Source organism: Hordeum vulgare, chromosome 7H (genome assembly GCF_904849725.1).
Source record: "Hordeum vulgare subsp. vulgare chromosome 7H, MorexV3_pseudomolecules_assembly, whole genome shotgun sequence".
In the NCBI taxonomy this organism is placed as follows: Eukaryota; Viridiplantae; Streptophyta; class Magnoliopsida; order Poales; family Poaceae; genus Hordeum; species Hordeum vulgare.
In genome coordinates this window covers 598,578,524-598,649,602 of record NC_058524.1, presented here as the reverse complement: position 1 = coordinate 598,649,602, position 71,079 = coordinate 598,578,524, and the positions used below count along the sequence as shown (strand labels likewise).

At 45.5% G+C, this 71,079-nt stretch overlaps 5 protein-coding genes and 1 pseudogene across 6 annotated transcripts; 5 read left to right on the top strand and 1 right to left on the bottom strand.

Annotated features, from left to right (window-relative positions):
- Window positions 1-15,425: 15,425 nt before the first annotated feature.
- LOC123413080 (WAT1-related protein At1g09380-like) lies at window positions 15,426-18,737 on the top strand. Of its 2 annotated transcripts, XM_045106025.1 has the most exons (6): window positions 15,429-15,761; window positions 16,528-16,590; window positions 17,386-17,755; window positions 17,843-18,001; window positions 18,111-18,262; window positions 18,383-18,737. In XM_045106025.1, the coding sequence occupies exons 1-6, from the start codon at window positions 15,580-15,582 to the stop codon at window positions 18,600-18,602; spliced, it is 1,146 nt and encodes a 381-aa protein (XP_044961960.1). In that variant the 5' UTR covers window positions 15,429-15,579; the 3' UTR covers window positions 18,603-18,737. The 2 variants fall into 2 exon arrangements, with proteins under 2 accessions (XP_044961961.1, XP_044961960.1); XM_045106026.1 differs by lacking the exon at window positions 16,528-16,590 and having other exon boundaries at window positions 15,426-15,761.
- A 6,716-nt stretch (window positions 18,738-25,453) lies between these two features.
- Window positions 25,454-28,630, top strand: LOC123413079 (probable ubiquitin conjugation factor E4). Its single transcript, XM_045106024.1, has one exon. The coding sequence runs from the start codon at window positions 25,559-25,561 to the stop codon at window positions 28,574-28,576; it is 3,018 nt and encodes a 1,005-aa protein (XP_044961959.1). The 5' UTR covers window positions 25,454-25,558; the 3' UTR covers window positions 28,577-28,630.
- A 3,897-nt stretch (window positions 28,631-32,527) lies between these two features.
- LOC123413364 lies at window positions 32,528-33,094 on the bottom strand (annotated as a pseudogene).
- Window positions 33,095-44,735: 11,641 nt separating this feature from the next.
- LOC123410042 (peroxidase 70-like) lies at window positions 44,736-46,498 on the top strand. The gene is made up of 3 exons (XM_045102923.1): window positions 44,736-45,034; window positions 45,280-45,474; window positions 45,554-46,498. The coding sequence occupies exons 1-3, from the start codon at window positions 44,822-44,824 to the stop codon at window positions 46,112-46,114; spliced, it is 969 nt and encodes a 322-aa protein (XP_044958858.1). The 5' UTR covers window positions 44,736-44,821; the 3' UTR covers window positions 46,115-46,498.
- Window positions 46,499-48,650: 2,152 nt separating this feature from the next.
- LOC123409449 lies at window positions 48,651-57,197 on the top strand. The gene is made up of 6 exons (XM_045102347.1): window positions 48,651-48,858; window positions 48,947-49,241; window positions 54,479-55,460; window positions 55,558-55,767; window positions 55,843-56,122; window positions 56,896-57,197. Exons 1-6 carry the CDS (start codon window positions 48,651-48,653, stop codon window positions 56,901-56,903), a joined length of 1,983 nt encoding a protein of 660 aa, XP_044958282.1. The 3' UTR covers window positions 56,904-57,197.
- A 10,175-nt stretch (window positions 57,198-67,372) lies between these two features.
- LOC123411578 lies at window positions 67,373-68,113 on the top strand. The gene has a single exon (XM_045104545.1). The coding sequence runs from the start codon at window positions 67,513-67,515 to the stop codon at window positions 67,831-67,833; it is 321 nt and encodes a 106-aa protein (XP_044960480.1). The 5' UTR covers window positions 67,373-67,512; the 3' UTR covers window positions 67,834-68,113.
- Window positions 68,114-71,079: the final 2,966 nt, after the last annotated feature.

Genomic DNA, 71,079 nt, shown 5'->3' with positions numbered 1-71,079 from the left:
TGGATAACGGTCAAAATTATCCTTAGTAACTTGAGGACTAAGGAAATGTTTCTCGATTATGGAGGTGATAAAATAGTTCGTCGTAAAGGGTTACGTCGATACAAACTTTGACATCAATCCGGATGACTCTGAGTAGCAAACCGAATTCGTATAGTGGAGTAGTCATTTGGAATAGTTCCAAGTGGAGCGTGGTAGCAACATCTACAGTATGACATAGGGATTCGTAAAGTACAAATGGATCTGAATGTTGCAGACCTGATGACTAAAAACCTCACTCACAACCAAGACATGATCAAACCCCAGAACTGTATAGGTGTTAGATTCATTACAACGTAAATCACATAGTGATGTGAGCTAGATTATCGACTCTAGTGCAAGTGGGAGACTGTTGGAAATATGCCCTAGAGGCAATAATAAATTAGTTATTATTATATTTACTTGTTCATGATAATCGTTTATTATCCATGCTAGAATTGTATTGATTGGAAACTCACATACATGTGTGGGTACATAGAAAACACTATGTCCCTAGTGACCCTGTGATGGACTAGCTCGTTGATCAAAGATGGTCAAGGTTTCCTCGCCATAGACATGAGTTTTTATTTGATAACAGGATCACATCATTAGGAGAATGATGTGATGGACAAGACCCAAACTATGAACGTAGCATATAACCGTGTTAGTTTATTGCTAGTGTTTTCTGCATGTCAAGTATGTGTTCCTATGTCCATGAGATCATGCAACTCTCAGACACCAGAGGAATTCCTTGTGTCTATCAAACGTCACAACATAAATGGGTGACTATAAAGGTGCTCTACAGGTATCTCTGAGGGTGTCTGTTGGGTTGGCGTGAATTGAGACTGGGATTTGTCACTCTGTGTGACGAAGAGATATCTCTAGGGCTCACTCGGTAATACAACATCACAAGAAGCTTGCAAGCAATGTGACTAAGGAGTTAGTCACATGATCTTGTATTACGGAACGAGTAAAGAGACTTGCCAGTAATGAGATTGAACTGGGTATGCAGATACCGACGATCGAATTTCGGGCAAGTAACATATCGATGGACAAAGGAAATAGTATACGGGATTGATTGAATCCTTGACATCGTGGTTCTACCGATAAAATCTTCATAGAATATGTAGGAGCCAATATGGAATCCAGGTTCTGCTATTGGTTATTGACTGGAGAGTGTCTCGGTCATGTCTGCATAGTTCTCGAACCCGAAGGATCTGCACATGTTCGGTGTCGATTAGTATTAGTGAGTTAGGCGTGGTGATAAATGAAAGTTGTTCGGAGTCCTGGATGAGATCCCGGATGTCACGAGAAGCTCCGAAATGGTGTGGAGGTAAATATTTATATATAGGAAAGTGGTATTCGGGTTCCAAAAAGGTTTCAGCTCTTTCCGGTAGTACGAAAGAGTTTCGGGGTCCACCGGAAGGGGCCCACCCACCTTGGGGGCACATGGGCCTGAGAGTTGGCGCACCAGCCCCTAGTGCCCATGCGCCCAAGGTGGTAGGTGGGGGTGCCTTGGAGAGGAGGGAGACCTCCCAAGGGCTTCGACCTCCCTTTGTTGGGGAACGTTGCATGGGAAACAAAAAAATTCCTACGCACACGAAGACCTATCATGGTGATGTCCATCTATAAGAGGAGATTTGGATCTACGTACCCTTGTAGATCGCACATTAGGAAGCGTTAAGAAAAGTGGTTGATGTAGTGGAACGTCCTCACGTCCCTCGATCCGCCCCACGAACCGTCCCACGAACCATCCCACGATCCGTTCTGATCTAGTGTCGAACGGACGGCACCTCCGCGTTCAGCACACGTACAGCTCGACGATGATCTCGGCCTTCTTGATCCAGCAAGAGAGACAGAGAAGTAGATGATTACTCCGGCAGCGTGACGGCGCGCCAGTGTTGACGATGATCTATTCCTGCAGGGCTCCGCCCGAGCTCCGCAGAAATCTAATCGAGAGGAAGAACTACGAGGTGTAGGTTTGAGTTGCACGTGGCAAAGTTGTCTCAAATCAGCCCTAGACCACCATTATATATAGGAGGGAGGGGGAGGAGGCTTGCCTTGAGGGCAAAGCCCTCAAGGGTGCACCGGCCAAGGGAGAGGAGGAGTCCTACTCCAATCCTACTCCAATTAGGATTGGAAAGTGGAGTCCTTCTCTTCCTTCCCACCTCACTACTGGAAAACAGTTTTTTGCCATCTGATGCCTCTTTGCCGTCTGCTGGCTGATGGCAAAGACCCTCTTTGCCATCAGCTACCAGAAACCAGACGGCAAAGAGAAGGCTGATGGCAAAGAGGGTCTTTGCCATCTGCTGCTTCTTTGCCGTCTGCTGGCTCACGGCAAACTTAACTTAGGCAGACGGCAAAGCGCTCGGCTGGCCCACCCCGCACCCCCTCTCTCCCCCCTAACGACCTCTCTCTTTGCCGTCTGCTTTTCTCCTTTGTGCCGTCGGGAGGCGGACGACAAAGAGGGTGTGCCCCTAACGGCCGTTAGCCCCACCCCCACGCGCCTCTCTCTCTCACCCCTAACGGGCACCCCACACCCCTCTCTCTCACCCCCGACACCACCGCTGCCGCCGCGCCCTCCTCCGGCCTCCCTGCGCCGCCGCCCCTACTACTCCGGCCTCCCTGCGCCCCCTCCTCCTCCTCCCTCCTTGTGCCCCCTCCTTCTCCGGCCTCCCTGCGCCCCCTCCTCCTCCCTCCTATGGCCTTCGGCCTCCCTGCGCCGCCGCCCCCTCCTCCTCCGACCTCCATGCGCCCTCCTCCCGCCTCCCTGCGCCCCCTCCTCCATGCGCCCCCTCCTCCACCACGCCCCTCCTCCTCCCCGGGACCTCCTCCTCCACCACCGCCGTCGAAGCTCGCCCCTTCTCCACCACCACCCCCTCCGCCACCACCACCGTCTCCTCCACCGCCGCACCCTCCTCCTCCCCGGCCGCCCCCTCCGGTGAGTCCTTTTTTTTGCTAATTTACAGATTTAGTTTTGTTTTGTTAATTAGTGGTAGCTAGATTATTGTTAGTAGTTTTAGTGGTAGATTTAGTTAGGTTAGTAGTTTTAGTTAGGTTAGTAGTTTTAGTTAGGTTAGTTAGTTAGCTTGGTTAGTTAGGTGGAGGAGGAGAAGAGGAGAAGAGGAGGAGGAGGAGGACAAGAAGAGGAGAAGAAGAAGAGGAGTATGAGGAGGAGGAGGAGGAGAAGAAGAAGAACAAGAAGAAGAGGAGAAGAAAAAAAATAAGAAGGAGAAGAAGAAGAACAAGAACAAGAAGAAGACGAAGAAGAAGAAGAAGAAGAAGAAGAAGAGAAGAAAAAATAAGAAGGAGAAGAAGTAAAGAAGAAGAGAAGAAGAAGAGAAGAAGAGAATAAGAAAAAAAATAAGAAGGAGAAGAAGAGAAAAAAAAAAGAAGTTGATTTTTTATTGTTTGGTATTTAGTGGTAGCTAGATTCTTTTTTAGTTACTTAGTGGTAGATTCTGTGTTTTTTTGCTGTTTAGTGCTATCTAGGTTTAGCGATAGGTTTAGTTAGCTTGGTTAGTTAGGTTAGTTAGTTAGTTAGCTTAATAGAAAGAATAGGAAGAAGAAGAGGAGGAGGAGAAGAGGAGGAGGAGGAGGAGAAGAAGAAGAAGAAGAAGAAGAAGAAGAAGAAGAAGAAGAAGAAGAAGAAGAAGAAGAAGAAGAGGAGGAGGAAGAGGAGGAGAAGACAAAAATAAGAAGGAGAAGAAGAAAAGAAGAAGAGAAGAAGAAGATAAGAAGAGAAGAACAATACCTTCTCCTCCTCCTTCTTCTCCTCCTCCTCCTTCTCCTTCTTCTTGATTTCTTCTTCTTCTTCTTCTCCTCCTCTTTCTTCTCCTCTATCTTATTCTCCTGACCTTATTTTCCCCAACAATGAGATAATTAGCCCATTTAGCTACAATATGGCATAAAAACCTTGCTTAGCTCATGAATATTATATTCTTAACTTGTTTTCCTCTAAAATGACATAATTAGAATATTTGTGTTGATCGGGTGGATTTACATGTGATAGTTGTCTCGTCGCTGTGAGGTCTGTTGTGCGAAGACCTGCCCGTGCGTTGTACGAGCTCCGCCCCTGCATTCGTGGGTCAGTACAAATTTCATCTCCTCCCCGCCCCTTCATTTACTGTGGCTCGGTTTCCGGATGAAACTTTCTAGATTTAGGTAATTAAATTAATTTATCAGTATGCGTGACCAGTATGCGTCTCCCGTTCGAAAGGGCGACATCTGTAAATATGCATGTCTTTGCATATTTATAACCGCCATCCTTTCGAATTGTCCAACATTATCCATGGACAACCCGAGTATGTGTAGATTGGGTTCGTTTTCCCGTATGTTGTGCTCTCGATCCGATGCATAATTTCGTCAGTGCCACCCTGTTGTTCTCCGGATGCACATCCTCTCTGTTTATTGCGGAGACGTGTATCAGGAGAACAGCGGGGAGGTGCTGCCGAAATTTTGCGTTGGATCCGGAGCAGAGCATGGGAAAACGAACCCAATCTACACATACTCGGGTGGGATTAGGACCTATCTTTACCTATTAGCGTGTAGGTTGCCTGGACATAATAAAAATGGCGAACCTGATTAACCGATGAATATAAATGCTAAATTATATATAAATATATTTCTTCTGTCTTTAGTAGCTACGCAAGATGAGTGATCGTGCGTGGATGTATACCGGTCACCCTAGTCAGAAAGAGATGACGAAAGAATGGTTTGTAAAAACAAAGGAATTTGTGAAAGCTGCATTCGCAAATAGCCAGGAAAGAAATATTGCCAGTGTCCTGGATGCGACAACTATAAAAAGACGACAGAGGGTGTAATGATTAAACACCTGCAGAGGAGGGGTTTTAAGCCTAATTATACGGTGTGGACATTTCATGGTGAGTCTATACAACGCACAAGAGCTGAGGTGGTCCGTCGTTGCACGGACGAGCATGGTAGCGGGATCGAAGACATGGTGCAAGACTTTGATGATGCTCGGGATTCGAAAGATGAGATGGAGGAATCTGCAAAGGCCTTTTATGAAATGTTGGAGTCTTCAAAACGTCCTCTCCATGAGCACACTAAGCTCTGTCAGCTGGATGCAGTTGCACAAGTAATGGCTCTGAAGGCTCAGTTCAACTTGGGAAGAGAATGCTACGACGCGATGATGACACTATTTGGACGCTTCTTACCCAAAGGCCATGTCATGCCTGCAAACCTGTACCAGTCGGACAAAATACTTCATGTACTTAAGATGCCCTATGAGAAGATAGATGCATGTGAGAAAGGATGTGTCTTATTTAGGAAGGAGTATGCACACTTGGACTATTGTCCCAATTGTGAGTCTTGCAGGTATCTTGTGGTAGACAACGGTATGGGTGAGAAGAGGCAGACCAAAATCGCAGTTAGTGTTCTTCGGTATATGCCAATCGTACCAAGACTTCAACGTCTTTTCATGGTCGAAGAGACAACCAGACAGATGACATGGCACAAATTGGGCAAAAGAACCGAACTAGATGCGGATGGGAATAAGATGACGGTACACACATCGGATAGGGAAGCGTGGAAACATTTCTATGGATTGCCTGGTGTTGACGGGCATTCGTCCCATGAGACTCTGGTCCAGGAGCAGCCTCGGGTCAAGGTGCATTCGGCCCACAAGACTACGGTTCCGGAGGCTTCACCCGACGTGGAGAGGCCCGGATGGGAGACCTGGCCGGATCGTACCGAGTTGCCGGATTCGACCGAGGGTCCGGGTGGCTCACGGGGCGGGGATGAGCTTACGGATAGTGAGGACAATGTGCAGGTGGACGGGGCCACCGTGTACAAGTGTGGTAGTACACGTCTCCCGGTCGCGCCGGCTACCCGCGAGCAGAGGCCGGTGATTAAACCTGAAGGAGATAGGTAAGTACATTTACTCTTTTTTAGCTTTTGCCTTCAAGTTTGTTCAAATATCTAATGCGTTGACCTTATCATACTGCAGGGGATGGGTACACCCTCTTGGAGTCCGCAAGCCGAACTCCGTCCTTGGTGTGCTTTGCCGAACAAATTTCCCGGGGTTTGTCACGTTGCCTGGTGAGGGTCAGGTTCCTACACTAGGATTTTCCTGGGAGCACTACCAGGCTACGCAGGCCCCGCCGGAGGATATTATAGATGGTGTCTTGTGCCACACGAGGGCCGAGATGGTGATCAAGAGCTTTTGGGTAAATTATCCTTTTACAGAGTCTAAAATTAACAATATAGCTAATTATTGTACTAATCGGTGTTTTCACGTTTGATTGCAGACCTTCTATAGGTGTGAGGATGGATATGAGGAGGAGGCGGCCAGGGTTCTCGAGGCCGAGTGTAGGCGGTTACTACAGAACTTGCGCCACGAGGCTCGGCCGCAGGCTATTTGAGATTACTACGCCACGCGTGGTATTAAGAAGCAGAAGAAGGATTGCCGCGGAAAGTTTCTGAAGAAGGGGCAATACATGAAGGTAATTACCTATTCTTAAGTCCTTCTACGTAGTTTTCTTGATTTCATTCATAGGCGTAGCACTGAAAATTCTTTCTAATAACTTACAGGTGCCCCCGAGATGGTGTGCGGATAAGATGGATTGTTGGGAGGCGTTGGTTGATGAGTGGTGCACAGGGAGCTGGCGAGCCGTCCACGAGAATGTGAAGGATCGGCGTAGCCAAATGGTTGGTGTGCCACACCATCAAGGCAGCGCCAACTTACTTCAGTTCGTACGAAACTGGGTATGTGATTTGCTTCATGATTCATGCAATTCATTCTTCATGCTAATATTTTGTTCCTCTCTTTTAGGCGCATCACAATAAGACGGAGATGCCACACTTGTACGACCTTTATGGCATGGCCCATACTGCCTCGTACAAGAAGGCGAAGGCATTCTCTGAGTCTGACCTGGATGATCCCAATAACTTCACCAACATATCATCCCACCAGAAGCTCGTGGCATACAGGGACGCGGGGAAGGCTACGAAAGGGGATGACTTTAACCCTAGCCAGGAACCTTTCGATCCAGAGCTGGTGATGTTATCTGGTGGCGGGAGGCCCCATGGCTCGATAACCATTGGAGATGGGTTAATACGTTGTCCACTCACTCTCCCGGAGATCAAGGCGCGCCAGTCAAGCACCTGTCCTGAGATAATGCGTCGTCCACGGCCAGTCGATCTTGCCATCGAGGTTAGTTGTACGGACTAAGAACACTTTTATCCATTTCATTATGTGTGTCACCATAGATCATTACTGTGTTAACGAGGAATGGTGTTTTAGGCTGCTCTTCAGAAAGAGAGATTGGCAAACTAGGCTGCTCTTGAGAAAGAGAGATTGGCAAGCCAGGCTGCTCTTGAGGCTGCTCTTGAGAAAGAGAGATTGGCAAGTCAGGCTGCTCTTGATGAGAGGGACCAGACCACGGCACAATTGATTGAGGAGGAGAGGTCCCGGAATGAGGCGGGTCAACGGTCCGTGTACGAGCTTTTTGTGGTAAGTTTTTTTCACATTAGCCAAATCATGTGTGTAATGTCTGTTTCATTACTAACTAATACGACCCACTCTTCAGGGTCTGTGCGAGAAGAGCGGTCAAGTCCCTCCGCCGATGCCCGTCTTCTCTTTGATTGGCACGGTGAGATTCATTATAAACTAGTATTGATAATTGAGTGTCATCATTCTAAGTGAAACATTGCAAAATATCTATTGTGCAGAATAACTCCCGAGCGGCATCGCACGACCCTTCTCCAGGTGTTTCTCCTCCTTGATGACCACTACGGTAAGTTTCTCTTCTCCTCTTTCATATTCTCCTTGCCTTAATTTCCCCCCAACAATGACATAATTAGCCCGTTTAGCTCCAAAAAGACATAGTTAGCTAATTTAGCTCCAAGAAGAGGAGAAGAAATAGGAAAAATGAAAAGAAAGAAGAAGAAGAAGAAGAGAAGAAGTAGGAGGAGGAGAAGGCCAAGGACCTTCTAGTCCTTATCCTCCTCCTCCTCCTTCTCCTCCTTCTTTATTTCTTCTTCTCCTCCTCCTCCTCCTCTTTCTTCTCCTCTTTCATATTCTCCTTGCCTTAATTTCCTCAACAATGACATAATTAGCCCATTTAGCTCCAAAATGCCATAATAAGCTCAAAATGGCATAAGAACCTTGGTTAGCTCATTAATATTATATACTTAGCTTGTTTTCCTCTAAAATGAGATAATTAGCCCATTTAGCTCCAAAAAGACATAGTTAGCTAATTTAGCTCCAAGAAGAGGAGAAGAAATAGGAAAAATGAAAAGAAAGAAGAAGAAGAAGAAGAGAAGAAAGAGAAGGAGGAGGAGGAGGAGGAGGAGAAGGAGGAGTCCTTCTCCTCCTTCTTCTTTATTTCTTCTTCTTCTCCTCCTCCTCCTCTTTCTTCTCCTATTTCATATTCTCCTTGCCTTAATGTCCCCAACAATGACATAATTAGTCCATTTAGCTCCAAAATGCCATAATAACTTCAAAATGGCATAAGAACCTTGGTTAGCTCATTAATATTATATACTTTTCCTCTAAAATGGGATAATTAGCCCATTTAGCTCCAAAAAGACATAGTTAGCTAATTTAGCTCCAAGAAGAGGAGAAGAGGAGAAATGAAAAGAAGGAAGAAGAATAAGAAGAAGAGAAGAAGAGAAGGAGAAGGAGAAGAAGAAGGAGGAGGAGGAGAAGAAGAGAAGAAGAAGGAGAAGGAGGAGAAGAAGGAGAAGGAGCCCTCATTCTTCTCCTTCTTCTTCTCTCCTCCTTCTTCTCCTCCTTCTTCTCCTTCTCCTTCTCTTCTTTTTTCTTCTTCTCCTCCTCCTTCTCCTTCTCCTTCCCCTTCCTCTCCTCCTCCTCCTCCTCCTCCTCCTTCTCCTTCTTGGTTTTCTTCTCCTTGTTCTCTTCTTCCTTGTTCTCTTTCTTATTCAATTTAGCTTATTTGTCATATATATGTTGTTGTTCTTCTTCTTCTGACTTTCTTATTCACATTTTGCAGATTGGATGTACTACATGCATGGAAGCTGGCATTGGAGTGCTTTAGTTTCCGTTTTTATTTTAGTTGATGAACAATGTGGAACTCTATGTATATGTATATATGTATGAACAATATATGTGCAACTATATGTATGTATATATGGATGAAACTTTGTATGTGTTGGTTCTTTTGATATATGGGATGTACGTTGATGAACAAATGGCATTGATGAGCTTTATATGTATATCATATATGTGTTGTGACCTATTTATCATATATGTGCTATGAATTATATGTATATGTGCTGTGAAATAGAAAAAATAAACAAAAATGTAACAATATAGGCTCTTTGCCGTCTGCCAGCTTCCATGGGCAGTAGCTGTGCAACCTGGGCAGTAGCAGCTGGCCATATAGTATCTTTGCCGTCTGCTTCCAGGGGGGCAGACGGCAAAGAAGAGGTTACAGAGGAGGGGGGAGGGGGAGGCAGACGACAAAGAGTGGAGGGGGGAGGAGGAAGAGGCATACGGCAAAGAAGAGGGGGGAGGCAGATGGCAAAGCCTCCGTTAGCCCTAACGGAGGCAACGCCTGTCGGCTGCCGTCTCGATCACTTTGCCGACTGCTCCTATGAAAAGCTGACGGCAAAGCTCTTTGTCGTCCGCTTTGGGGAGACAGACGGCAAAGAAGCTACAATGCCGTCGTAGGCTGACGCAGAAATTTTGCCGGCCGTGAGATTCTTTGCCGTCTGTGATATTCTCTTTGCCGTCCGGGATTTACTCTTAGCCGTCTGCCATCACAGAGGCCTCTTTTTTTTTCTTTTTCTTTGGTTTTCTTTCCTTGGCACCAAGGCCCTCTTGGGCTGTCCCACCAGCCCACTAAGGGCTGGTGCGCCACCCCTAGGGCCATTGGGCTTTCCCCGGGTGGGTTGCCCCCCTCCCGTGAACTTCCGGAACCCATTCGTCACTCCCCGTAGATTCCCGGTAATGCCCGAAAACCTTCCGGTAACCAAATGAAGCCATCCTATATATCAATCTTTGTTTTTTGACTATTCCGGAAACCCTCGTGACGTCCGTGATCTCATCCAGGACTCCGAACAACATTCGGTAACCACACATATAACTCAACTATACTAAAACATCGCCGAACCTTAAGTGTGCAGACCATGCGGGTTCGAGAACTATGTAGACATGCCCCGAGGTACTCCTCGGTCAATATCCAATAGGGGGACCCTGGATGCCCATATTGGATCCTACATATTCTCTGAAGATATTATCGATTGAACCTCACTGTCAAGGATTCATATAATCACGTATGTCATTCCCTTTGTCCTTCGGTATGTTACTTGCCCGAGATTCGATCGTCGGTATCCGCATACCTATTTCAATCTCGTTACCGACAAGTTTGTTTACTCGTTCCGTAATACAAAATCCCGTGACTTACACTTAGTCACATTGCTTGCAAGGCTTGTGTGTGATGTTGTATTACCGAGTGGGCCCCGAGATACCTCTCCATCATACGGAGTGACAAATCCTAGTCTTGATCCATACTAACTCAATGGACACCTTCAGAGATACATGTAGAGTACCTTTATAGTCACCCAGTTACGCTGTGACGTTTGATACACACAAGATATTCCTCCGGTGCCAGTGAGTTATATGATCTCATGGTCATAGGAACAAATACTTGACACGCAGAAAACAATAGCAATAAAACGACACGGTCAATATGCTACGTTCATAGTTTGGGTCTTGTCCATCACATGATTCTACCAATGATGTGATCCCGTTATCAAGTGACAACACTTTTCTATGGTTAGGAAACCTTGACCATCTTTGATCAACGAGCTAGTCAGCTAGAGGCTTACTAGGGACAGTGTTTTGTCTATGTATCCACACATGTATTTGAGTTTCCAATCAATACAATTATAGCATGGATAATAAACGATTATGACGAACAAAGAAATATAATAATAACTAATTTATTATTGCCTCTAGGGCATATTTCCAACACCCTTATGGTAGGTGGACTCTTCCCACCTTGTCCGGTCGACCCCTCCTTGGAGGAGGGGCTAGGGATGCGGCCCACCTACCCCTCCTCCTATAAATAGAGAGGGAAGGGGAGGGCAGACACACCCTGATGCATAGGTGAAGCCCTCCCTCTCTACCTAGATCTGTTTCTCCTCCAAAACACATCTGCGCTAACACCACCACCATTGTCACGTCGTTGCGCTCACGGGGAACTCATCTACCACTCCGCCCTCACTTTCTGGATCAAGGAGGCATAGACGTCATCGAGTTGTATGTGTGCTGAACGCGGAGGTGTCGTACATTCGGCACTAGATCGGGACGGATCGTGATGGGATCGCGAGACGGATTGGGATTTGGATCGCAAAGACGTTCGACTACATCAACCATGTTATATATGCTTCCGCTTAACGACCTATAAGGGTATGTAGATGCACTCCTCCTCTCGTAGATGTTAGTCTCCATAGATTGACCATAGGAAATCTTTCGTTTCCCTTGTGATGTTCCCCAACAGTGTTGTGCAAAACTCATAATTATCGAAGGGTAAAAATGCAGTAGCATTCATTTTAGATCATACATCTATTACAATTATCTCAAGATGCAATAGAACTTTGCATTATAAATATGCACTAATAATTGGAATGGAGATTCTTTCCTTGCTCATAGGGAGTTTAACAGGTCAACTTATTATGCAAACGAAGTAACTTCGAGTAAAAAAGAAATCATGCAAAAAACAATAAAGGGATACAAGGAACTAAAAAAAATCTCACTAGCTTAAGAGTCTAAGCTACGAGATTTGATATTCCCTCAAGTTGTCAATATCGTCGTTCTTTCTTTTCTAGAGCATGTGTATTGGTGCCGACGAGGGCTTGACAAATCTTCTCATTGGCTTCTCCAAGACAACGGTGCAGAGCTTGAGTAAGTCCACCTTTTCCTCCAATTTAGCAGATACATAGTGAATGTAATTTATACATATTTATTTTAACAACAATGATGGATATTTCGTTGAATACGCATGAACTGAAGTGAGTCGGCCTGTGAGTGAAGGTAGTTTGGAGTCGTGGTGGGTTGATAGATTAAGAATGGCAAGGAATACACGATGTCATAACAAACATGGATGTTGTGGTGGGCCATTCTCCTTCGGAAGAAAACTAAGCAGAAACGTGTTCAACATCTCCAATAGATTGTTTATTGGTTTGTTGGTAAAAATAGGTATGTCATCATTTAACAACTCATCATACAATAATTTCAGTAAGGAGTATCTAGTTTACTAAGTGAGAAGTGAGAGAGTTTGAATTCTTTCAAGAGTACATCAAATTATTTTGGGTCATTTATTTTTGTGTTCCACTGGTCCAAATTAGTTAGTACTACAACATAAGCATGTGAGCATATTTAGGATTTCAGGGCACTTTAGGTAGTTTGCACATTATCCATTTGTCAACTCAGTCAGTATTTGTTGATTCGCTTCCATAAATGTGATGTGTCCACTTTCACATCGACCCATGCAAAAAAAATTATCTCCTCTACCAGCTTTAAGTCGCAGAGCAAGTATAATAAGATGACATAGATACGCTATAAGAGATGTTACATCAGATTTTTGCCTTGAGAAGAGAGAAGATAAGCAGGTTGTAGAGTTATAGGCGTCTGTAGCACATGCTTCAACACACTCTGAGAAAACAATGGGACACACATTGTTGATATGACATGCTAATAAGACTAACAACCGTACAACTGGGCTATTAGATTAAGAAAACAGAAAACTCGAACCCATGAGACCCCGCGTAGCTCCGCCTGTGTGACAGGGGGGAAAGGGGGGCTAGACCGCCATCGTAGGTTTCTTCCTTCCCAGCTCCCTACTCCTAGCCTCTGCCACGGGCTTCGCAACTATGGTGGCGGGCCCCGCCTCCAAAGATGGTGATGGAGACCTACGGTGTACGTGGTGGTGTCGTCAAGGGCGTGTATGCACCACAACTTCGTCGACTGCGGCCTTGTGGGCGCATGGTCGTGGGGGTGATGTATGTTGGATCCACACGCAAATCCATGGGCATTCTCGCGCTAGCGGCCGCTGCTCGGTCTCTTGGGGTTGATCGGGTTGGGTATCCTCTCCACGGGCGGCGGTGGCTCGATTTAGCCTGCCCTACGCGCGCACGACTTTGCTCTCATCGTCTCTCGACTTTGGCTTGGGGTTGAGTGGGGCGGTGCTGAACTCTTAGGTTCGGCGGTGTTGCACGGGGACGTCCTCGTGCGGACCAGGCTTCGATTAGATCCAACCTGATTTGGCGTCAGGGGTCGATGTACGTCGGACTCTCTACTAGGAGGTGGATTGCGATGGCGACATGTTGGCCTTCTGCATGAGCGGTGGACGACCAATGGTGCTACAGTCCATGGCTTGGTGGTGGTGATCAATCTGGTCGACCGGGTCAGGGTGGCTATAGACTATGCTGCATTGATCCCTACGACTCCATGAAGGCGATGGTCACGAAAGATATTTGGAAGTATTCATCTTTTCAGATCCGGTGTTTGACTATGTCGGTAAGTTACAAATTGTGGAGAACGTTTTGGCGCAGAGGGATGGTTGTGCAACGGTGATGGTTGCATAGCATGTAGTTGTTGGGGTCATGAAATAGTGGTGACGATAACACTTGAGTGACTTTAATGGTGGTATTACTCGAGCACTCATCTCGAGGTGAAAGACTAGATTTGAACCAAGCTAGTTACACCTAGCAATGGTGATGTTCTTTTACACCGTTACCTTGTTGAATGCATTGCTTGGATTGATTCTTCAAGGTCAAAACCTAGACCCGGCCCTGGTGATCGGATTCGGTTACCGACAACACTTGAGTTCGCTTCTTTCCTGAAATCTTTGTGTTGAAGAATCTCGTCGTCTATGTGATGTCATGAGATAGTTGGTGCGGATCTGATGGTGTAGTTTATCGATAAGTGTAGGTTGTCGTTCACGATTCTGAACGCTTTGGTGTTTCCCTCGCCTACGTTGGTCATGGATGACTGATAATAATTACGTGTTTTTGCGTGTGTGTTGTGTTGGTTGTGTGCATCCTAACTATATAAAAACCGTGTGTGTTCATTTTCTTTTGTATCTTTTTTATGCTCCATTTTAAACTAATAAAATTTACTCTTTGTAAAAGAAATGACTATAATTAACATAACAACTTCATATAGCCACTTGTTAGCTACTCCTTGCGGCGTAATAAGAAACATAAGACCGTTTAGATCGCTATTATTGATCATGCTCCCAGGAGGCGGGTTATAAGAAACATAAGACCGTCAAGATCGCTACTCCTTGCGTAAAAATCACGCACACAACCGCATGAATACTACTGTTCTCACATATGGAGATCGATCAATACACGCAAATATTCCCTAGAGATGCAGCCGTTCCTTTTTTTTCTTTTTCTTTTTGCGGGTAGAGATGCAGCCGTTTCAGCAGATTGCTTGCACGTGCCGTATCGTAAGTACATTTTCTTTGCGAAAAAAAAATACATTTTCGTAAACATTAATTATGGAACAAATCTGTGTAATACTACTACAAAATTACCAAGTGGTCCTTAGGCCAAACTCCGAGTTGAACCATATTAACCGTTGGATCAACTCAATACTACACCTTTATTCTGTAGTGCGGTGTAAACTATTTTTCCTCATTATTCTATGATATGTCCTCTAAACTTGTATGTGTGAAATTCTGTCAGCAACTATCTTATAACCATTGAAGATGATCTTAGGCTCTTTGTTTTTTTTACAGAAGAATATTTGCTTTGAGGGGGTGTACTTTCCTATCTGTCCACTCTTTTTTTTTTGCGGGAATCTTATCTGCCCACTTAACGTATCTTGCCCAATTTTCTTAGGAAGGAAGGAAATGTATTTGATCAGATATGACTGGTCATAGCGTGGATACTGTTTTTATTGTGTTTATTATTATAAGTTAGTATTTTAAACTACCTCATTTATTATTTTATATGTCGCATAGTAGCATCTTATTTATTATGATATGGTATTATGATATGGTATTATGATATGATATTCATATATTTTTTAATTTAATAATATATCATGCCATCAATATACCTAGTTGGCATTGCATGATATTAATAGCAGGATGACAGCTAGCGGCACGAAAAAAAAAGGAAATATAGATAGTGCATATCTACCTTCTAATTCAAGACCCTTATCCTAAGTGCATCTCTTGCTATTTTCCTTCCTTCTTTATCCCATTAATTAGCAGTAGCAACGGTCCCAGGATACATGCAGCGGTTTGTGCAAGAAGTTCACACTCCACACAAATGGATGAGCCGGGTAAACAAAGCACCTAATGAACACGGACGCTTTACCCCAAGAGATACGTACGATATCTCCAGGATATATAGCTGCACGAGTTTAGCGTGAAATTAAGAATACATCCATTTCGAAGCTATACAGTTGTGGTACCCTAGTTATACTCCCTACCCTCCTCTATATATACAGCTTCTCCTGAGTCCACAATCGTACCCCTGGCCCCTGCACCCCTCTCCTTATCTCAAGAATATCACTACCTTCAACTAGAGGGTTGCAGAGGCTAGCTAGATAGTTTAGATATGAAGAGTGTTGGTAACTATTTGCCTCTAATTGGTATGATCCTGGTGCAGCTGGGTCTTGCTGGTCTGAATGTGTTGTCAAAGCTCACCATGGCGTCCGGCATGAGCCCTTACGTGCTCATCACCTACCGAAATCTTGTCGCGGCTGTCTTCCTCGCCCCCTTTGCTTTCTTCTTTGAACGGTATGGTTAAATTGTTTTGTAACAATTTCTGATTTGTTGATGGCCAAAAAGTTGTCAGAATCGCGATTCTGTTGTACGATTCTATGGCTTCACGACCCGAACTAATCGCTATGATTCTACGATTTTAGTTCATAGAATCTACGTCTTTACGATCCTGATAATGAAGATTCTACGATTTACGATCCTACCATCGGAGCTCCGATCCGATTCAGAATCGTGATTCTGACAACCTTGGATGGCCATGTTACACACTTCAGCACATGGCGTCCTACAAATTTGCATTTTATTTAGAAGGAGATGAGTCCACCTTTCATAAAGGAAGTTTCTTGTTTTCAGATGACTTCTTGATCTAAGATGTAATGTACCCAACTACCAGTTCTTGTCATTTTTCTGGCCATGGATTTAGTGTGATGTCTTTCTGGTAAAATAATTTGTCTAAAAAATCCTATATTTAATATTGTTGACTTGTTTGCATTAATTTGACATATTACTTGTATAGAAAATTCTGCAAAGAAAACGTGTGTTATGTTCGTATAAAATATATCATTGGAAACATCTATTAAATGCAAATTCAATGGCCGTACCACATCTTTGAGATGAAACATATTTCCTACTCATTGCTACATTTATTTCGGAAAAGGAGTACAGTAGTAGGTATTATGCATTCAACTTTGAGCTACATGAGTGGTCCATTCCCATCTATCATCAATGAAATAATTCCCTCACTGTTCTTACCCAATATGATTTCATATGATTATGGATGCAGAAAAACTTGGACCTCAATTAGCAAGAAGACACTATTACAAATTTTCTTATGCTCCGTTGTTGGGTATGATACTTTTCCCTTTATCTTGAACCTGATTGAGAGTCATCTGCACTCTGAAGTCTGAACTGATATATATGCTACCTTACCAAAATGGCTTTACTAGCGGCTCAAAAACAATTGATTTACTAAATTTACAAATGATTCTTGTAATTTTTAATTTAAATGTAAGCAACAAATTCGTCCAACTACTCCTAGTTCATTTTAAATAATTTTGAATATATACTTTTTAGTCTTGATTAAATGAATGACACATACTTCTTTTAGGCAAGTTACACAAAGCCCAGCCAAAAAGTGAAATCCTATGAAAGTCTGTCTTTCAAATTGCAGATTTTCATGATGATCATATCCAAAAACTGAGATATGTTTGAAACCTTGCCTGCTAAATCCAGCTACACTCCCTCCCATCCATATTAATTATCGTCAATTTAGTACAAAGTTGTACTAAATCAGTGATATTTAATATGAATCGGACGAGTGCCAAATTTTATACTCATAGATGCTGGTTAAATGAGTAACGATTTGTGCATCCATGTATATGAATTCTAGATTCGAGGATCAGAATTTGTCCTATGTTATAATTGGAGGTTATAAGATGTTTTCGTATCATTTTCCTAATAATATTATTAAGAATGACCACCGCAAAAGAAAAAACAGATATACAAATGACGGAGTTTACATATAGGACAACCATAGGTATGGTCTTCCAATGTAAATTAGAGCTAATTTTGTACGTAATCAATAGCAAAACTGACAATATTAGCCTCAATCTGATTACCCATACTCATCACGTTGGTGCAGCGCAACGATGAACCAGGTGTTTTACTTCGTGGGCCTCAAGTACAGCCGCCCGACCGTGGCGTCCGCGCTGAACAACACCCTCCCGGCGGTGACCTTCGCGCTGGCGGCGGCGCTCAAGATGGAGCCCGTGGCGGCCCTCGCCGGGAAGGCCAAGGTGGGCGGCACGGCGCTCTGCGTTGCTGGCTCCATGCTGATGACCTTCTACAGGGGCGCCCTCATCAGGACTCTGGACTCTCCGATCCACTGGCCGTACGTGCAGCGCACCATGACCGCCGAGGCCGCGGCACACGCCGGCGGGCACGCCGCCGCCCTCGGGGCGGCTCTGGTCATCGCCTCCAACGTTGCCTGGGCAGTCTGGTTCATCATTCAGGTAGTACACATAATGATATGTACGAGGAAATTTGCAGTTTAGCGTGTACAAATTGAAGTGATCGTTTTGCATGGCGTCGGCATGCAGAAGAAGATGTCCAACACCTTCTCGTCTCCGTACACGACGACGGTGTTAATGGCGGCAATGGCCAGCGTCCAGTGCAGCGTCATCGCGCTGGCTGCGGAGCGGAGGCTCTCGGCGTGGGCGCTGGGGTTCGATATCAGGCTCATCGGCTCGCTCTACGCGGTAAGATCACGTTCTCGCCATGTCCAGATCATTGGACACAATGTGAATTAGTTCGTTCAGATTGCATGCTGTGGTGGAATTCGAACTGAACATGTATGTATGTATGCAGGGGGTGGTGGCGTCAGGGATTGTGATCGCGGTGATGTCGTGGTGCATCCAGGTGCGCGGGCCGGTGTTCGTGTCCATGTTCAGCCCCATGATGCTCATCATCGTCGCCGTCGTCGGCTGGGGCATCCTCGGCGAGAAGATACGCGTCGGCAGGTACCGGCGATTGCTCCATCCACCGATGCATTTGTTATTGCACAATTTGGTGATCCCGTATATATATACTGATTGCTCATACATGTGTTGTGGTTTGTGTGGCGGCCTTCAATTAACCAGCGTGATCGGCGCCGTGCTCATAGTCGTGGGGCTGTACACGGTGCTCTGGGGCAAGGGAAGGGACATCGTTGCCGCCGAAACCGCGGAAGATGACGACGAGGAGATGATGAAAACCGGCGGCGGCGAAGCGAGCAACGGGGCCGTCGTCGTCGTCGATGGCGCGGCGGCCTCGCGGCCATGCGCCGCTGCTGATCGTCATGAAGCAGCGGGCCGGACGTAGCATGGCACGAGATTTGCAGTGCAGTCTTAGCTGGTGTGATGGCCTGAGTTTATTATGCCATCTTGGAGTGTTGAACAAACAGAGCGACATGAGTAGTATGTTTCACTTATTTTATGAAATCTATCTATCACCTCACTCCGATCCATTTAGTGTGCGACTCCTTATTTTAGCAAGGTATATACATAGAGAGAGCGCGCGTCATGACTCGAGGAGAGATATTACGGTAAGACACAGCGGTGCCCTTTTCAGAAGGTTCTTTAAAAATAGAAGTTTAAAGCAAGAGTTCTTGAACAATCTTGTTTTTTGAACATAATACAATCAAAGTCACTTACATACATTCATCGTTATGTACGCATGTACGCACCCAACATGAGGAGGTCTGGTTTAAAGACCCAATTAAATTTACGTGCATTTCCACAATAGACAAGATTTAAGGCACATTACATTTCCTTCTAGCAGCTAATTATTACTACGTTGTACTATTTTTATACGCATGCGTAGTGTGAATGTTATTTTTTAGCCCATCTCACAGCCAATCAATAACCACCTAGGTTCCAGAAAATTTTCAATCACGCCTTTTAAACCGTGATGGAGGGAGTAAAAAATCCAAACACCAATGTAAAAACTTAAATCTGGTGGGCACGAAATAGAACCACCCTCCTAACTATCCAATAACATGTTGGTACCCAATAATCTCATCTTTTAAGGGAAAACCTTTCCCTCAGCCGGCTGATCCCGTGCTAGACATCGGTCGGACGCGCTGTCGTTCGATCGAGTCGATCGAATGGCTGCCTGGGCTATCTCTTTGTCTCACGCCCTCCCTATGTTACACAAAGACGAAGGGAAAAAAATCCGCAACAAGCAAATTGTTTCTGAAACTCGATCATTGTTTCAGGAATTAACGAGTGCAAAATTTATTTCTCGTAACAAAGCGAAAGTTTCTGCAACTCGACCGTCGTTTCAGTAATGAAAGTTTCTGCAACTCAGCCGTTATTTCAGGAATTATAGGATGCCCGGCTGGAACGGATCGGACGGCTGCGCGCGCGCAGATCGGACAACTGCGCGTACATTGGACGGATCTCCAGGTGGCGGATGTTTACTAAACATCCGCCGATAGATGCGTAGCAGCCCCCATCTTTTAAGCACCCAATATTGTAGCTCGTCCAAGCAAACGTTATGTTTGGGAAGCAGATCCAACAAATTTCATTCCGTGGAAAGAAAGCCCCAGCTAGAACTCCCGTACACTTGTCACAATAAAACTTCTCATTACACAAACAACACGTTTGGCAATATTTGGGACGAGGAATAGGAGTTTAATGTAGGAAGTTGTATTGAGTTGTATTAAGATTAGATATGGAATGAATCGTTTTATTCCCAATCCCCTGTTTGGCACATGATAGGAATTATGTGTGAGAATTTGAGGAGAATTTGCATTCCCAATCCCCTGTTTGGCACATGATAGGAATTATGTGTGAGAATTTGAGGAGAATTTGCATTCCCTTGTTTACTTCATGGGAATTGACGAGGGACTAGATGAGGGAAGTGAACATAAGTTATGATGAATGGTTAAAATTGACTAACTAAAACAATTTCCTCCCAACTCCCACCCCCTCCCATGTTAATAAAATGGTGGGAGTTGAGTCTCAAGCCTATTCCTTTATAAATTCCCAATCCCCTAACCAAATAATAGATTTAAAGTCTCGCACCCCTTTAATTCTCATTCCCTAACTCTAGTTACCCCCAACCAAACACACTCAAAAATCACGTCCTAGTAGAAAAGAGTTAATTGCATCCGCGCTACAACAACTTGCTTGAAATTAACAGATTCATACACAAACTTGGAAACACCAAAAACTCATACACGAACTTGTTTGTTGTAATAGTTGACTACAAAATAGCCCCGTGTGTGACACATTGGTTGCCACATCGCAAAGGGCCACATCTGGATTTTTTGCATAAACTCCCCTATCATACACGTAATTCAGAACATGTTCAACTAAAATATCAGTACTAAACACTCCAGTTCTATGTACAAATAAATCTATACTACTGCACATAAAATTCAGACAAAATCACTATCAAATTCAGTATATTTCAATCACAATTCAGCCAAAGTTCACAGTTTTCTTGAAAAATTCATACTTTTCATATAGGAATACTAAATCCACAGCAGCAGTGTCCGTATGATAGCCACGCATTGCACTGTCCAATATTAATCTATTTTGCCCTACAATTAGGCGTCCTTCACACTATCCTAAATTCCCCACTCAAATCTCCACAAGCACCAATGAATGTGTTCACGTGTTGGTCAACCCATATGATCACCAACCCCTCAATCCCTCCCTAAAAAATGTCCCCAATCATTGAACCTATGCATCAAAACAGATGATCGTCGCTACCAACAAAACCTAGCGAAAAAGGGGAAAGAAACGCCGCAACAAGAGGGTGGGGAAAGGAGGAATCAGCACATACCATACGCCGAAGGGAACTCGGGCGCAGCCCGTATGACCTGCCACATACCGCTTCCCTCGCCTCTGACGGGTTCAAACTGGCACACTATCGATTGCCCTAGAGAGCTCGAGGAGAGATCGAGGGAGAAGAAAAGGCAAGGATTACGAGAAGGTTAGCGAGGTCGTTTGACGAATTTGCGATAATATGGGGATCCTCTTAAAATATTTATATCCGCACACTCGACAGAGGACCACTACGCGCTAATAATCCATCTTTCAGGTTTTTTTTTGTAAAATGAACATAGCATGACGCGTGTCACATTCCGACGTGGCATGCCATGTTCGTTAATTCATGTTATTTTGTAGTCAACTGTTACAACAAACAAGTTTATGTATGAGTTTTGTAGGGTTTTCAAGTTTGTGTATGAATCTGTTAATTTTGACCAAGTTATTGTACCCCAGATGTAATTAACTCAGTAGAAAAACTGGGCCAAGAAAAACACCAACTCGAACATAGTAAAAAACTTGCCATAAAAGTGATATGTCTGATCAAGTAGCAACCCAAATCAGGGATTTTCTATGTGGTGCCATCAGCGTCCGTTAACAAGCATTTCACTAACTGGCATTGAAGGCGCTTCACCTGGGCCGGCCATCTATGTGTGTAACGGGAGATACATCTTCTCATCTTCTAGAAGCTTCCCACCCGATTTTCTTTTCCTTTCTTTCGATTTCGGCTTTTCCTGGACCCGCTTTGTTTGGTTTTTTTTCTATCTTTCTTATATTCCTTATTTTTTTATTCTGTATTCATTTCCTTTTAAATTTTCCCTTTCCAAAATGCACGAATATTTTTTACATTTTACGTATTTTTTCAATTCCATGTTTTCCTAAGAAAATTGATGAAACTTTTTTCCAAATGGTGAGCTATTTTTCAAACCGATGAACCTCATTTGAAATTTGTGAATTTAAAAAATGATAAAAATCAAAATTGGTGGACACTTTTTCATAATTGGTGACAATTTTTTATTTTGTGAATTTCCTATCCAAAATTGATGAACTTTTTCAATTCCGTGAAAATTTTCCATATTCATGACATCTTTTTTTCAAAAGCGTGAACTTTTTTGGAATTCCTGCAAAAAAAATAAGCGCATTAACATTTTTCTTTTTTGGATTTTCTGTTTTCTTCAGCAGTCGTTTAGACGTAGTGACTGTTTTGCTCTTTTGTTCGAGTGAGCGAGCGCGCTTGTGGGCCGGCCCATGCGAGTGACCATGAGAGTGCCCGCTCGTTAACTGGTGTAAAGAGCGCCAAATAGGACCTCCAACACAAATCATCAGGGGCACTTTCCACATGGGAAAAACTATTGAACGGGCTAGGCCCAAAAAAAATATTCCAGCAAAAATCGGATGATGAAAAAAGAATGAAAAAACTGCCACGAATATGATGCAAGAAAAATTTCCATTGACATTTTTTTTCTAAAACAACATAGTTTTTAAAAATACTAGGACATATAAAATGCCATCCAAAAAAATATATGAAAATAAATACTTGAATTTAGCATGGAAAAAATGTGATAATTTGTCACAAACCTACAAAAGTACCAAGCCAACACCTATAGTAACACAAAGAAATGGCATCCCAAACAGTTCAAAACTTCGAGATTTTTCTTTGGTTATCTAAGCACGCCCAAAGGAAATATGGGCCCCTAGCTAGAGAGCCCAACACAAGATCGAGATTAAAAAAGCATGCCATTTTGACATGTTGTGTACATAACGTTCGCCAATCTGCACACAAGATAATTTGTCGCGCCCAACTACCATATATCAATGATCTCAAACATACAAACATATATAGTTAAAAAAAGAGTTATCGTGTTATAAATAATAAATTTTCCATGGCTCTTAAACTAAACTTTACCATGAATCTGAAAATTAGATATGATACACAAATGTGTGAGAAAAACTAACTATGGTACGACAATGCGATTTGCCATGTATCAGCTTCTTAATTTTGCCATGAATGTAAATTTTGTCATGGTACACGAAAGTAATTTGCCTTGCATGTGAAATTATATTTCCCATGAGAAGTAAATTTTCATGTAGTGAGGAAACAAAAATTGTAAAACCAAAAATAAACTACCATGGCAAAAAGTGGTTATGATTCTTTGCCATGATGAACAAACATAACATGTTTCCAAGGAAAAAATCTTTAAAATCTTAAAATTTTGTACATGAATTCAAAAAAGTGTGATTTTTGCCATGAATTAGAGTGTAGCTGTAGGAGGTTTTTCTGCCATGGCAACCTATACATACATCATCTCAACTTGATGGCAAAGAAATTGGTTATGTTTGTTAGAACATTGTGCCCCCATGTTTGGTTTTGGTAATTGATGACAATCAGTATGGACTAATGGTTGCCTTGAATCATATTCGAAGGATTTGTCCATGGCCATTTCTTGAAGTTCATTTGTTGGTTTCAAGGAGTTTATGAGATGGCCAAGGTGGTATTCAATGATTCATTCAAAGATTGATCATGTGAGAGTTGAAGCTTATTGCAAGCATGTCTTGAAGAAGAAGATTGTGGAAACATTCATGTTTACCTTCAGGACATCATCTTTATGAAGAGAGAAGATAAGTCTCAAGGTTGATCAAGGCTAAGTCAAAGAGTGAATCAAGTTGATCAACACACAAGGCGTACATGGTATACCAAGAGGGATCAAGTGATCCCATTGTATGGTAAGAATTATCCATTACCCTTTGTGTACGAACCCATGGTCTACGTGAGAGTTCTATATGGAGTTAGGTATGTGTCCATGGGTTTGTGTCAACACGAAGATCTCATACAACCCATGGAGGATGACATCAAGTGGTGATCGTCATCAAGTTTACAATGTGTAAGTTCAAGTGGAGCATCATGAAGAGATAATGCTTGAAGCTTGCCACCCATTGTGGTGACAATGGACTTGTGAAGATGTGTCGAAGAGTAGCTCACCCATAGTGGAGAACGGGGGAGCAATCTACTAGTCTTTATCAAGCCGAGGCAATCAAGAAAGGTGGTCCATCTTGAGGAGGCCAAGATCGTCATCATCTATGTTTCAAGTCCACCAACACTAAATCGATAGAAAAACACCGACTTCTCTTTGAAACACGGAGGTAAAAATAACCGTCTCGTGCCACCTGATAATCTTTGAAAGCTTAATGCACATGACTAGCCCGCAAGGGCATCTTTATCAACCACCAAAGCTATTTAGGATAAATTATGCACTTACACGTGTCTTTCAAAGGAAAGAGGGGTTTGAAGTTTTGTAGGACATGTTAATGAAGTACATATAGTGGTACAAATTAATAAACCAAGGTAAACCATGAAACTGCAAGAGTTAAAATGCAAATTTCATTGATAGGCAGCTATTTTGAATGCACAAGTTTTTGAGCCTATAACATCATATATTTTGATTTGAAAACATTTTTTCAAGCAATTAGACATTGAGCCTCTATGCATGTTTCATCATTCATCCAAAGGAAAGTGTGGCGAATGTCATCCAAATTTGTTATCACACTTTTGGGAGGATAGAAGACGGACATGACATACGTGACTAGCAAATCTAGAACAAAGATGATAGGGTGAGTCCGGCTCCTCTTGATAGAAGTTTAGTCACCCAACCATGGAGGTATCTGTGAAAGCACAAGATTAAAGTGTTGAAAACCGAGGCATGTAGCTTTAGTGGTGAAAGAGGTAAGCCTAGGTAAATTTATGAAAATGGTGAACGCGAGCAAGTCATAGAGGTCGCAATATTGTTGGCGTCCTAATCGTAAAACCATTTGATGATACACCTCGTGTCCGAGGGGCATGTATTGCAATATATTTTGATGACACGGGGATACAGCGCGTAGATAACTCTACAAACAACATCCGTCAACAATAGTAGAAACGTGAAGCAAATCGCACTCATGCAAAAATTGGATTGCCAGTGTCTATAACATGATGCAATTCGACACAAAACTGTAATATATATTTACAAAAGTTCAAACATGTAGTTTGACTTTAATATACTCTCTGTTCCAAAATGCAAAGCTCCCTCGTGCCCGCACACCAAAACACATTGTCATCTGCTCGGATCGTATTAGAAGATGTGTGCACGAATGCATACTCTCCTCTCGCGTCTCGGGCTCTCGGCACTGGAGCTACGGTGGTCACGTCGTCCCAAGCGGCATAGTCCCCCGGCGATGGCAAGATTGCAACCACGAAGCAGTTGGTTTTGACCCGACGGTGTTTTCTTTCTTTGTTTCGGGTCCTTCTTTGCAAAAGTCAGGGGTTTATTTGTAGTTTTAGTTTTCCCTTGGGTCCTGGCGTAAACTGTGCGTCGATGCTTATCTGATGGAAAATTCGGGACTCTTCCGTTCACAGAAAAGACGTGTCGGCGTAGCCTCTGCTCCCAACCCACTCCCGTAGAAAAAAGAAGAAGCAAAACAAACCCTCGAAACCCCAGCGAGTCCGCCGCCGCCGCCGATTCCATGGCGTCCCCGTCCACGCCGGCGCCGTCGCCGTCGCCGTCGCGGCCGCAGCGCTCGCCGGACGAGGTGGAGGACATCATCCTCCGCAAGATCCTCCTCGTCTCCCTCGCGCCCCCGTCCTCCCCCAACCCCGCCGTGCCCTACCTCGAGCTCACCGCCGCCGAGCTCCTCTCCGAGTCGCGCCCCCTCCTCGCCCTCCGCGACGCCGCCGAGCGCCTCCTCATCGACCGGCTCTCCCTCCCGGACGCCTCGCCGCCGCCCTTCGCGTTCCTCGCATCTGCCTTCGGCCGCGCCGCCGACGAGGCCCGCAAGATCTCCACGATCCGCGACCCCGCCCTCCAGGCGCGGCTGCGGGCGTCCATCGCCCACGTCCGCGGGCTCATCCTCTCCTACGCGCGCATCGTCGCGGGGAACCCGGACACCTTCCCGACGCCCCCCAACGCGCCCCACCCCGCCGCCGAGCTTCTCGTCTTTCTGCTCGCGGAGGCCGCCGACCCGCTCGACTCCGCCCCGGCCCCCGGCTCCCCGCCGCCGCCGGGCTTCCTGGACGAGCTCTTCGGGAGCGCCGACTATGACGCCGTCGAGCCGGTGATGGGCGAGCTGTACGAGCGCCTGAGGCAGAGCGTCGACAAGGTGTCCGCGTTGGGCGACTTCCAGCGGCCTCTCCGTGTGCTGAAGCGGCTGGTGGGGATCCCCAACTGCGCCAAGGCTCTGGTACAGCACCCCAAGTGGATTCCTAAGAATCAAATCATGCTGATCGGGGAAGGAAGAACCATGGAGATCTGCAGCTTGCTTGGGGCCTTCTTCCATGTCAGTGCTATCCCCGACCGTGAGTTTGCAAGCCAGCCTGATGTTGGGCAACAGTGCTTCTCCGATGCATCCACACGTCGTCCAGCTGATTTACTGTCGTCATTCGCAGCAATACAAAATGTTATGAACAGCTTGCAGGATGGGCTGAGGGATGTTCTTCTAGTGCTGCTTAAGAATTCGGATACTCGAGAAAAGGTCCTTGAATATCTGGCAGCGGTGATAAACACAAACGCAGGAAGATCTGGCATGCGTGTGGACCCTTTGAAATGCGCAAGTTCGGGTATGTTTGTCAATCTTAGTGGTGTCATGCTCCGTCTATGCGAGCCCTTTTTGGATAAAATGGAGTCGATGAAGGGCAAGATTGATGTCAAGTACCTCTTCTGCAACAAAAGAGTAGATTTCAAGAGCTTGACCGCTGTAAATGCCTCTTCAGAAGAAGTCTCATCATGGATAGAGAGCTGGAGCCAAGATAATGCCAATGGAAAGGCAAATGAAGAGAATTTCTCTTTTATTTGCGAATGTTTTTTCATGACGGCAAGGGTACTTAACTTGGGAGTGATGAAAGCTGTGGCAGATCTTAAACATATCTCTCAGGAACTCTCAAGGTGTGAAGATGATTTGGAAGCAAACAAAGCAATCAGAGATCAAGGAGGAAGTTCACCACAGCTTGAGCAAGATATAACACGCTTGGAGAAGATAGTTGCAGCCTTATCCCAAGAACAGTTCTGCTATGAATCTCAGATACTAAGGGACAGTTCTTTTCTTCAGCGTGCACTATCTTTCTACAGATTAATGATATTGTGGTCAGTAGGCCTAGTTGGGGGATTTAAGATGCCTCTGCCATCAGAATGTCCCATGGAATTTTCTTGCATACCGGAGCATTTTCTTGATGATGCAATGGATTTACTTGCTCTAACCTCTAGAATTCCAAAAGCTCTGGAAGGCTTCCCATTGGATGATTTTCTCAATTTCAACATCATGTTCATGGCGAGCTCTACTTACATTAAAAATCCTTACCTGAAAGCAAAGATGGTTGAAGTTTTGAAAAGCTGGATGCCGCAAAGAAGAGGCTTGAAATCCACAGCCTCGTTATTTGAGGGGCACCAACTATGTCTCGATTATCTTGTCAAGAATCTTCTAAAGCTTTATGTGGATATTGAATTCACTGGCTCCCATACACAATTCTTTGACAAGTTTAATATTCGACACAACATTGCTGAGCTTCTTGAGTATTTATGGGATGTTCCCAGTCATCGAAATGCTTGGAGACAAATGGCTAAACAAGAGGAAAAGGGCGTCTACTTGAATTTTCTGAACTTCCTTATCAATGATAGCATCTATCTTCTTGATGAGAGTTTGAAAAGGATTCTCGAGCTAAAGGAAATAGAGGCTGAAATGGCTAATACTGTTGCATGGGAGAGCAGACCTGCTGAAGAAAGAGAGGAGCGGTTGCGCGCGTTTCATCAGTCAGAGAATATTGCTCGATTTGATATGAAGCTCGCAAATGAGGATGTTGGGATGCTTGCTTTTACTTCAGAACAAATTCCAGCACCTTTGCTTCTTCCAGAAATGGTGGAAAGGGTGGCGAGCATGTTAAATTACTTCCTCTTGCAGCTTGCTGGTCCCCAGAGGAAATCGTTGACTGTAAAAGATCCAGAGAAGTACGAGTTCAAACCGAAGCAGCTATTGAAACAGATTGCTACCATCTATGTCCACATTGCAAGGGGTGATAAGGAAGCTATCTTTCCAGCTGCAATCTCAAAGGACGGAAGGTCATACAGTGAGCAGTTGTTTGCTAGCGCATCCAATATTTTGTGGAAGATTGGGGTAGATCCCCAAATCATACAGGAGTTTATGCAACTTGCAGATAAAGCAAAAGCTGCTGCAGCTGAGGCCATGGATGCTGAGGCTATCCTCGGGGACATACCAGACGAATTTCTTGATCCGATTCAGTATACTCTGATGAAAGATCCTGTGATACTACCATCGTCTCGGGTCACAATAGATCGACCAGTTATTGTTCGGCATTTGCTCAGTGATGGCACTGATCCATTCAACCGCTCCCAGCTCACTCAAGACATGTTGATACCGGATACAGATCTCAAGTTGCGCATTGAAGAATTTGTCAGGTCCCAGCAGTCGAGGAAGCGGAGGGCTGTCGACTCGGAGACCGGGGAGCCTGATGGTGCTGCTGATATGGTGGAGTGAACTGCTAAAAGCTGGGATGGACATTAGTTTCGGGCCGGATCAATTCTCGGTAAATGGTGTAGACTGCTCCCTGCAAATCTAAGCGTGTACATTTTGTCATGCATTGCCTTATCATCGATCATTAGGTTATGTCAAGTCCACTTGTATGAACATTTCATCTTTTTGTTCAGCTGTGAATTATTATTGGTGTGTGTTAAAGTGGTATCTTTCCTAAAAAACAGTTGACTGTTTTTCAATTGGGGCGCAGGCTTCTGATCGCATGATTTGTATCCAGATTCGAACAGCCATCCTTGTTTGTATTGTCCGACCCGCTTTGCCTTATTTTTTTTTTGTTTTCAGCCCGTTATTCTTCGTGCGCCTGTTGCCCTGTCTTTTTTTTTTAGGACCCTGTGTCCTGTTTTCTGCCTGCTTCCAGAAAGGAGGCCCATGGAGGCATCTCTTATCCAGAACAGTGACAGGGAGAATGGTGGAGTGGAGCGTCGTCGTCGTTGGAGGTTCAGTTGGGGAAGAAGCAGCTAGAGCTAGCCAGTGCTCGATCATTTAGAAAAATTACTGGATGTCTGTCTCACAGGTTTCAGTTCTCTCTACTGTCATGTCTCTTTTTTGCAATTTGCTATACTTTTATTCACCACACAATTATTTTTCTTTATCAATCTTAAAGGAACTGATAGCTGGAAAAGCAGCGGATGTATTTTACCGAAGTGGAACTAAAAGATCTTAGTTAAGGTGAGTCACTACTACTATTTTGCTGCTAATTATTTATGCTAGCAACCATGAATATTTCTGAATGTTCTTGATGCCAGCTCCAATTTTCTTCTTCTACCATTTAACTTCTGATATGTTTTCTTCTTTACTTACCTGAACACAAACTAGATTTTAGGATCTTTGTGGTAGGCCGTTTGTGTGGACCAGCTCTAGTTAATCAGTTCAAATAAAATGATGTAGGCTGTCTTACAGAAATTTCTCTCCATCTGAAAGAAAGACAAATCCATGGTAGTATTTTTGTTAACATTGTATGCTTTCTTTTGGATATCATTTGTGTACTTCAGTTTAGGAAAAAAATATGTCCATTCCAGCAGCCATTAGTCTCACCATGCCTTTTTTTTTTATCCCAGTAAGTTGGAACCTTCATTCTCTATCACTTATTTTTCCTTGTATGTAACAGTTCATGGTTCTCTCAGTCCATCAGAAACAGAGCTGATCTCTATGCTAAGATGAACAAGTTGTGCATGTTTGAATAAAATACTATTCACTCTTTTATGTCGCACCAATTTGTTTCTTCCATAAAAAACATATGGACATATTTAGCAACAAACTTTAAAAGTGCTAGCTAATTTTTTAACATTTTTAACATTAATGTGAAATAATTTCATCCAAAATTTCTAGCTTACGGATATTAGTAGCACACTTGTAATATACTCCCTCCATTCCTAAATATAATTCTTTTTAGAGATTTCACTATGGATTACATACGAATGTATATATACATATTTTAGAGTGTAGATTCACTCATTTTGCTTCGTATGTAGTCCGTAGTGGAATCTCTAAAAAGTCTTATATTTAGGAACGGAGGGAATACAAAGCAAATGTCATGAGCATGAACACCGTGCCATATGCCATGACTGATAATAAGAATTAAAAAGGACCACTTTCTTCAGTTGTATATACATAGATGTGGCAGTTACCTGTTCAAGAATGTGTTCTTCTCAATCTTGCTATAGCCTAAAGACTAATCTCCCAAATCTTGCACATCTGCTCTAAAGTCGCGTTGTTTAAATTTGTGCATGCAGAACTGAAATTTTGACATGTTTCTTGTGTGGAAACTCATCTTGACATAGGACCAAAGTAAAATATCCATGTTTGATCTCAACAAGTCATCTGACTATAACTGCACTACTATTTTACAAAAGCACCGCTTGATTATATTTGGGGCAGCCTGAAAGCATCTTTTTTGGTCAACTGCTTACTTTATTCAGTTATATGCTTAACCTGATCGCAATGATTAACCAGTATGAGAGCTGGCTTGGTGCCTGCACTTGTTTTTTGTTTTCTGGAACTGATGATCTGATGGGTGTCACATAGCTGTCATGAAAGAAACTTGAATACATATATGTGAGTTACCACGAAAAACGTGTGCCTTTAGTTCTGCTAGCCAGTATGCTTGTTTATCCCAAAAGGTTGGCCGCTGAGCACTACAGCAACTCCATAATGTCATGACTTGTTCTATTATTCCATACATGTTCTTCCATTTGGCTATTGCAAAAAACTATGTAGAATTGCTTGCTGGAGACGAAAGTCGCCATGGCAGGAGATGAAGGCGACGTACGCTGAACTTATGTCTTGGTTGCTGAGCTGTTGCTTCATCTTGGATGTTGTGTATGCTCATCAGCTGAGCGTGGACGCTGCTATGGTTGGGTGTTGACCTGGTTCACGTTTGAATGTTATTTGTTGCTGCTTCCATCCATGTTTACATACTTGGTTAATGCATGAATGTACTTAGTTCAGTGGTGAGGATTGGAGCTTGTGTTTGTATATGGTCAGTTTGAGAAGCTTATGTTGATAAATGCGTGTCGTGGAAACATGTTGCTTGTTCACTCAGCTTCGTCTTTTGGACGTGGTTCTGTGATGATATATGTGATTTTGCCGTATATATACATTTGTGTCCTGCTTGCTATTGCCTGACACTCTGCAAAGCTGAAAGTTGTGAGTTCTTTCCTGAGGGTTAGACAAAACACAACAGTAGTAGTTCTTATTTAGCCTTTTCTTTCTTTCTCTTTTGGCTTGTCTTGAGCGTGCATGTACATATGCTTTATTTATGGAAAATTGCAAAGGGGTTTTGACCTACTGTTTCGCGTAAAATGAAAAGCACAACTGCAGCCAGTGTCTATTCAGAGCACTCGGTCATGTGCTCTTAACTTTGAGGGAGCTCCAATGTATTTGGGTGAGCCGGTGGTGTCGGAGTCTGACACAGCGGACGTCCGGACACTGTTAAAAAAAAGAAGTATGGACGGTCCTATCTATTTAGAGTAAAATGATCCAGTGATCTTTCTTTATTGATAGTGAAACTACTTACACTGTTACTGGGAACATGAGTGAAGACTGAAGAGGCGAACAGATGCAACCAACAGTTGCGTCAGTTGAGAGAGACGCGACTTTCCAAAAGAGAAACCGCACGTTAGTTACAAGTGGAGATTATACTAATTAAACAAATGATTAATTAATGCTAACCTCCCTCTAATCTACGGTTGTTCATGTAGGATCATCACATGATCGCTGTGCACAATCGTCATCTTGAAAGATTGTACAGGTTGCTTGTTCATGTAGGATCATCACATGATCGCTGTGCACAATCGTCATCTTGAAAGATTGTACAGGTTGCATCATCATCTCGAAAGGATTCTTCTCCAGCAATTCTTCGTTAGTATTCTTGATGAGAAGTTGAAACATAAGACTCACAGAGAGGAAGAAATATAATATGATACTTCAAACAGGTACAGTTCAAAGAGATACTCCCCCTGATCGTTGTAGGTCCTGAAGTCGTTGCATACTAATTTCATGAACATATTTTTAAATGTAGAATTTGATATAAACTTGGTAAATAAATCAACAAGGTTTTCACATGATTTAACTTGCAAGATGTTTATTTCTCCACTTTCCTAAAGAGCATGGGAAAATCCCATTTAGAGCATCTTCAATAGATGGTTCAAAATTTGGCGGTCCAAAACTGAAGATGTAAAATTTGGACCGTCAAAAAATGCGTTTTGAAGCTCCGAAAAAAGCTCAACTCCAACAGATGGTCCAAAAGAGCAACTCCAATAGATGATCCAAAATAAAGATGTAAAATTTCTTAAAATGACAAACTACTAGTCCATTCAACATAGTTCAAACATCAAATTCAACATAGTTTCATACATGAACTTCAACTACTATTTCAAACTACTAGATAAACTACTACTCATCGTCGGAGCTGCGGAACTGCTCCCAGAACTCCTCCTTCTCCGGGTCGTCGCACCCCTCCTCCTCCTCCGAGAAGTCTGCCCAGTCCTCCTCGGAAGAGGACTCGATGGGGATCACCGTCGAGGGACCGGCCTAGTCCTCCTTCTTCTTCTGCTCCGCCTCACGCTTCCAGCAGTGCTCCAGCTCGGCCTGGACGTACCCCGGATGCTCCCGAGCAAACCTCGTCATCACCTCCTCGTCGGTCTCGTCGGCATTGACGACAACCGACGGCTTCTTCGTCGTCTTCATCTTCGTCGTGATCTCCTTCATCTTGATGCCCTGCGGCACAAGCATCTCCGCTTCCACGTGACTCTCGATCTCTGGGAAGTTGAGGTGCTCCCGAGGCCTCTCGGCACGCCACACCGCCATGTCGTAGGCACGCGCGGCCTCGTGGGCGGAGGGGTACGTGCCGATCCACCAACGCCTCTTGGCATCGGAGAACTCCACTCCCCAGTTACCGGAGGGCTTCTGCTTCGCGCCGAAGAAGCCCGACTTGCCCTTCGGCGTCTTCTTCGGTGCCATCGGAGAGCGGTGAGAGCGGTGGAGCGGCGGCGGCATGCGGCCGGAGCGGTGGCGGACGGAGCCGAGCGGGGCGGAGCTGCAGGGCGGTGGCGGACGGAGCCGGATGGGGAGGAGCTGCGGGGCGGTGGCGGATGGAGCCGGGTGGGCGGGGCTGCGGGACGGTGGTGGACGGAGCCGGGCGGGGCGGAGCTGAGGGGCGGCGGACGGGGCGGTGATGCATGGGGCGGGGCGGAGTTGAGGCGGACGGACGGGGCGGTGATGCATGGGGCGGGGCGGAGTTGAGGCGGACGGACGGGGCGGTGATGCATGGGGCGGGGCGGAGTTGCGGCGGACGGATGGGGCGGGGCGGACGGGGCGGCGACGTGCGCTGCGGCTGCAGCCGGATCCGCGGCGGGCGGGCGGTGGGGCGGCGTGGAAGCATGTAACACCCCAAATGCAATCTCCCCTCCCCTTTTTTATCCTCCTTGTATGGCAACCTTGGCATGTTGGTGTGATGTGTGGTGAGCCTAACTTTGTGTCATCATTTCATGTGCATCATGCCTTCTTGCATTGCATTCTTTCCCTTTTGTTGTGGTTGTGTTGATGTGGTTGTCCTTGTTGTGATGTGCAAGTGTTGTGTTGATGTGCTTAGTGATTGTTTAGGTGTGGGGGAAACAAGTGCATGTCAAAATTCATATGTTGCTCCATAAGGAGAAAACCCTCTCTCTCTCTCTCTCTCTCTCTCTCTCTCTCTCTCTCTCTCTCTCTCTCTCTCTCTCTCTCTCTCTTAATTTGTGGCAGGTTTAAAAGGCTTCGTTTCTCCCCTTTAAAAAAAATGTTCATCTTTCCCTAAAAAAATCCTTTTCATTTTGTGGAGGCAACCCCTCTGGTTTCTACTTTATTTTCCTTTTTATTTTATTTAAAAAAATCAGAGCCCATTTAAATTAGATGAATATAATTTTGGACTTCTAAAAATGTTCCACTTATTTTTATAAACAGTGGCAACATTTTAAAAGCCCAGTTATATTTTTGTTTCCACCAAAACAATTTTCCTTTAGCCCCTGTGATGTGTTTTTCGCTGTAATGTTTTATTGGGTAGGCTTTCTCAGTGAGAGAGGGATCACCAGGCCCCGGTGAGTGCAGTCGGCCCAGGCCTGGCTGGCGGCAGCTTCTTCCTCCTCGATCACGTCAGCACGTACGAACCCCCTGACCACCATAGATCGTTTCTTCCCTCGATCAGACGGCCCCGAGCGGGTGGTGCGAGATATTTAGCAGCCCCGGACCCTCTGAAAACCCTAACCCTCGCCGTTTTCCCCTCCTCCTCTCCCTCCTAGCGCCGTCGGGGCGAGTTCCGAAGCTCCACCGCACCATGGCCGGCTTGGGCAAGTGCCTGATGCGTGGTAGCCCGACGCCCCCTTCTTCCCCCTCCTGGACCAGGAGCTCGCGGGCGCCAATGGGGTTCCATTCCCGCGGGCAGCTAGCACCAAGGACGACGGCCTGGACCTCCTCGGCGGTTGGTCCTTCTTCCTCTCCGGCGTGTTCCCTGCAGCAGGACGTCGTCGTGCGGCGTGTCTCCCCTCCCGCGAGCCTTCTCTCTCTGCACCATGGGTGAGCGCAGCTCTGTCCCCCCTCCGTTTCCCTCTCTGCAGTAGATCGCCGAGGTTGCGCGTGGGCGCCGCCCTGCTGGAGTTGCACCGGCAGGATGCGCTAGTTGCCGCAGCTCTGCGTGCATGTGTCTTTATAGGTGTAGGTTCCGCGCCTGCTATGTAGTGTCGCGAGGAACGTAGTGCATGGCGTGGATGCGCGCCGTATGCGCCTGCAGGCGAGTGGCTCTGGCGCGCGTCGTCGTCGCCGACGTCTCCCTGCTCCAGCAACGCCCGTTGTTTCCTTTTAGATCTGTTTTGCTGCCTTCTTAGGCAAGAATCCCCACGGTAGCGCAGTGGCATCGAGCATGTTTTCGTTCGCATAGGTCGAGGGTTCGAGCCCCTCGCGCGCCCCTATTATTTTGGTTTTGTTTCAATTTGTTGCGTTGTCTGCACATATAGCATAGGTGGGTTACTCCCCATGTTAGGGCAGTCATCCGAGCCTAGATCAGTGGATATCGCCCTGTTGTCTTGCAAGAAGGTAGTGGGTTCGAGTCCCCCTACTCCCATGTTAATTTTTTCCCCTGTGTTTTTAGTTGCTAGCTGTAGTGTGCCTTTGTCAATGGGTCCAGAGCCCACATGCCTTACTAGGGGCCCTGGTGAGTATGACCAGTGGGACCCCCTGAGGATTATGTAATTTTTGTTGATTAGTGTTGTGATGTATTCCCATATCTGGATATTTCAGGAGAGGTATACGCGAAATCTGGCATATCAAGAACAACCCTTGTTTTTGTTATTAGCAGAGTTTGATCTTGTGTAGTTTTTCCTTTGCTGTTTCTGGTGTTTTTATGCATATTACTTTTGATGTATCCTGTTTGCATCTGTGTAACACAAGCTGCATTATCTTCGTAGATAATGATTGGTGATGCAATAGAACCAATTTCACGTGACCGTTGTATGTGATTTATCATTCTGCATAGCCATATACATTCACGTGATGCCTCAAATAATCAAATTATTTTAGAACGGTTGGCAGATGTTGCCACCAAAATCTGTTTAGAAGACTTTCATGATATGAGAGTTCCACCATGTAGGGACACAATGCCAGACTGCAATCTAGCATTATGGGGATTAGATAAAGAGGCAACATGGGTGTATCCAATCATATTAGAGTCCTGATTTCTCTGAAACTAAAAAAAATAGGCAAATATCCTTTGTGTCTTGGAGATATCGGAAGATATTCTTTACTCTGGACCAATGGCGTTTGGTAGGAGCTGCGCTATGTATAGCAAGTAGATTCACTACAAATGCAAGGTCGGGTCTCGTGCAATTTGCAAGATACATGAGCGCTCCGACGACACTGAGATATGGAACCTCAGGTCCCAATATTTCTTCTCCATCATCCCTTGGCCTGAACGGGTCTTTCTCTACGTCTAGAGAGTGAACCAACATGTGAGTTTTAGATGGGTAGGATTCGTCCATATTGAATTTTTCCAATATTTTCTGGATATAGGCAACTTAGCGTACCATGATTCCTGAGGAAAGGTGCTCAAGTTGAATACCTAAGCAAAACTTGATTGTACCCAAATCCTTCATCTCAAATTCCATCTTTAAGTGATTGCATGCTTCATCAATGTCTTGTGTGTTACCAATGATGTTGAGGTCATCAACGTACTATGAAATGATGCAAAATCTCATAGAAGACTTTTTGATAAAGACACATGGGCAATCACTACTATTGGAATAACCTTTTTGTAGAAGAAACTCACTGATTCGGTTGTACCGCACCGACTGCCTTAAGCCATATAGTGACTTATTCAGTTTTACACAATACATGTTGTGTTTTGTGCTTGAATTCGAGATCAAGTTTCCGTTGGGAACCTTCATATACATGTCCGAATCTAGTGACTCATAAAGATATGCGGCCACGACGTTCATCAACTACATAGATAGACGATTTTGCACAACCAAAGATATAATGTATCAGAAAGTGGTTCCGCTCATTACAGGAGAATATGTCTCATTGAAATCAATGTCGGGTCTCTGCGTGAACCCTTGTGCTACGAGCCTCGCTATGTATCTCACCATCTCATCGTTCTCATCCCGTTTTCAAAGAAAAACCCATTTGTATCCGACAGGGAAAACACTAGGAGGTGTCGGTATTGCTTCAGTGAACACCGTTCTTTTGTTAAGCGAGGAAATTTCTGCTTGTATTGCATCCTTCCATTTAGGCCAGTCGAAGCACTTTTGACACTCAATGATAGCCTTTGGATCATGACCAGTGAGAAGGGTATCTGCAACTTTTTCCAGCAAAAAAAATATTGATAGTCGTAGACTTACGATCGAAAGATTCTCCAAAATCAATATAGTTGATGGAAATTTCTTGCACGCCTAGTGACCCTTCGTGATTCCCAATACGGGTGAGTCCGTGTGTTCCGATGGCCCAGCCAGTGTGTGGAAACTGAAGTTGGGTTGTGGAGGTTGCCCTTCCACTAGTTGTATACTATCCATAAGGTGTTTGTCAACATTGAGCTGACTTGCATTTACTAACTCCGAATTTTTTCTCCTCGATTTCCTTTGTTGCTTGTTGGAAGCTTGTTCCAGGTTGGAGGCCGTACTACACCCCATCTTCTTAAAAACAAAGAGTTGAGTGGTTTTTATTGGTACCTCCACTCTTTCAGGCGCATTTCTGATTGAATTTAAGGACTATGTAACACCTTTTAGATCAGTAAATGAATCTGACAGATTATTTGTAAGATGTTGCAAATTAATTATTTTCCAAACTTGCAGTTCAGTCTCTTGGGTACGTGGAACAGAGAACAAAATGGCTTGAGCATTCCAATCAATTTTCGGGTATTCCCCCTAATGCCGGAAAGTGTTCCTCATCAAATATACAATCAGCGTGACAGGCCGTGAACAAGTCCCCGGTAAGGGGTTCTAGGTACTTAATCAGTGCGAGATGCCAGCCGACATGCTCACTGTGTCGCCGAGGAAGAGGCTATGGTTCGAGAAGATGCAAGCCGAAATGCTCAAGTCTGACCAGCTATGATCTGCGACGGAGATCATAGTCCCTTTTTGTATGCCGGCAAGTGTGCTGGCTTGACCACGGGCCGACATGGCGTGGTTGAATTTCCGCCCCTTTTGGTGTGCTGGCATGTGTGCCGGAAGCTGGCAACTGTGCCAGCATGAACTGCGTGGTGATTTTCTGTAGGTTCACAATGTATGTCGGCCGTTGGCATGATGCCGACATGAACTCTTGGGTGTTGACATGATCTATGACCGGAGGCCTTTTAATCTAAATATACGGGTATAAATGGATCGCTCGCGTTGAGCGCACGACCGGCTCAAAAAGAAAAGCGGGCTGACGCGGAACGGACGGTCGGCCCAAACGAACAAAAAATGAACAAAGCATGCATCCGTTTGGGTCGCTCCGTTAAAGTTGCTCTAAACTAATTAAATCGAACACATCAGGGACAAGTTCCGCCGATCCATCCGACCACAAGAACGTACAAAAGCACAATATGTACTCCCTCCGTCTCAAAATTCTTGTCTTATATTTGTCTATATATGAATGTATCAAGTCATACTTTAGCTTTCAGATACATCCATTTTTAGACAAACTTAAGATAAGAATTGTGAGACGGAGGGAGTATGTAACAGTGCTACGTGCAGGCCACATCACGAATTGCAACCGTATAAAATTGGAAGTGTGTTGCATATGTGGACACGTACACATCAGATAACTAACAACATTTAAATTTAGCAGCACACGATCAATCCAAGCATCAATCGATCATATATATTGGTCCCACAAAGAATTCAGTTCACACTCGTGAACAGAAAAGGAGCGAGCGCCCGGACACGCCCCGGTCTCCGGCGGGGAACGAGAGCTACGTGTGTGCCACTAGCTCAGAAAGAGACGAGCCCTTTGATTTCTAATCGCCAGGCCGGCGCGTACGTGCTGCTAGCGACAAGCCAAGATCCTGATTCGGTTGCCTGCCATACTTGTGATGGAGAAGTGTGGCAACAATACAATACGGTTGGGAGTTGGGCGTGCGCTGCAACTTTCTAGCATCTCGGGCGGCTGCAATTTTCTACCGCGCAAGTGTACTTGAACAAGAGATTATAAGGCCAAGTTTGTTAGGTGACGTGGCAACTTTATATATAGCCGCTTGTTGACTATGCTATTAGCCATGCTCTTAGGAACCACGGCTTCTGCTTATACAAACATCAGCAACAGACTCATGAACTTCGAGGCCGCGCGCCACGCAACCCGACGACTCTACCACTCATGTGACCAAACCCGACACCATACATCTTCGGGGCGGTCTCCAGAGCCGCCGTTAAAACATTCACACCGGCTTTAGGGTCATCTCCTCACTTAGATGAGAATGAAGTCGTTGAACAACACACAAACCACAAACTTCTAGCAGAAGATTAGACTCCAGTGCGACGCCCCTATGGGGGAAGTGATGGGTACACCACCTACGCCTATTCCGGTCAAGGCTAAAACTTAGGTTCTCACCTAGAGAGAGAGAGAAAGAGATCAAATGACATGGGAGGTGAAGGGCCACATGACAATGTCTCGAAGGATACATGACTTCGTCGTTGCTGGCATCCAAGGCCGGTGCTAGGATTTCACTTGGAGTCATTGTATCAAGGCCAACCATCCGCTTAAGCAATGATAGCCAAGTGTCCTAGACTACTCGTATCTGCCAACCTCTGTCGCCACGATACCACTATCTGCCATGGCGGCCATCAATCCACCAGCAATAGTGACCGCTGCTATCCTCGTCCGAAACCCTAAAACCTTAATCCAAGGTTTGTACCATTTATTTACACAAAGTGTGGATATGGCCAGTATATGATCATATTTTGCACTCCTTGGGTTATATATATTTCGTGTTACACCGTATTTTTTATATACATTCAACCTTTTAAATCCAAATAAATTATAAAAAAGTTCATGTTTATCCTTTCAAGATCTATAAGAATGAAAAATAAAATAAAGATATAAAATAGATAATAATTGCTTATTGATAATCATTTTTTTTCATATGAGAAAACTTATGTATCATGAAAAATAAATAAAAACTTCACCGAAAAAACAAAGCCGTACTTCAAACTTCAAAGTAAAATGAAATAAAACTAGTATATGGAAAACATGTGCAGAGCGATACGTCGAATCGTCCATATAAATTGCTAGATAGGATTTAAACACAAATCAAAGCGTGGCCTGGTGGTCCGCTTGTTTGTCAGACAACAAGCAGGTTCGATGCTAACTGCTTGTTTAATTTTTGGCGACAATTAATTCAAGTTCAAGGGTGTTTTTGTAAAAAAAATAGCACATGTCCAGCGCCCGTAGTCGCTGACATGTGGCCCAGTGACATGCTGGCATGCCAGTAGACATTTGATACGGCGGCACACGTCCAGAGACACCGTATTTGAATGTGCGGACAAGTTGCTACATCATTTCTGTGTATTTTTTAAGTTTAGGCATCAAACTGACCGCGCCGAACAAAAGTTAGGATACCCGTAGTCGCTGACATGTGGCCCAGTGACATGCTGGCATGCCACATAGACATTTGATACGGCGGCACACGTCCAGAGACACCGTATTTGAATGTGCGGACAAGTTGCTACATCATTTCTGTGTATTTTTTAAGTTTAGGCACCAAACTGACCGCGCCGAACAAAAGTTAGGATACCTGCAGTGTATTTAACTCGGGTGAATTCAGGGGTAGTTCCTAAGCCATACAATTGTTCTACCTTGCACTCTCGCTTATGACTCGCCATGCTCGCATCACAACTGATCTTAATTACTTTACATCTCTTTCCCCAACCAGCTCCCATGTTACACCAATCCTCCATGCACACCACGACATGTTCATAGACATTAACACATATTAACACCAATCCTCCCACGACATTAACACGTATTTTGTGATGCCTAAAGCGTTAAATATGTACTAGAAGCGACTCATGCATTTGCACGATTAGATCATCACTATGCACAATTTGCCACTTCACTACTAAAAAAAACTTTTATGTGATTTTTGCACATATTGACACATTTTTCATGCACTTAAAACAATATGCAATTTTTGATGTCCAAAATATACAACGTGTTGTCTGATTTATGTCCTTAAACGGTCAATTAGGACTTACCAAGAAAATGCCCGGCTCATGAAATACTGCCTCTTGGCACATCTCGAGATCCGTTAAAAATTGGTGGATGGGCCTTTCTGACAAGCCCATCCCTAATAGAAAAGCGATGTCCTCAATCATCATGCTCGCCGTCTCGATCATTTGAAATGAAAGAAATGCAGAGGTATTTCATCAAAAGAGCGCACCACCGACAGTCCTCCTCACCATTGTCAAGGAGGCCACACTTTGGGTCACCGCTGATGCTAGGAAGTTGGGACAAATTATTCTGCGAGAGTAATGGCCCCATGTTAGAGCATCTCCAACAGACGCGCTACGAAGTCGCGCGCTAAATTTTTTTTACAGCGTCAAAATAGCGTTTTACCGCGTCGGATGACTAAACATCTCCAACAGACGCTTAAAAATATAATGTGCGTACCATCTCCAGCAGACGCCCAAAATCATCCGTACCCAACTCGCCGCCGTGGCTGTGGCCGCGACCTGCTCCTCCCCGCCCCGCCATGGCCGCGCCCTGCCCCGCCGCGCGCCGACGCAACCTGCTCCGCCGCCGCGGCCTGCTGGCCTTGGCCGTGGCCGGCTGGCAGGCTGGCGTGCGCACGCGAGGTGGCCGGCAGCGGGCCCATGCGAGGAACTTCAACGCGCACGAGCTCACGCATGAAATATACTGCGTCCGGTTCAGTTTTTCCCAGCGCGCGGAACATTTTTTACGGCGTGCTCTATTATACAGCGTCTGTTGGAGTGTTATTTTTAACTCCACGCGCGCTAAACTTGTGATTTTTTGGACACGACGCTAATATTGGGCGTCTGTTGAAGATGCTCTTATTCGGGGTGTTGTAGCACTACGTGTTGTAACACAAACTAAACTCTATTTTTTTCTTAATTAATGAATGAGGTAAAGCTCTTGTATCTTGTTCAAAAAGAAAATGTATGGTACTCCTTCTATGACCAATAGGGATGCAAATTTGAAATTTTTGGGTACCCTCCGACCCTACTTAGTTCAACCAAGTAAACTAAAGTTTCAAAAACCCTCAAGGTTCCAAATTTGCCCGCCTAGTGACCATCCTTATTTTTGTTTTTCAAAGGGGTCACCCTGGTCAGAATGATGCATGCGGCCATAAGTGACCAGCCTTATACGGACCCACTTTGTGTGCCCGCAGTTGCTGCTATCTTGACATGATACGTATATAAATCACGGGTTACATCCTTCTCCGCTCCAATGTCCCATCACCAAATCAATAACATTGATCTTATCAGATTAATTAGGATAATATTACAAAGTAGTTCATGAAGAGCATGGGGACATGTGAAGACATGATTGGAATTAGCTGTCCGAATGTGATCGCTATCAATAAAGATCCACAACCACACACTAAAACTCGTTGATGCAACTATTTGTATATACACGAAATGCCATTTGGTAGTGACATGCATGTGAGCAATGGCCCTGTTTGGATCCCACAGCTAGAGCTAGTTTGAGCTAGTTTGAGCTAAACTAGCTCCCAAAGTATCCAAACACATGGGCTAGTTTGGGTTAGATGCAAACTAACCCATCAAAAAAACTAGCCCTTAGAAGAGGTGCTAATTGGAGCTAGTTGGGGATGGACAGCCAAAAATAATAATATTTTGACCCCATCAGATCCATTCCCCGCCCCGCCCGCCGCGCGCGCCCCGCCCGCCGCGCTCGCCCCGCCCGCCGCGCTCGCCCCGCCCGCCGCGCTCGCCCCGCCCGGCCAGGCCACGCTAGCCCCGCCCGCCGCGCGCGCCCCGCCCGGCCGCCCTCGCCCCGCCGGCCTTGCTCGCCCCGCCCGGCCGCCCTCGCCCCGCCGGCCTTGCTCGCCCCGCCCCGCCGCCCTCGCCCCGCCGGCCTTGCTCGCCCCGCCCCGCCGCCCTCGCCCCGCCCGGCCTTGCTCGCCCCGCCCCGCCGCGCTCGCCCCGCCCGGCCGCGCTCGCCCCGCCGGCCGCGCTCTCCCCGCCCCGCCGCGCTCGTCCCGCCGGCCGCGCTCTCCCCGCCCCGCCGCGCTCGTCCCGCCGGCCGCGCTCGCCCCGCCGGCCGCGCTCTCCCCGCCCCGCCGCGCTCGTCCCGCCCGGCCGCGCTCGCCCCGCTCCGCCGCGCTCGCCCCGCCCGCCCCGCCCGCCCCGCTCCGCCGCGCTCGCCCCGCCCGGCCAGGCCGCGCTAGCCCCGCCCGCCGCGCGCGCCCCGCCCGACCGCCCTCGCCCCGCCGGCCTTGCTCGCCCCGCCCGGCCGCGCTCTCCCCGCCCCGCCGCGCTCGTCCCGCCCGGCCGCGCTCGCCCCGCGCGGCCGCGCTCGCCCTGCTCGCCCCGCCGTCCGCACCAGGCCTACACAAAAGCTGGGCACAACAAATCCTGGTTAAAAGATACACATGATTGAAAAAAATGCATTTATTATCAAACTAACCTTTGCATCCAAACACCACCAAAGGCTAGAGTTAGTTCATGGTTAGACTAAAGTTAGAAACTAACTCTAACCTCTAGCCAAGTTAGAGTATCCAAACAGGGCCAGGCCCTGTTTGGATCCCACAGCTAGAGCTAGTTTGAGCTAGTTTGAGCTGAACTAGCTCCCAAAGTATCCAAACACATGGGCTAGTTTGGGTTAGATGCAAACTAACCCATCAAAAAAACTAGCCCTTAGAAGAGGTGCTAATTGGAGCTAGTTGGGGATGGACAGCCAAAAATAATAATATTTTGACCCCATCAGATCCATTCCCCGCCCCGCCCGCCGCGCGCGCCCCGCTCGCCCCGCCCGGCCAGGCCACGCTAGCCCCGCCCGTCGCGCGCGCCCCGCCCGGCCGCCCTCGCCCCGCCGGCCTTGCTCGCCCCGCCCGGCCGCCCTCGCCCCGCCGGCCTTGCTCGCCCCGCCCCGCCGCCCTCGCCCCGCCGGCCTTGCTCGCCCCGCCCCGCCGCCCTCGCCCCGCCCGGCCTTGCTCGCCCCGCCCCGCCGCGCTCGCCCCGCCCGGCCGCGCTCGCCCCGCCCCGCCGCGCTCGCCCCGCCCGGCCGCGCTCGCCCCGCCGGCCGCGCTCTTCCCGCCCCGCCACGCTCGTCCCGCCGGCCGCGCTCTCCCCGCCCCGCCGCGCTCGTCCCGCCGGCCGCGCTCGCCCCGCCCGGCCGCGCTCGCCCCGCCGGCCGCGCTCTCCCCGCCCCGCCGCGCTCGTCCCGCCCGGCCGCGCTCGCCCCGCTCCGCCGCGCTCGCCCCGCCCGCCCCGCCCGCCCCGCTCCGCCGCGCTCGCCCCGCCCGCCGCGCGCGCCCCGCCCGACCGCCCTCGCCCCGCCGGCCTTGCTCGCCCCGCCCGGCCGCGCTCTCCCCGCCCCGCCGCGCTCGTCCCGCCCGGCCGCGCTCGCCCCGCGCGGCCGCGCTCGCCCTGCTCGCCCCGCCGTCCGCACCAGGCCTACACAAAAGCTGGGCACAACAAATCCTGGTTAAAAGATACACATGATTGAAAAAAATGCATTTATTATCAAACTAACCTTTGCATCCAAACACCACCAAAGGCTAGAGTTAGTTCATGGTTAGACTAAAGTTAGAAACTAACTCTAACCTCTAGCCAAGTTAGAGTATCCAAACAGGGCCAATATATGAAGATAGATCAGTTTTTGGCACCTACATAGACGTGCGCTGCTCTTTGTCAATCATACTTCTTCTGCCATCCTGCAGCCCGGCCGTAGCGGCCTAACTTTGACCATCCTACATGCTCCCTCCGTTTCAAAATATAAGACCTTTTAGATATTACACTAGGAGACTATATACGAAGTAAAATGATTGAATTTACATTCTAAAATATGTTTATGTACATCCGTATATAGTTTATAGTGCAATGTCTAAAAGGTCTTATATTTAGGAACGGAGGGAGTACATCTCATGCAACTGACAGGGCACTATAAATATGCAGCTCGTGCTCACCCCAGCTAAGCAAGCTACTGAGCTATCATTACACCGAGTTTACGCACGTAGCTAGACCAATTAGTGAGCTTAGCATATCTGCCATGGCTTCCAGCTGCTGCAGGACATGGCATCTCTTGCTCGCCATCTTCCTCCTCTCCTCCGCCGCTTACGGGCAGCTCTCGCCGTCTTTCTACGCCACGAGCTGCCCGCTGCTGGAGCTCACCGTGCGCGCCACCATGGTCACCGCGCTCCTCGCGGAGCGCCGAATGGGCGCCTCCCTCCTCAGGCTCCACTTCCACGATTGCTTTGTTCAAGTAATAATTTACTTAAACCGCCCTCAAGTAGCAATCATATTTATTTACAGTTTGTGTTTTCTCAAATTTGGCTAATGCATGGAAGTTGCCTTTCGTCGCCGAAAATAAATAAATCCATATTCATGTCGATCGGTTTAAAATCGTGTGTATTATGTATGTATGAAGTAGGTATTGAGCAATAATTAGGTCACGCTTGGTTTCCTTTTCAAAGGCCAGGATTAATATACGGTGGAATTTTGATATAGGGCTGTGACGGATCCATTCTTCTGGATGACGTGGGCACCAGCTTCACAGGCGAGAAGACCGCCTTCCCGAACGTCAACTCCGTGCGCGGCTACGACGTCATCGACCGGATCAAGTCGGCCGTGGAGCTGCTCTGCCCCGGCGTCGTCTCCTGCGCCGACATCGTCGCCCTCGCCGCACGGGACGGCACGTTTCTGGTACGTACATCTACAATGGACAACTGTGTACAGATTTAATGAATACTGACAACGACGCTTGGATCGGTCATTCCTGCAGCTAGGCGGGCCGAGCTGGACGGTGCCGCTGGGCCGGCGGGACTCGACGACGGCGAGCCTGGCGGAGGCGAACGCCGACCTCCCAGGGCCGACGCTGAACCTCGACCAGCTCATCCGCGCGTTCGACAAGAAGCAGCTGACCCCGCGGGACCTGACGGCGCTCTCCGGTGCGCACACCATCGGCTTCTCGCAGTGCCAGTTCTTCCGCGACCACATCTACAACGGCACCAATATCGACCCGGCCTTCGCGGCGCTGCGCCGGCAGACCTGCCCCGCCGCGGCCCCCGCCGGCGACGCCAACCTGGCGCCGCTCGACGCGCAGACGCAGCTCGTCTTCGACAACGCCTACTACCGCAACCTGGTGGCGCAGCGAGGCCTGCTGCACTCGGACCAGCAGCTCTTCAACGGCGGCTCCCAGGACGCGCTGGTGCGCCAGTACGGCACCAACCCGGCGCTCTTCGCCGCCGACTTCGTGGCCGCCATGATCAAGATGGGGAACATCGCCCCCCTCACCGGGACTAACGGCCAGATCAGGCGCAACTGCAGGGTCGTCAACAGCTGATCAATCGCTGACATGAATCAGTGATCAACTGATCATGCTACGTGGTGATGGAGATGCCTGAAGCGTGGTTGGCTACGAATCGAAGGTAACCAACCATGCATGCATGCATGCATCATGCATGGCAGAATAAGAGCCGTTTGGTTCGATTGTTACCTTAATTTGTCTGTGCTTCATCGTCATGTAAGTTGCCGGTCTGTGCAGCACTAGCAACTCTCGAATGTGTATTTGCGACAAAACTGAGAGAAAAGAGGTGCATTTCTGTAGACGCCGATAACCACCACAAGTGTGGTATATATGATCAACTGGGAGCACACGCCCCATGACTACAGATTGGATCATGTCATCACATGCATGCACAAGTGATGAAACTGATGATGTCAGCAGAAATCTTTAATCTTTTCAGTTTCTAGAATGGTTTATCTCTTTAAAAAATCTGATTGAAAAATCATTTTTCACCATTAAATCCGCGATGAGATCTTCGAAACTATATCTCATACCGATATGTTTCGATGACTTTTTTTGAAATAAAAAGTTGTTATGTCCATTGTACATAAATTGCATTATGATAACGTTGAAGTTGCCATGATATATTTTAACTATTTTTTCTTTTATGTTTAAAGTAAATTTTAACATGTTATAAAAAAGGAATTAAGAAAATAAACTTACCGTGATGAATTACTAAAAAATTTCATGATACATGAAATAATTTTGACATAGTTCATAAGTGAAAAGAAATATATCGTCAATTACTTTAAAAATGCATGGTCAATGATTCAAATTTATCATGAACCATAAACTAAAATTGCCGTGATGAATTACTTAAATTTGCCAGGATACATGCACTAAAGATTGTCATGGTTCATACAAAAATATTTTTCATGTTGAAAATACTAGAATTGTCATGGTCAAAACATTAAAATTTCCATGATCTATAAACTCAATTTGCCACGATGAATTACTAAAAATTGCCATGATCCATGAATTGTTTTTTTGTGATTAATTACTAATAAAAATTGTTGTGAAAGTAGTTGAAATACAATGATAGCTTTAAATCTAGAAGAAAAAAGTAGATGAAACATGTCGTGGCAACTTTATTGTAAACACTATGACAAATTCAGTATAAACATCATGGCAACTTTTGGCTGCATATCAACATGGGATCTAGTTTTCAGGATCTCGTCGAGACGGATTTAATGGTGATTTTTTAATTAGATTTTCAATATAAGAGATAAAAAATCAAAAAAATCAAAAAAACTCTGCTCATGTGATATGTTTGATGTGCTCAAATGAATAGTTATAAAGATGTGTGGACCATGTTGCCTCGTATCATACGTGTGGACAGGAGAAGGTGTTCCCAAGAAGGCAAGAGAAAGCTCAAACAGCAAGACTGGGCCCACAATGATGCCAGATGTGCGGCCCGCACAGGGCCCATAATTCTGAAGGCCCCAAATATTTTAGGCGAATCTTATTCAATTTGTTTTTCATTATTAAAAACATAAAAAATCTGCATGATCTACGAATTGAACCCCAACAGCTTGTTACAAGCAATCAGCTGGACATAACCTCTAATTGCACAAGTACTTAAATTTTTTTATAGCTTGTACTTCAGTTCGGCTTATAATGTATCTTTTCTCTTTTTTCTCATTATTTTTGGGTTTCTTTAATGTGTGACTTCTTTAAAATTCGTGAACCTTTTTTAAACAGATGAACCTTCTTTAATGATTATTTTTTCTGAAATTAATGATTTTTTAACATTTTTGGTGATTTTTTTTAAATCAATTAGCTTTTTTTAAATGAAACCTATTGAATTTCTATAAGCGTACTACTATGGCAAAACAAAGTCTCAATGATTTGGACATAATAGCACTTGAGCGTGAAATGTTGGAAAAGAATGATTACGAGGATATCATTGAAGATTTCATTTTAAAGAATATTAAAAGAACGAGGATGTTCAAATAAATAGCAACCAAGAATTGGATAGTATGACTTTTTTATATGTCCAATTATTATATAAGACATTATATTATATACACTATAATTTTTTCTTTGAGATACATGTATATTATAATTGTTCGTTAGTTTTTTTTGTGAGAGATGACCCTAATTTTAGTTTCACATAGGGCCTCAGATTTTACTGCCCGACCCTGTCAAACAAGGATAAGAGCAATTCCAATGTGGCGATCCATTTCGTCTGGCGCCGTCCGTTTGGGCCGGCACGGACAAAACGGATGGCCCAACGCGCCGACCCATTTTCAAAACACGTCCGTTCCACGTCCTCGCCGACCCATTTTCGGCCTAAATTTAGGACAGAAATACGTCGGCGCGGACGCGAAGCGGATGCGTGCGCGCCTTCTCGGTGTCCGCCCCCAACCACGACGGTCAACATTATTTATGACGGCCGCCCTCTTCGGGCCCACGCGTCCCCAACCGCGGTCGGCCTTTTTTAATCCGAGCGTGCGGTGGGTTCCGCCTCAACTGCTTCCAGAACCCACCCGTCCCCATCTCGCCACCTCCTCGGCGACCAAACCCTAGCACCATGGCCGGCTTCTTCCCGCCGACGTTTTCCCGTCGTCCTCGCCAGCGTGTGAGCGTCTCGGTGCGCCAAGCACGGTGGCACTGGGAGCACCGCGTGCTGCTGCCTTACCCCCCACGTCACCATGCCGCACCACTTGCATCTGGATCCGGAGAGGATCCCGGTGTCGGCCGTGAAGCACAAGGAGCAGCGTCGTCGTGGCGTGCGCGAAGTGCAGCCAGGAGTCCCTCCACCACCCCCGCCTATCGTCACCGACGAGGACCAGGAGGTTGAGGCCGCCTACTAGGCGACGCTGGCAGTTGTTCTCCTCGACAGCGAGGAGGAAGAGCAGCGCAGGGCCGACGAGGAGGCGGCGTACCAGCAGCAGCTCGCGGAGGCCATCGCTCTGTCCGCCGCCGGCGACTGTGTCGTGCCACCTCCGCCGAAGCCCGAGCCCACGGAGGCGCGGGAGGTCTATCAGTGGACCGGCATCGTCAGCGAGTTTGTCAGTGCGTCGCCCATCTGGCCGGGCGCGACACCACAACAGGAGCAAGCCTACCTCAAGCACTGGAGGACGGAGCACCTGCGAGCGGAGCGCGCCGAAGGCCTTCGGCTGTTGGAGTTGGAGAAGAAGGCGGAGGAGGAACGACGGAAGATGGAGGAGGAGGAGCGTGCACGTGCTGCTGCGCTGCCACCACCAGCAGCACAAGCCGCGCCGACGGGACAGACGACGAAGGTGTAGGTAGTTGCGCTCTGGAACACGGCTTTTCCCTGGGCTGGCCCCGCGACTATGCTGTTCGACTCACCGGCCCCGATGACGCTGTCGCCGCCTAGGGCTGCCTAATAGTTTTAGTTTTTTTATATTTAATTAATGTAATGCAGACGTGTGGACTATCGCTGGCCTTATTGGTTGGCTTTTAATGTTCAGTATTTTCAGAAATACTTTATATATATATTTCGTTCGTCGGTAAAAATAGTTCGGGTCATCGTTGGGCGCATGCGCCGAGCCAAACTTCAAAGCGAACATTCATGTCCGTTGGACCGACCCAAATGGACAAAAAACGAACAAAATCACCGTCCGTTTGGATCGACACGTTAGAGTTGCCCTAACCTCTCGTAATGAAGTGCCAAAGATACCAGAGAGAAAAGCTCTATTCCATGTAAATGCACATGAACACAAGGATACTTCACGCATGTTTGGTTGCTCACGAGAGGTTTTTTGATTTTCTGGAAGGTACTCCCATCTTGAAACACGATCTTATACTCTAGGACGGAGGGAGTAAGAGCAACTCTAATGGGGCGACCCATTTCGGCCGCCACCGACGCCAACGAAACGCCATTGGTGACGCGAAAGGCGCACAACTGTTGGCATTCTCGTCCGCGATCGCCTACGCCGTCGGCGCAACCTCCACGGTTGTGCTATAAGCAGCGCAAGCACGCACAACCTCATAATGAAACCTCTGTTCGGCGACATACCTATGGGTCCATGGCCAGTATCCAGATGACAATCTCTTTCTTTGATCTTCAATAAATGATCATTGCATCTTCGCTTTGATCCATATGAGGTAATTCCTTTTGTGCGATTCGTTTGTTGGGATCCGATGAATTGTGATTTTATGTTCAATTATTCATGATAAATATTTGAGTCTCCTCTGAATACTTATATGATTATTATGTGCATGATTATGATAGCTTCGTAATTCTCTAGATCTATTGAAATAGTTTGGCCAACTAGATCGATATTTCTTCGGTGAGAGAGGTGCGTTGTGGTAGGTTCAACCTGACGAATTTCTATATCCCAGTGACAGAAGGGGACAAGATGAGTCTTTATGTTGTTGCTATTAAGGATAAAAAGATGATTTTTTTTTCATATTGCTTGAGTTTACTTTGCCAACCTCATGTCATTGTTCTCCATGCATTACTCTATTTTACTTAATACTCCCTCCTTTCCTAAATATAAGTCTTTCTAGAGATTCCATTAGTAGACTACATACGAATGTATATAGACATATTTTAAAGTATAGATTCATTCATTTTGCTCCGTATGTAGACTCCTAGTGAAATCTCTTAAAAGACATATATTTAGAAATGGAGGGAGTACTCTAGATGCATGTTGGGTAGCGGTTGATGAGTGTAGTAATAGTAATAGATGCACGCAGGAGTCGTCCTATTTGTTTATGGACGTGATCCCTATATACACATGATCATTGTCGTGAATATCGCGTAACTATCCGTTTTTCTGTCAATTGCCCAATAGTAATTTCTTCTACCCACCGTATGCTATTTTTCATTAGAGATACCATTAAGGAAAACTATGCCCCCCCGAGTCTATTCACAACGTATTGATAAAACCTTCAATACCTTGTTGCTATCACTTGTTTTTATTTTATCTTGATATCTATAATTATGTACACACTCACTTGTTTGGAAATAACAAGACTAGAGGATTGACAACCCTCTTGCCCGCGTTGGGTACAAGTTGTTTGTTCTTTTGTGTGCAGACGCTGAAGACGGTTGTGGTTGATATTCCTATTGGTTCGATATAGACCTTGGTTTCATAACTGAAGGAAATACTTACCCACATTATGCTGCGATAACCCGTCCCTCTTCATGAAAAAATCAATGCAGATCACAAGTATCAGTGACATGATCATCTCTCCTCTCGTCTCCCCAACAACATACAACACTTGCTCTTCCACATTGATCATCTGAAATCTCTCCTCTCGTCTCCCCAACAACATACAACACTTGCTCTTCCACATTGATCATCTGAACAGGTTGTGGATAACCCTGAATCTTTGGTTATGACCAACAACATGAAGGAACATGGTCAATTATTTTTCCACGTTGGTGTGGATGCTATATATATTCTAGCAGCCCTGTGTTCCTGAAGATCCAGACAAGTCTGGCAAATGGTGCTCTTTTCATTCGAAGCATCCAGAGAGCCTCTGTGTCGTTGCAGTTGTATATGTAGTTCAGATTGGATATCTTCTCATGCTCCCGCATAAGCATTGAAGCATATGTGATGACATGTCTGTCAACACGGCGAACAGCTCTCTTGTGCATGAAGACAATCCATGTCTCAATCACACATATCGGCATTGTTGTCTGAACTACCAGCCGCATCCGTCCATCCATAACCTAGTCCACATCGAGGGTGCGTTGAGCAATGGGGAAATTGATCGTACACCTTGCCTAACGACCTTACAATGAAACCTAACATCGGGAAGAGGGGGTGTTTCTTATCGGTATCGGAGACGAGGACGACGAGGGGGGGCATTGGCTGAGTCAAGGACGAGCATCAAGAGCTCATGCTGTCGGATCTACCGCCGTCGCAGGTGATAGTGAGGCTAGAGGAAGATGTTGTCCTAGCGGGAGCGGTGACCGAGTAAATGGGTTGGGGAGGGGGAAGGTGAGCCTAGATTTGACGTTGTGCGGCCGCGCTCGATTTCCATCTCTCGCTCCTCACTCACTTTCGCCCGCTCCTCCCCTCCTCCTCCCTCTCGCGCGCGCATGGAAGCTTGCGCCATCCTAAGGCTGGCTCGGTAGAACGACCATCTTAAGGCTGCTTTAAGTTTGTTTTATACGTCCTGTGCATTCTCAATCAAATACACATTTGGTGATCCAACTCGGTTTGGTTAGGCCGAATACGGACAACCAAGCATGCCTATACCTAAAAGAAAACTCACTATACTGCACTGTAACCATCCTCGGAAATTCGAAGGTAGGGCTTTGCAAGTTTCAACGGAGTTGGGTATGAGGCGCCGCCGGCGTTCCTCCGACTCCGAGGCAGGCCCAGGCGGTGGAGCGGACTACCTCATCACCCTCCTCGTGGATCTTCTCCTCCTGGTACTCCATCTCTCGCTATCCCCTCTCGCTTTCGCCCGCCCCCTCCCCCCTCGCACGCGCATGGTAATTTGCTCCGCTCTAATACTGGCTCGCTAGAACGGCCGTCTTAAGGCTGATTTAAGTTGCATGCGGATGCGAGTCAGTCTTGTACATTATCAATCAAATACACATTTGATGATTTAACTCAGCTTAGTTGGGCACAAAACGGACAACCAAACGCGCCCTATACCTACTAGTATTATACACGTGTGATTGCACGTCTTAATTTAAGAGGGGTATTTTGATATGAAAGGGAAACAGTGATATGTTTGCTAGATACAAAGCAAACAGAAATTATAGTGTTGTACAAATGCTGATATTAGTTAAATACTATTATCAAAGCAGCAGGTAGTATCAATACCAAAAAACTGCAAGTTCATTTTTCTAAAACTATACTCCCTCCGTCCCAAAATTCTTGTCTTAGATTTGTCTAGATATGAATGTATCTAGTCACGTTTTAGTATTTAGATACATCCATTTCTAAACAAAACTAAGACAATAATTTTAGGACGGATGGAGTACATTACTTCACTTTATCCACATTTTTCTAGTAAACCATATCGCTTGGGCTCAATCAACCCATCATGCAATCATGTGGCAACAGGGCTCATTAGGCACCATTTATGGGCTTGCATTTTTGGGAGGGGCCACGTGATAGTTCTAGAAGACAGTAGAGCTAACAACACTCTACTGTTCATGTGAATCCTGCTTATATTGGCCGTTGGATTTAGGAGACCAACGGTTATGATTGATGGTCTTAGTCCATTTTAAAACTGGTACACTATATTGTATATAAATCTATACCTAATAATAAGACGGTTATTGTTTATGTCGGAAAACCCATCGCCGCATTTTTATAAAAAAGTCCCTGTAATTTTTGTTATTCAATCCGCGGTCCATCATTTATCTGCAACGCAAAAGGAAAAAACGATTCGCAGCAAAAATTATACCCGTACGCATCGTCTCCTCCCGTCGACCCTGGGCCACCCTGGCTTGTGCCCAGGCCGCCGCCACACCACTCGCCGCCGCGGCCGACCTCAACCGCCACCGCTGCCGATTTCAATCCACCCGCCTCCGCGTCCGTACCTCTCCCGGCTCACTGCCCCCGTTACGGCGCTCGAGCGCATCGCGTCGACCCTGGTCCACCCTGGCCTGTGCTCAGGCCGCTGCCACACCACTCGCCGCCGCGGCCGACCTCAACCACCATTGTTGTCGATCTCAACCCACCCGCCTCCGCGGCCGTACCTCTGCCCGCTTGCTGCCCCCGTTTCGGCCTAGAGCACAGCTTCTGGATCAAATCAACGCGACAGCTACAGTGAGTGGGGATGATGCGTCTGCTCGATGCAGAACGGCGGCGGCGCGCGGATAAGGCGCGGCGGAGCGAAGTACTTGGAGGTGGAGGCGGGCCTCCATGGCTCACACGGGGAACTCCGTGGTTATGGCGCGGCAACAGCGACTCCTTATGGTCAGATAGAGGAGTCTAACCCTTGCTCCCCTCATCGTATCTCCTCCTCCGGCAGAAACTCATCATCTGGTGAGATCCCCTCCCCATGCCTCCAACCGTGTGCCAAGCACGGACAAGAAATTTTGTTTTGTGGGGATTTGTTTGCTGATGAATGAATGTATTGAATGTAAGATTGTATTGTTGTAGAGACAGAGAATGGAACATCACCTTCAGTTTGTCATCTGATCACACATTCTCTACCCCTTGAGTGAAATAAGATAACAGTCAATTGATCAATTCACGTAGCCTCTTTGTTTTGCTTTGCTTGTCCCGCTCAATTTCTCATCATGGTGTAATTAACAATGGACGGGTTGATTTCTCAACAAATTATGATAGGACTGACTACATTAGTTAGTTAGCTTATTATTTTAATAAATCAAAGTAATTATAAAAAGATTAAAAACGTGTGGTATTTTTTCTCCTGGTCTTTGCTAATAAATATATAAATATAATATACTAGTACAGATATAGAAAAGAAAACTCACTGCACTTCAACGACCATTGGAGATTTCGAGGTAGGGCTTTCAATGGATTTGGGTACGAGGAGCCGCCGGCGTTCCTCCGAGCCAGGCCCAGCCGGCGGAGTGGACTACCTCAGCGCCCTCCCCGACGACCTTCTCCTTCTGGTCCTCGCCTGCCTCGGCTGCGCCGCCGCCGCTGCGCGCACGGGCGTCCTCGCCCGCAGGTGGCGCGGGTTGTGGTCCTGCCTCCGCGATCTCGCCTTCCGGGACGTCGCGCTCCCGTCGCTCGAGGCGGCGCTCGGCCGCGTCGCCCTCCCCCCTCCAGCGGTCTCCCTCCTCGAGATCCGCGTCCCCGACGATAACAGGCCTCCCGCCGGCGCCGGCGTCGTCGCATGGCTGCTGCAAGCCGCCGCGCGGCTGGGGCCGGAGAAGCTCGTCTTCACTTTCCCGTTGGGCCTATATCGATATCCCAGGGAGGTTGACCTGCCGAGCTTCCACCGCGCCACGTCGATAGCGCTGGAGCGGATCCCCTTCGTCCTCCGTGCACCGGCCGCCGGGGGCGAGTTCCCCGCCCTACAGACGCTGTCCCTCAAGGGCGGACAAGTCGTCGACCTCGGTGCCTTGCTCTCCCTCTGCCCATACCTCCGTGTGCTCAGGCTCAAGGGCATTTCGCCCCGCGACTACTCGACGACGACAGTCCACTCGGCGTCGCTGCAGGAGCTTGTCATGGAGGACATGTGCACTTTCCGGACACACCGAGTTGACATCGTTGCTCCCATCCTTACGCAATTGAAGCTGCACTTATTGACCAATGCGCAGGTGAGCATCTCCATCTTTGCACCAATGATCGAGAACGTCTCGTGGCAGTGGAGCTATGGCACTGTACGTATTGGGTCTGGTCATTGGACCCTCAAGAAGCTGAGCCTACAGACGGCAGAGACACAGGGACAGCTCACTTCGTTGCACATTCATGCCCGCTATGTGTGTGTCCTCTCCTCTCCTCTCCTTTTCAATTTACTGAAATAGCCGGCTAAACTAAACTTTATGAATGATGCAAATCTGCCAATTTCCTTTTCAGAGACGGTATATCTTTCCTGGTCAAGAGGCCAACTTTGCACAGGAGATCGAGAAGCATATGATTGTCAACTTTTCTATTTTGGACTTGGACCTACATCTGACAACCAAGGGCCATGTTTTTGGAGCATTTGTGTCGCATCTTCTTGGGTTGAATCGGATCCGTAGTGCTATACGCAGGCTTAAGGTCCTCCGAGTTCGACAGGGATCATGGGTAAGGCCCCCCTCTGCTTATATATCTCAATAATACATTTCGTAACCATTCACATCTTTTGTTTGGTACTATTAGGAGAAAGATGTATGCGGTGCAGTATGTCCTTGTCAGCCTACGAACTGGAGGACCCAAATTATCTCCTTGACTGCTCTTGAAGAAGTAGAAATACATGGCTCTGAAGGAGAGGATCATGAGCTTGATTTCTTGAAACTGGTATGTAGTTGTGCACCAATGCTTAAAAAAGTGATTGTGAAGCTGTCAGATGAGATCTCGTCAACTGATGACACAAACATGAAAATATGCGACATCTTCAGGGGGTACCCTTCTGTGAAATGCAATGTTTATCTTAGCTCTGGTAAGTATATGTTTTACATGCTCTTAGATGCAACAAGAATATAAAGTCCAACTGTCATGATTTTCATCTTGTGCAAAATCTCTATAGTTATTGCAATGTGCCGTTTACATGCCAATTATAATGTCTGGCTGTACATGTATCCAGTTATCACCTTAACATGCTACTCCCTCCGTCCCAAAATAAGTGTCTCAACTTTGTACTAGCTCTAGTACAAAGTTGTACTAAGCTTGAGACACTTATTTTGCGACGGAGGGAGTATTGTTTTATTGATAGACAACAATATTATGTCAATGTGTGTTACAGAGAAATATATGCTTTCTTACTGCTGAATTTGTGTGCACATTCCCTTGTATTTTTGTAAACTGAAGCTGAATGGCGGGTGGGTGAAAGTATTTGAAACTATTTATGTAGACTTCCTTACCTTAGTTGACATTTTGCTTGATGTGGTCTTATCTATTAATCATACCCTTCACTTTTTGCATCTGTACTCAATAACCAAAGGAAAGTTTCTTAATTAGCTGAAGTTGGTTCTCTGCTTCAATTTCATTGGTCTTTAGGTTTGGCTGCCCAAAAGTACTTTGTTCCATTTACGTTCTGTTGAGCGAGTACTTTGCTAACTTTTGTCTCTGATGTCAGCATATATTGTGATCTACTCCCTCCGTCCCAAAATAGGAGTATTTGCTAGTAACAACAATCTTCTACATACAGCTGAATGACTATGTTTGCATGTTGTGATACTAACTGGAGCTTGTTTGAATTTGCCTCCACTGCAGAGGATTAATGCATCACAGCCAAAATTGCCCGCGGGCATGATTTTCATCCTTACAAGGACAAGATCATCCTTCCCCATGCCGGATATCTCTACATATTAGTTGGTTTCAGGATTTTGGTTGGTTTCTTGGACCCATAAAATGAAGTGTGGTTTCGGCGGTGCGCTGCTGTTATAGGCTCGGAGTGTTTGCAATCTTAGTTATATTTGGTTGCCCAAATTATTTTGTTGAACCAATGTATGTCATGTTCTCCAAGTGAGTCTATTAACCCTATGATTTCTGTTGAATTTGACTGTTTCGTTTCATTTTGGCTTCTTTGCCAAAAGTATACCCAGCGGCAGAGAGTGTTGATGCTTGGTGATCAACCCAACACCCTACCTTATAAAATTGTGGTCACTTTCCTCTCGTCTCTGAACTACTGGGCCGCTTTGTAAAGTCTGTATTGACTCGCCCCAGTTTGCTGCAGCTTTCACTTTGTGAAGTCAAAGACTGTCTTGAACAAACCAAAGCCTTCTTTTTTTGCGAGTCACCTTCTCTGTTTGCTGTTGTTTGATGGTGCCATGTGTATATCATCTTGATTGATGTAGTACCAGCAAGACAAGCTGAAAGGTTTTGATTGAGGTCCATATATTGAGCCACAGATGAATACCAGTTCTCTCGTGCCCAACTGAATTTGTAGGAGATGGCAAATCTTTATATTGCCATTCTTGAACTGTTTATATCTTTCTCTGTAGTTAGGCAGATAGTAGGTCTGCTCTTAACATGCTAGGGCAGTTTTCCATTGTCAGCTAGTACTAGATCATTGCAGGATATGCAAGAGGAATTGAACTGAAGCGCCTTAGACCATCAGCCCTCGAGTCCCTGTCTGAAAACTTGAAGCAGCACCATACGTGCATTCTCTGAACAGCTCAAGTGCTAGAATTAGATACTCCGACAGATTCTTTATTACTTTTGTGTGGGAGAAAGGGACTTTCATTGCTCAAGGTTGATGATTACTCGGGAGAGTTCCTCAGCCAGCCATCACAACGGCGATAGTGAGTTCTCCCCACAACGGCGATGGTGTGACTAGCTAGCTACGTTCCCAGCCATCACATCAACATGCATAGCTACATAGAGACCTGCAAGAGAAAAATAGACGTACGTACGTGAAGCAAAGTTTGCACTTGCACGAATATTGAACGGAACGGACGATTACTGACCACCGGCAGGTCAACAACAGTTAGGAATTAATATATAAATAGCGCCTATTAGTTTTGATCATGTAAACTGGGGATGTAGCTCAAATGGTAGAGCGCTTATATATGCTGATAAGAGGCAGGGGGATCGATACCTCCCATCTTCAATTCAACTTTCTTTTACATTTTTTGTTGCTGAGAAAAATCAAATTTCTTTCATTCTTACTCCAATATAGTTACCGGCCCACAATGACCTTCTTTTGTTGTTGAGATTGAGAGAAATAAACTTTCTTTTACTCCTGCTCCAATATACTTACCGGCCCACAGTGACCTTCTTTTGTTGTTGAGATTGAAAGAAATCAACTTTGTTATACTCTTACTCAAATATAATTACCGGCCCACAATGACCTTTCTTAGTTGTTGAGATTGAGAGAAATCAACTTTCTTTTACTCTTACTCAAATATACTTACCGGCCCACAATGCACATATAGGCCTAACAGTGGGCCCATCACGGACGTTTAATTCACGCCTATCAAATTTTATAAAGTTCCATCATACACTTTTTTCGATAATAATTTAACTGCAAACTCATATTTGATGCATTATGCGGAAACCCTCGGGTGGAGCTGTCCATTTAGCGCTGTGTGTTGTAGTTGATTGTATCGAGTGTTCATCTTTCTCTAAAAATATATGAAGTGAAAGGAAACGGATAAAAGTTGTAAATAAAAAATAAAACCGAAAAACCTGGGTGAGAACCTTCCTAAAACCAGGAAAACCAGACTAAACCTCCCCTAAATAAGAAGCTAATTGGACCGGCCCACTCGCACGCTCATTCGCTAATATATGTCATATGTCGACAACTTGTGCAACGGGGGCAGCAAATAGGAAATAGCAATTTAATCTCTCCCCTATTTTTTTAATTCTCTTTAAAATATTGATAATTTAATTTTATACAGAATTAGTTGCCGTCTTAAAATAGTGCATAGTTTGTATTATTATAAAGTTTGCACTTGGGAGATAGAATGGAATGGACGACGGTTGTGCGGCAGGTGCAGCCGTGCAGGTTAATCATCAATAGCAGCTATTCAAATAAATATCCTAGATTAACTTAGATGATAAAAAAATGGGGATGTAGCTCAAATGGTAGAGCGCTTTTATATGCTGATAAGAAGCAGGGGGGTTGATACCTCCCATCTCCAATTCAACCTCTTTCCTTCTATGCAAACAATTACCAGGGAATAAAAGGCAAGGACTTGAATCTGGAAATTCCTCGGGCCACAATACAAATATAGTCCTAACAGTTGGACACTCCAATTCAACATTTATCATTTTATGCAAATAATATATTTATTTTGAGAAACTTGAATGCAAATAATTACCAGGGAATAAAAATCAAGGGCTTGAATTCGCAAATTCCTTGGGCCACAATACACATATGGACCTAACAGTTGGCCCATGGAGGAGGTTTAATTCGTGACTATCTTATTTTATGAGTTTCATCATTGATTTATTTTTCATATTCAGAAGTTTCATCATTGATAATATAATTGGGAGCTCCTTTTTGACTCATTCCGCATCAAAATGACGATGTTTTGCACATGAGCTCTAAATAGCAAGCTCTCAGGTAGCTGAATGTATCTAGTGATCTTCTTTCTCTAAAAAAAATAGCAAGTGATTCCTCCGGTTTTTAGATTTGTTTTTTTCGTTTTACTAGATTTCAGTGATTTTTGTATTGATTTCTATATTGATAAGTGAACATATATAATTTGTAATTCCGTGCCATAAAGAGTTTTCTTATTCTTCTTCTTATTATTATTTCAAAAAAGTGTGATATTTTTATGTTTTTATTTTCAAAAAGTGAACAATTTATGAAACTGTTGTGAACTTTTTCATAATCATTAACATTTTTTTCATTTTGAACATTATTTTAAAACCACTAATATTTTATTTCAATATGTGGACATTTAATAAGCTTCAGGAACTAATTTCTTAAAATTATGAACAATTTTTGAAGGAAGATTGATAAAAATCGGTAGAGTAAAACAATGAAAAAATGATAAAACGGGGTGAGAACCGTCCTTACCAGGAAAACTAGACTAAGCCTTCCAAAAACTAGTACATGTATGCTATGGGCGATATGTCAACTATTTGCGCAACGAGCATCAAATAGAAAAATACCAATTTAACTCCCTCTTTAAAAAACTATTTAATTCTCTGTACAAACTTTGATAATTCACATTTATATAGGACGAACGGTATGTTAAAATAGTGTAAATTTTATATCATTATATATGTTTTGAAATGTGTTTTCATAGTCTATAATAGTTATTACACTTGAAACAACTTTTTGGCAGAGAAAAATATGTTCTAAATGTTGCCCCAAGAGGCATCAATGTCATAAACCATCGTACCTGTTGCATGCACATCCGCTGCTAAGGGATAAATAAGTATCATGTACAAGTATTAACCAAAATGATAATTTTATTTTCTGAACATGTGTCCCATGAGCACGCCACTCAAGGCTTATCGTATTTCATTAGCAGGCAAGTCGAGCGCAACTCCTCCTTTCTCCTGGTTCCTCCCTCTACCTTAGGCTTACGGGTCTTTACAGGGGTAGTATATGCTTCTTCCAACTAATTAACACCCCAACAATGCTACACGTAAGGACATTTAGATAAGCTTACGGGTTGTCTTTTTAGTTGGTAGATTTTTTTTTTAAGCGAGGAAAGCCTGACGGCTTTTATATTGCATTGGGAAACACAGTTACAACATTTGCTAGTGTATCAATAAGGAAATCGAAAGGCTCCTCCATCCACTTTATAGTCCTAGTGAGTTCAGCAAATCTAGCTAGAGTATGATCTACCATATTTGCTTCCCTTGGGCAGAAAGCAAATTGTATCAGGGAGAAGTTCTTGACGAGGAAAGAGCACTCTTCATATAATGCCGCCGCTGGACCTAGTGAATTGCCGTCGAGTAGCATGGTGTCAACCACATCCTGGCAATCAGATTCCACAAGGAGCTGCTGTACCCCGACCTCACTGGCCAAAAGTAGTCCATCTCGCAACGATCTCGCTTCTGCTGAACTGGCATCTTCGGCAAAGGGTATATCGCTGCATGAGCCAGCTATGAAGGCCCCTTTGTTTGATCGCAACACTGCACCGGTGCTACCTCTCCCCGAGTCTGCCGAGAAGCCAGCATCCACATTCAGCTTGTAAGTACCATCAGGCGGCCGTTGCCATCCATGTCGAACAACACCCGGGGTCCTCTTCCTCGCCCTTACAAAGTTCTTCACCGGTGCCGATATTGCACGTGCCGATCTTGGTGGATCAGCAACATGTCCCCCGTGAGTAAAACTCCTCCTTTCCCACTAGACATACCAGACATGTCCCAAGTTGGTAGATTTTAATTGGATTAGGGGTGAGTGAAGGCCCCACCCGGGTGAAAATCAAGGGGGCGGTGAAGAGTAGTTTAGGAAGAATCTGTAAGCTTATGTAGACGTTCGTACGCATAGCATTTTTGTTAACACCCCCCTCCCTGCCCCCTGATTTTTAGGGTGGGCTGATTTTTTTCAAATGCCCAAGTGCCAAATGGATCAATCCCATAAAAACTCCGTGCATGTAGCTTTACTCCCTTCTCTTTCTTCATGCCACACATCTCCATATCTAGTTAACCCTGTACAACCACCCCTTAAAAAAAAGTAAACTGACATGGTGACGTCTTTCCCCTCCCCTCATCTCTCTCGGTCCTTGCAAAATCTACCTCCATATTTCACGCTGTTTTGCTTCGATGTCATTGTCATCCCCACTATGTTACTATGCCAGCATGGACACATTATTTCACATATCTCTGCCATAGCTCACACGCTATCTCGTGATATATGGCTACTCATTAAGCCCCATGCCATTAAATGCGTAGTGTTAAGAAGCTAAATTTCAAGTTTTGAACCTTTTGCAGAAGTAAATCGAGATTTGACCCTCGTTTGTAAAAATTTAGGGATCTAACCATTTTTTTTCTATTGCCAGTCCCCATGACAATAGGGTTACACGTCCTACCGCAAAAATTTCTAAGTTTACGCGGACTCATCCTACCGCCAGGTACCTTGACGATAGGCTTGCATATGTTACCGTCAGCACCTATTGCGGTAGGGGTGCACCGCTGACGAGGCCCTTTTTCCTACCGCCAGGGACCTTGACGGTAGGATGTTATACCATGCCGTCATGGGGGCCGACAGTAAGAAAAGGATCAGATCCCGGAATTTTTGCAAACGAGGGTCAGATCTTGATTTACTTCACTAAAAGGATCAAAACATGAATTTTTGACGTGTTAAGATGGTAAGGTAATTGTGTAGGATCTAGTCGATTGGACCTTTGCAACCATAAAATGTGTAGGATCCGACTTTAGGTGAGATCATGAAATCATTAAATCAAATGCAAAACATGCTCAAACATACACAAAATATGTGCACACAAACATACACAAAATATGTGCACACAAACATCAATTACTATTCATCCCAAGTTGGCACTATTAACATTCAAAATTCTTTCGATATTCTCTAACTATAAATTAAGTTTTTAGTTGATCATTTTTAGTTGTAGAAATACCCCACAAGGGAATCTCCAATGCTAAACATCACAATGGAAATTGCATCTATACACGTACGCGTATGGTCGTGTCTACGGATAGTAATACGACGGATTTCAACAAACCGAACGAATAACATGCAAACCCATGACATGCAAAACTGAATTTCATCTAAACCATAACACATTCATCACAATTTTGACACATTTCACTGAACAAAAGCGATTGGACCTAAAACTAGTCTAAATCTAAGGCAACGAGTGCCCTTCAAGCCCTTGATGTTCCCGTGTGTGTGCCCTTGTCGGGCGGTCGTGTTCATGTCTGGCAGCCGGTTGAGCCCCTTGAAGTGTAGGTGCGATCGTCTGTGAGGAACAATATGACATGGTACATCGACTGGCTCATGAGATTCAAGGCCTTGTCGTCTCTCATGCCCTACTACTCCTCGTTGGAGTATGTGACCTATCCGTCGACGGTGGGCGTGGATGCGGTGACACATTCGTTGTGCCACCGACGCCAACAAAACATCGTTGGCGGCAAGAAGAGCGTTCAGCTGCTGGCGTTCTCGCCCGCGGTCGCCTACGCCGGCAGAGCAACCTCCACGGTTGTGTTACAAGCAGTCAAACACGCACGACCTTATACTATGTCCGCTGCCCGACGACCAAGTTGGGGTTATCCATAGCCATGGCCGAGACGACTTCCTCATCGTGTGCTCGCGATATATTTAGACCTCTTGCAACTGATGCTACTCGGGGAGGGAGAGGTTGTACCGGTGCTCCTCTTGCGCTTGCCGGAACACTAACAACAACGCCGATGCTGGCTGCTCCTCCGCTAGGGATGATTCTATTCTCGTCTCTCCCGATAGGGGGGGGGGCGTTGTTGGTCTAGGTCTAGTGAGGCAACAAGGTGCATGTGTGCCATCGTGTCGGGACGAACGAGCCAGATAACGATTTTAAAATAATACAAACGCAAACGCTTATAGATACACACGTACACTCATTGTTGTGAACGCATGCACGCACTCTATCCCTATAAGAGCAACTCTAGCAGACCCCGCGTTCGTCCGGCCCGCAAAACGTATTTGCAGTTCGCGTAAAAACGTCTATGCGGGTCGGCGCGCACGGACGCGGATACAGACCCCGCATAACGGACCCGTAAAAGAGTATATTCGCGGAATATGCTTTGGTGGGGAAAGCGCGGGCTGAAATGTCTTCCCACCAACCGCTTTCGCTCATATGCGGGGCACCGCAACGGAGAGGTGGAAACCCGCGAATACGCGGGTTGGGGCCGAGATTTTGCCGTGCCCCGCAAAAATATTTACGGCCGGGGCGGGATGCGAGGTCTGATCGGTCAGGTTTTTCCGCCCCGACCCGCATTTTGGCGGTTATTTTCTGGATTGGGGCGGGATGCGGGGTCTGCTAGAGTTGCTCTAAACACCTTCGAGTAACATAACCTACACATCAGTTTTAGATTGACGAAGTCACCACATATACCTTCATAGTCAACGAAAAATGTTTCCTTCTAATGAAATGCACATCGTTAAAATGCCTGAAATAAATCTAGAAAAATACGATCATCAACGTCGAATTTAAGACTTAAAGCCTGATGGATTGGTTATATCACAATGAACCTAACAATGTGAACTACGCTCAGACATCGATGGAATATGATGTGGTGCAGAGAGTGTTTTTGAAGAAAAATTAGTTGAGGACATCTGTTTCCCCTTCTGATGGTCCATAAAACAGAACCGCGATTGGCGATTGAGCCAGACGAGGGATGAGGAGAATGCTGAGTAGGGTCATGCATTCAGCAGCCGTGTGTCGTCAGCCATGAGCAACGGATGTGCGTGCGTGCGTGCGTGCGTGTGAGGGGCCTCTCAGAGAAAACCATGTGTGCTCCCACTGTTTCCACATGGCCGATCTGACGAGACTGAGAATGTACAAGATCGATGCGTGCGGCCACATGGACCCGACGTGTATATTCCCTGGCGGCTCGAGATATGCTGGCAGTGAGTGAAATTGGCATGTCGCGCTGACCGGTCAAATTTGTATGGCGAGGAAGTACGTGGATCTGCTTCTTCTCGGAAAAACCGTGGGTGCGCACTTGTGTCGCACGTACACTGCATATGCCGTCGTTTAGAGCATGTGCAGCCCTGCTCCCCTCAAACTCCCGGACAGGCCGACCAGTCATCATAAAAAAGCGATTCAAGCCTCAAGCAATCAGGTTGACCGACATCCCTCATATTTAGCCTAAATATAAAATGAATATAAAAAAGATCGGACACGTCCGTCACATCGGATCCAACATCCCAATTTTATTGTAAATTGCATCAAATCCATCCAGCAAAACTGTCGGATCCATTTTCTGTTTTTCTCTCTTCTTCCTTTGCGCGTCGTCCGTCTCGTAGCTTCATCGCCGCGCGCACTCTGTGTTTTTCCATTTCTTTTTGTTTTTTGGTTTCTGCTCTTTGTTTTATTCTGTTTGGGCCAAATCCTAAATTCCAAAACCCTGAAATAATTTATGGGATATAATCTGAATATTTGAAAGTCCCACAAAAAGTTTCAGCAATTTTGGAGCAACTAAAATAATTATAGTCCTTTATTTGTCCTTTTCAGCAACTTTGCTGATTTATTGAAAATGTCAAAAGGGTTGTTAAAAAGTATATCACGATGGTGGACATTTTTGAAGGCTATTTTGGTTTCATTATAAACACAATTATTGAAATTGGTTTATTCAAGTGAAGTTCTAGGGTTTGTTAATCTTCATTTCAAGTTTTATAATTTTTTTAACATAATGCAACATTCATGCTAGCACAAAAAAGGGGATAAAGTAGGGATGTGACAGGTGCTCACCTCTTCGCCTTGCCTTTCTCAGGCGCTCTCGTCTAGTGGTTAGTGCCTTCGGCGTTCTTATTGTTGTGGGCTACGGTTTGTGTCTCCTTTAGCTTGCTTGGTGTGGTGGTTATGTTCGTTGCCTCCTTCTTCTTATTTGCTCTAGAGGGAGTAATCCCCACTTCGCTCTCGGTGCCGTCGACAAGCTCTTTTCATTTGGCGCGACCCTGTCAAGCCTTCTATTAGGTCCCAAGTTAGAGCCTTTCTTCTGTGATCTTTTTATTTTAGCCTTTCTTCAACACCATGTATCTGCTGCTTTGGGGTTGCATCCTCAATTTCTTTGCTTGTTTATGTTCTTTGTAACCCGTTGTAATTCTGACCGGTTGATGCTTTTGTTAATTCAATGTCGGACAAGGTTCGAGCGTTTTTTCAAGCTTGGTCTATGCCTTTACTCTAAAAATTACAAACACGATGTAGAGACTCCGTACGTAGGCAAGCAAACAATATACAAACATGGTGTTTTAGTATGTATTCTTCCAACCGGTCTCCAGTCTCCAGTCTCCACTCAGGCTGTCTCATTTTTTCGATGCAACCACCTTAGAATCGGTGCAAGTAACGGAACAAGTCGTTTGAAGTATTGGAGCCGCAAAGACGGACATGGAACATGATGGGGTTGGGGCGCATGGCCGTAAAAGCATCTCGAGCCGTTGGAGTCCTCAAAAACACCATCGGAGGCCAAAAGCTTCAACCGATGATAAAAGGGATGCATCTTCCGAGCCACACCTCCATCTCAATCAAAAATTTGTAAAGAAAATGATAAAGTGGGTCAAAAAGAGAACACATGGAAATACATGAATCGTCGAAACTTCAGTCAGCGCCCCAAGACCCCCAGCGCACCGGATTTCACCTGGATATGGTAGCGCTATTTTGACCTTCCAAAGACGCTGTGGATGTGGTTGGACCATTTTTCGGCCAAAAAGCACCCTGAATTTAATACCGAATGTAAAAAGGTGTCCTGAGGATCCCGCGTCTGAAGTTGCTCTAACGTCCGTTTGCATCGATCGGACGTGCCACCCTTTCCTCGGACGCGAGTGCGGATGCAGAGGCCCCGCGGGACACGGCCGGCGTGGCTCCGGCGGGCGCTGGCTCGCACGCACCGCCCCACTGCCAATTGCCAACCGCCGTCTCCCCCCTTCTCCGCCTCGGTCCGAGCAAAAGGACGCCCAGCTGTTCTATTTTCTCGGGCTTCGAAACCACTCTGAATCCCTCACATGCATCGGCAAGGCAATGTGCATGCAGGTGCATGCTTCTGCTTCTGCGCCTCGTCCCTACGTACGCCTAGCTACTTTTATTTCATGGGTTCCTGCTGCGTTTGTACTAAAATAAAATGTAAACCCTTCTTGTTAGGAAATGCTGAATAATAATCGAAGCTTTGCTGCGGGCTGGCCGGCCGGCTATCTTGCTGCAGTGCTGCTCACACACATCATCCCTGGAGCTCATCAAGCTAACTGTTCCCTAATCATCATACTATAGTGTTAGCTACACTAACAAACTGACTAGGTTCATCAGTTAATAATTCTCTTTTGCAATCAAGAAAGCCACTCACTAGACTACGTATTGAAGTATACTAGCTAGCTAGGTAGAGTAGATACAAAGAGGAGGCTCGTGGGTTATCCTTGTAGTTGAAGCCACTTTTGATTAGTTTATCATTATCATCCTACATACAATAATAAACCAAGAAAGAACCACACCTACTCTACACTGGCTCCAGCAGAGTGTACTTTTCTATACGCGCTACGTTCGAACCACATGGGAGAGTGGGGAGACGCGAAACCGCTCCCCACCGTTACCAGGCACCACCACCCCGCTCCACTCCACCCCTCTCCCCACACACTGGCGGATCAGCTCGACAACTCCTATAAATCGGCGCCACCAACGCCACGGAATCTCCCACCTACGCCTCCAACCACCGTCCACCAAGATACATAGTACATTCTCCCGGAATCAACCGGAGCAGGAGCGGTCGATCGAGATGGGGGATCAGGGCAATGCATCCTCGTCATCGTCGTCGTGCCGCGGCCGGCGAGGCCCGGCAGGGTTCGGGCTGGCGCTGGCCCGGCTGGTGCGGAGGATGCGGAGGCGGAGCAAGATGCTGGTGTGCACGGCGGCTCCCACGGGCGCGTCGTCACGGTGCCGCCAGTACGACCCGCTCAGCTACGCGCGCAACTTCGACCGCGACGGCTTCGGCTCCGCGCTGGACGACGACGTCTCCGGCGCCGGCCACGTCTCCCACCACTACACATTCGCCTCACGCTTCGTGCTCTCCTCCTCCGTCGCCCGGCAGACGCAGTAGGAGAGGACGCCCGGCCGGCCGGCGAGCGAGCTGGTCGCAACTCGCAAGTAGCACTAGCGTAGCGCAGTAGCCAGAGCTGCTCTGTTCTTTGTTTCGTTCTTTGCCCCCCGGCTGCAGCCAGCGGAGCGGAGTAGCTCTAGCTGGTCTGCGTGTTCATATGTGGGGTCGATTTCCGGGCCGGCCTCCTTGTCTCCTAAAATCTGTGGCCAGTGGAGAGCTGCAGGAAGATTAGCCAAGTGGATGAAATGCTTTCAAGATATAAAAGCAAGCATTTCTTGAATTTCTCGGCCTTTTATTTCCTTTTCTATTGCTCCTGATACTGATCATATCTTGAATCTTGGTACGCCCTTTGTCGAAAAAAATCCTCTCTCTGAAACTATGCATCGAGGGAGGCTGGCATTGCATCAAGTGATCCAGAGTATTTGGCAGTAGTACAATAATTATTGCTGCCGCCGAGGATGCAGTTTAGGCAATGTTCCAATGGGAGTAGGACGCGCCGTGCCCCACGGGTGGTGCCGATCAGCGGCGGTCTTCGTTATCTCACCGATCTCGCATTGATTCGACCAGCAAACGTTGCCGGGGAAATAAACACGAGTGCAGGTTTCTCTATACATGATATTAAAAAGAGAATTGTTTCTTCATTGTTTTTCGTCCCCTGGTCCGTTTGGTATATAATGACCACGTTGGGCCTGTGTTGGGCATCTTCTTATGGTGCACAATACCACATTTTGCCTACCATCGCTGTAAGATGGTGCACAACAACCCTCCATACTGCAAAAAAAGTTTTATTCATGCACATATCCCACTAAGCTTCCACGGTACATGGTCATCAGCTTCCACGCTACATGGTCATCGGGCACTCTCATCATCCCCTATGCATAAGATATTTGTTAGCCGGACTGTCATGCCATCGGGACAGCATCGATGAGGAGAATCCGTTCAGACCAAAAAGAGCTTGAATCGTATATTATGGACGTCGGATTTTGCCATTCAACCTACGCAGAATGTCGTAAGCCCACTTTTCGTCAGTGACTTTTTTTAATTGCTCACACCCATCAATTCATCTAGACGTCGCCAACTAAATAGACATTGTCTATTGTCCTATTATTGTCATTTGCCGCGTGCATCAGGAACCGTGTCATCCGTGAACATGAACAAGATGTTGGAACCCCGGCATCACCTCAACGCGTTCATAAGAGTGACACGTTGATGCAAAAAAATTGTGTCACTTTGCTAACCTCATCTTAAATATTCGTATTAGTGATCCGCAAGATAACTCACTCTCTAATGTTCTCTCCCCATCATGTGAATTGAATGTCGATTGTTGACATTTGTTTGTTCAACTAATTTATGTTTTGCTACCTCCTTTTCTACCATGCGTTGTGTGTTGTTGATCGTACCATAGCGCCTCTTTTATCTTACCAGGTTATTAAAACCATGTTCTTTGTTGTACCTACCATCTATGAGATATTTTTTATTTAGATATCATGTTTTTGGAAATATAATTATCATGTTCTTCGATGTGGTCCTTGCCACCAGATTGCATTTTGATACACTCACTACAATTTATAAGAGAAATTAAGAGGTATGAATGCATGTCTAATATATAATCAAAATAATACAAATGACCGGGTTGTCAATTGATTTATCATTTACGTCATCATCAACTTATCCCCAAACTAGCAAACATGCTTAATGACAATCGAGTTTTATATCTCAGGGGCGCACATTATCTTTACACCCGTGGCAACGCACGGACATATGTGTTAGTCTCATTTAAAGCTAGAGTAACTCCCGTCTTACTTCAAGCTTTTCGTGTGGCGTACAGTACTGTGCCGGTCCATTTGTAAAGTTGCTCATGTTCGCTCGCTCGCTGTTTGGTGTGTTCGTTGTTGCGGGTTCCCTCATTTATTTTAATTTTTCTGTTTCACTTGTTTTTATCAGATTTTCTTTTCCTTTTTAGGGTTCCAATGATTTTGTTTTCATTTTTTTTGTTTCTTTATTGAGATTTTACTTTTTTCGTTTTTTCGATTTCCTTTGTTACTTTCTCGGTTTCTTATTTTATTCATTTTTTTGTTTTCAATCTTTTGCAATGGTTTTCTTGATTTTCTATTTTTTATTCTTTTCCTTTTTTTGTTTCTTTCTCACTTGTTACTAGTTTTTTTTAAAAAAAATTGACAGTTTTGTTTAGGGTTTATTTTTTCTATTTAAATAGAACAAGAACATCTTTTATACATGTTTAACATTATTAAAATGCAAGAATTTTTTGTCATATGCATCAGAAACATATTTTTCTACACCTAGTAGATTTTCTAAATATGTGATTAATATATTTTTGCAATATGTATTTTTGATGTGTCATTTATTTTTCATACACATTATATACTTTTGGCATACATATAAAATATTTTTATATCCCTTTAATAATTTCAAATCTATAATTACCATGGTTTGGTGTCTACTTGTTTTCATACACCTTGTACATTTATTTCGTACAACATGAACATTTGTTTCCTACCAGGAGATGCCTCGAGATAACGGAGCACCTCCTGGTGCGTGGGAACCTCCGCGGGTCCCCCGAGTGCCCGTCGTCGACGACGAAGGGGAAGTTGAGGAAGCCCATGCACTCGTGGGGCAGGTTGGTGCAGAGGGACGCTTAGAGGCTCCCATGGGTTTCCAGCCGGTTTATTCCGGTTTTGGGAACTTTTTAGAAGATTCCCTGAACCGGTTTTTTTTTTCTGTTTCTGTTTTTAAAAGTTCTGGATTTTAAAAAAATGTTTCAGAATTGGAAAAAATGTTTTGGAATTTGAAAAATATTCCAGAGATTTAAAAAATGTTCAGGAATTAAAAAAATATTCTAGAATTCGAAAAAATGTTCCGGATTTGAAAAAATGTTCTGGAATTTTAAAAAATGTTCCGAAATTTGAAAATATGTTCTGGAATTTTAGAAAATATTCCGATATTTTTATTAAAATGTTTCGAATTTTTCAAAAGAAATGTTCAAAATTTGAAAAAAGGTTCCAAAATTTGAAAAATGTTTCGGAATTTGAGAAATGTTCTGAAATTTGAAAAATGTTCCAGAATTTAAAAAATGTTCAGTAATTTTAAAAAATGTTCCAGAATTCGAAAAAATGCTCCGGAATTTAGAAAATGTTCCAGAATTTTGAAAACTGTTCTGATATTTTTACTAAATTATTTCGGATTTTTCAACTACTGGTCGCTAACTATTTTTGTGGTCTCTAGAGT

Bases quoted from the DNA above. Each gene is read 5' to 3' on its own strand.
- LOC123409449 (XM_045102347.1), top strand. From the start codon at position 48,651: ATGGCCGGCTTCTTCCCGCCGACGTTTTCCCGTCGTCCTCGCCAGCGT. The intron at 48,859-48,946 runs GTGCAGCCAGGA...CGACGCTGGCAG, and splicing joins GTCGTCGTGGCGTGCGCGAA to TTGTTCTCCTCGACAGCGAG. The intron at 55,768-55,842 runs GTAAGGCCCCCC...TGGTACTATTAG, and splicing joins GAGTTCGACAGGGATCATGG to GAGAAAGATGTATGCGGTGC.
- LOC123413080 (XM_045106025.1), top strand. From the start codon at position 15,580: ATGAAGAGTGTTGGTAACTATTTGCCTCTAATTGGTATGATCCTGGTG. The intron at 15,762-16,527 runs GTATGGTTAAAT...TTATGGATGCAG, and splicing joins TTTGCTTTCTTCTTTGAACG to AAAAACTTGGACCTCAATTA. The intron at 18,002-18,110 runs GTAAGATCACGT...GTATGTATGCAG, and splicing joins TCATCGGCTCGCTCTACGCG to GGGGTGGTGGCGTCAGGGAT.
- LOC123411578 (XM_045104545.1), top strand. From the start codon at position 67,513: ATGGGGGATCAGGGCAATGCATCCTCGTCATCGTCGTCGTGCCGCGGC.
- LOC123410042 (XM_045102923.1), top strand. From the start codon at position 44,822: ATGGCTTCCAGCTGCTGCAGGACATGGCATCTCTTGCTCGCCATCTTC. The intron at 45,035-45,279 runs GTAATAATTTAC...ATTTTGATATAG, and splicing joins TCCACGATTGCTTTGTTCAA to GGCTGTGACGGATCCATTCT. The intron at 45,475-45,553 runs GTACGTACATCT...TCATTCCTGCAG, and splicing joins CACGGGACGGCACGTTTCTG to CTAGGCGGGCCGAGCTGGAC.
- LOC123413079 (XM_045106024.1), top strand. From the start codon at position 25,559: ATGGCGTCCCCGTCCACGCCGGCGCCGTCGCCGTCGCCGTCGCGGCCG.